The following is a 72,089-nucleotide window of genomic DNA, read 5'->3' as shown; positions in this document are numbered from 1 at the left end:
TGAGGTGTTTTGTATCAGGGAACATTCTAGGCAAACATATGCTCATTCACATATACAGCTGCACACTGGTAAAGCAGTGTGATTTCAAAGGGCATTTTCAAATCAAGCTATTACTATCCTTGGTTGTTTTGTCATCATGATCTGCTGATTTGAACATTGGGCGGGTTTAAACTGTGCTGTGCTATTCTATGTTAAAAATGGATTATAGGTTTGGTGATCTCCACTGATTCAACCCACCCCTCACTCACTCACACACACAATATCCAACTGTCCACAACCAAAAGCCATTCCTGTAGGTTCACTAGGACCCAGATGGAGAATTTGGGAAGGGGGGCATTGTGCTGCAGCCAAATGAAGGAGCAATCATACAAAGTCCATGAATTGAAACCCCTCCTAGCTTCATAAATTTTAGGCAGGATCCATATTTTAATTATGTTGCTAGCTGATATGAATGTGGGATATATATTTAAATCAGTAATTCCTGGTCAACATCACAAGTTCAAACCTTTTTCTTTCTTTCTGAAGTTGAGGTCAAACAGTGTAAAAGAACAAATGAGAGGCTGCTCTATGATGGCTCCTTGGACATTTGAAATGATTGCTTCATTAGGAGCCCTAACTAGAAACATTCCCAGATCTCCTTCCTGTTCCAAACAATCGCATTGAGAAAGGTGTGCACCATATGCTCACACAGGACATGCTTTAATTACTTCTGCCACCTGGTGGATTAAAGGTGGAGCTGCAACCCTTTATTGAAGAGCTTTTAAAGTAAAATTATCAATGAAAGCATACAAAATTACACCTGGCTTGGCTGTAGCTCTTGAGCTCACAATCATTGGCTGAGACAACATATATGCAAAATCACACTCCTTAGACCCTCAGCTTCAAGCACCTTAGTCTCACTTTAAGATTCCCTGCCAGCTGAGTCTCTTTTGACTCATTCCAACTGCTAAATCCTGACCCCAACCTTATTTAAGGTTGCCGTACATTGAACCTATATCAGAACAAACAGAGTTGCCAGCCCATAATGACTGGCTACTGCCAGGAGATGGGGGAAGGTGCCAACACCACACACAATACCCCCCTCCCCCATTTCCTACCACTGCTCCAAGCAACAGCAGAAAGACCACATTGCCAGCTGGAGACTCTTGCCATAGCGGGAGACCTGGCAACCCTGAGAACAAAATATCTGAAGGACATTGGATGCTATGCTGCAAATGTGGTGCTTCTACCTCAAAAAATAGCCCCCCCCCAAGCCCCAGATAACCATGGATCAATTCTTCATTATACCCTGTGTGAATTGTTCTCCATAGAGGAATAATGGAGTGCCCAGCAGACATTTCCCTCCCCCCCACTTTTTGATGACCCTTAAACTGGCAGAGGGCCTCCAAACCAGGGGGATCCCCTGTCCCCACCGGAGGATTGGCAACCCTAGGTATGTGACATTACACTATAGAGAAGCAACTCACACGACTCTAATGTATGAAGGGGGCCTTACAACATGAAGAAACCAAAGTAGAGCTGAATATAAGTTTAAAGTGCCCTTGGAGAAATGATACCAATCTCCCCACTTGTGGTTCCTTTGTTCTCCTCCCAGCAATACACTCCTTTAGACAGCAAGTGTAAAAAGTAGCCAAAGAGTTGCTGCAGTGTTGCAGGGTCCTCTGGGCCAGCTGGAAAATAAGCTTGGGCAAGGCTGCAGGACATAATTCTTTTATCTGTTGCTTCTTTTGCTGCCTTCAGGCATTTTGCCCATTGCACATTGACTCTAAATCTCCAGTTCATGATTAGCCTTCTCGTAGACTGTGGGCCTTCACAGGTGTCCAGTCACACCTGACTCTCACATTGGCCATGAATCCAGGAATAATTTAGAATCTCTCCATTGTTCCATTACCAAAACTCATGTACTATTTTACTATATCAGGTTCCTGTTTTCTGAAGTCGTTCTCAGGTGAATGGATGGGTGGTTTATAAGGCTCTAACTGGAAATAGCATAAGGCAAAATAAATTTCCTAACTCTTCAGTGTCTATTTTATAGTAGGCTAAAGGCGCAGTGGTACTACTCACACAGTGGAAGCTGTAGTACAAACCAAAAGCTGGAAAGTCTAGAAAGTTTTCTTCTCAACCCTGATTCTACTTCCAAGCTTGCCCATATATCTACTTTAGCTCATTACGTCCTAAGTGTCTCTGATATAGTACACCCAGGACGGTTGTTAGGGCTATATCTACTGCATAGATCAAGTGAGCACGTTGAACAAACAGATGGTGGTTGGATAAATCAAGGTGTTTTCTTTTTATACTTGATAGGTGAGCTGACAGTGCCATGATAGAAGACCCAGAAATAGCAACCACCATTTGTTCTCCAAACAGCTCTGTGTAATTTCTCTTCTGCCACATAGATAAAAGGCAAAATCCTTTCTTCATTCACTTGATGTAAATCTATTAAAGGAGTTTTCCCATTTGCTACCAGACAAAAGGCTCCTTTCTCTCTTGTGATATAATCCTTCGTGTTCTTTTATAATCAAGACTCAGATTACCTCTTTGCATTTAGTGCTTAAGCAAATATTCAAGGTGAATGTCTGCTTGTGTCACCATTGAACAATTGGATTTGAAGTATTTTTGAGATGATTTTCTGTTTTTAAAAAGGGGGGAAGCTCCTCTGGAAGGTTTGCAGAATTAGGTTCTCATAATTTAAAAAAGCAATTTGTATATATGTGCATGTCATTGTGTATGACGGAGCCCCGTGGCGCAGAGTGTTAAAGCTGCAGTACTGCAGTCCTAAGCTCTGCTCACTACCTGAGTCCGATCTCCGGTGGAAGCTGGGTTGACAGGTAGCCGACTTGAGATTGACTCAGCCTTCCATCCTTCCAAGGTTGGTAAAATGAGTACCCAGCTTGCTGGGATGAAAGTTTAGATGACTGGGGAAGGCAACGGCAAACCACCCCATAAAAAAGCCTGCCATGAAGACGTGAAAGCAATATCACCCCAGTGTCGGAAATGACTGGTGCTTGCACAAGGGACTTTTCCTTTCCTTTCCCATTGTGAATGAATGAATACATTCTTATTTAGAAGTTCTTTGCTAGATCTGTGTTGATTGGTTAACATTTGGACATGAACTAATGTATATGTCAAATGTCTTAAAGAAAATTTTAATTGAAGGACACACCTTTAAGAAATACATTTTTGGAATGAGAAATAACTAATTTTTCCTAGATTTAATTATATGACCAGTATATTTCTCTCTAAAAATAATCCATAGGGTTTATGACTTTTATCTCTTTCTGCAGACTTTGGGAAGAGACTGGTAACAAAGGCCCAATGTACATATCCTCCAGGCAGGTCATCTTGGATAAAATGCGGCTCCCATCCAGAAGCAGGCTGCACAGCCTTGCTTCTGGGGGCTGTTTTGCCTCCTAGCAAGGAGGAGGAGCGGACAGAGCAGCATCAGAGGTGGGGGGGGAGCAGGCATGCCTAGAGGCAGGCTGCGCTCCCTCCTCTCAGTCTTCGCCTCGTGCTCGGGTTGGAAGGAGCTCATTGCAGCTTCTCCCCAGCTAAAGGCTGTGGATCACCTGCCCTTGTTCCTCGCTTGCAGTCACAGCGGCATGGCAGCCGTGGTCGTGTAGCGGCATGTGGAGCATTGGGGGACCACGGCGTAGATGGCGGAGTGTCACTGAGATGCAGTAGTTCGCAGCCAGCCTCTGCAGTTTTGTGTGGCCGGTGTTTTCCTCCCCCCTTTTTGTGGAAGGGTTTAGGTAAAGGTGGCACTGTGCTTTGTGGCGCAGATTGGAAGTGCTGCTTGGGACCCCTTCCCCTTCCCTCCACACATCTTATTACTTGGCATGGAGGGGGCTTTTAGGGGGCTGCTGCTTTAGGTTTTGCTGAGGGCTACCATCTTTTCCACACTCTCTCCTCCATCCCCCCCCCCTCCTCGCTCCTAGGGTGTATCTGCTCTGGGCTATCTGTCTTTCTGCCTGCTGTTGCTGGAGCTGATCGGTGGCTATTTTGTAGAGCTTGCAGGCAGCCATTGTAACGGCTTTTTCTGTGCTTGTTAGCTCTTCTGCCCACTGATGCTAGGGCAGAAAATTAGCCATTTTTGTAGTTTTCTTGCAGGCAGCCATTTTAAAGGCTATTTTTGTGCTTGTTAGTTCTTCGGCCCACTGTTGCTAGGGCAGAAAATCAGCCATTTTTGTAATGTTATTGTAGGTGGCCATTTTAAGGGCTTTTATTCGTGTATTGTTAGACATGCCTAAAGGGCAAGGAAAGCCAAAGAGCAAGGCCCCTGCTCCTAAACAGCCCAGGCGACTTGCACCTCCTAAGCACCCTGTGCCACAGCCCTCGTCATTGGATGAAGATTACAGCATTTTTGAGTAGCCCTGCCTAAAGGACAGGGCAAATCCAAGGGCAAAGGCCCTGCACTGAGACCGCAGCAGCCTGTTCCTAAGCGCTCAGCACCTTTGCCTTCATTGTCTGACGAGGAGGATGGCTCTTTTGAGCAGTCTGTTTTAGACAGAATAGCCGCCTTGAAGGGTTCGTGTAGGAGGCAGATGGTTGTATTGGGTGGTCAGGTTTCTAAGGCAGATAAGTGGGCTGCCAAGAAGTGCTTCCAGGAGGAAATCCTTAATCGCTTGTCTTCCCTTGAAAGCAGGTCTTCCGTGGACAAAACGGAGGGGGTGTCGCCTTTTCCAGCAGAGGTGCCCGCTGCGGATGCCGTGCAGAATTGGCAGTTGGGTAAGGGTGAGTTTGCACAACACACTACCACAGCTTGGCCCTGGGGGCAGTCTGCCACCTTTGGGCTGGTTGTTAATAGCCAGCCTGCAGCTTTTAATAATCTCCAGCCTTGGGCTTGGGGTCTTAACCTAGCTAACCCTTGGGGTCCTTGGGGAGGCCTACCCAGCCAGTTCCCAGGAGCGTCTGGGGCACCATATGGTGGCTGGGGGGTTTCTTATCCTTGGGGTCCATCATATTCTGCCGTGCCTGCTAAGGCTTTACCTTTTGGTGATCTGGCCTTACCTCTTGGTGATCACTTGTTGCCGGCTACCAAGGATAAGATCTTGAAAGGGGAATTCATGGACCTATTTTCTCTGCTCTATAGGGAACTGGAGAAAAAGGACAAAGAGGATATGGACAACCGGGAAAAGGAGAAAATCAAGAGGTGTAGTGTGGATAGGACATGGGTGAACTGGGTGCCTGAGTTCATTATTTACGCTGGAATTATTGTCCAGTCACAGCCATGGAGGGCCACTTCCCTTTTTCAGTATTTCGACATCATTTACAAAAGCTACACCAGCTTTATCGGCCTAGCCTGACTTCAGTATGATGAGGTGTTCAGAATGAGGGTGGCTTTGAACCCAGCCCTTCAGTGGGATCAGATTCAGCTGCAGCTGTGGCTGCAGGTTATGTCTCCAACATGACCTAACCTGGGTGATAGGTCAGACAGTGGGCATGTTGTGCACCGCACAGCCACTGCTTCTGGCAACCACAGCAGTGTGGGGCAGGTGGTTCAACCCCGCCTGCTTTGTTGGGAGTTTGGGTCCCAGGGGGTGTGTGGTAAAAAGAACTGACCATACAAACATGAGTGCCCTCTTTGTGGGGGGGTCTCATTCCTTCATGAATTGTTCCAGGGGTAGTTTCAGGCGGGGACAGCACAAGCAGGGCCCGGGCAGCACAGATAAGCCATTTGGTAAAGGGTCCCAGCCCAATAAGGGCAACAGTGCTTGATGCATGGCTCCGTGATTATCCAAAGGATGAAGATCGGCTTTATTTGTTAAATGGTTTTAGGTTCAGGTTTGGAATTCCTTTTCAGGGTCCCAGAAAGCCATTTATGGCCAATAACTTGAAATCAGTTATAGGGATGGAGCACATAGTTTGTCAGAAGATTGGGAAGGAATTAGCCGAGGGTAGGGTGATTGGCCCATTTTCCACACCCCCTGGGAGTACCTTGAGGGTTTCCACGTTGGGTATTGTGCCTAAGAAAGCCCCAGGAGAATTCATATTGATTCACCATTTATCTTATCCCCATGGGGAATTGGTGAATGACGCCATACCAGAGAATTTGTGTACTGTGCGGTACACATCTTTTGACGTAGCACGTGGGATGACTTTGTACTATGGAGGGAGGGTTTTTTTTAACCTTCTTTAATGGTGTCTCCTTTTGGAGGGCTGAGTTACAGCTGGAGGCTGAGCCGCAAATAGCACCAGACGCAGCTGGGTCCCTTGGGTTTGGCGTTTTCTTTCACGGACACTGGTGCACAGAGGTATGGCCCCAGGAATGGGTAGATGCGGGGTGGAACAGAGATTTGACTCTCTTGGAGTTCTTCCCGATCTTGGTAGCTGTTTGGTTGTGGGGGAACAAGTTGGCAAACCACACAGCACTTTTGGTGTGACAATTTAGCCGTGGTGCATGTTATCAATTTCCTCACTTCCAAATCCCACAGGGTGATGAGTCTGGTGCGGGCCTTCACTTTCCGTTGCCTGAGGCTTAATATTTTATTTTTTGCCAGGCATGTGCCTGGAGAGGCTGACGTTCTTTTTTGCAAACAGATGCAGAGGTTTCACCAGTTGGCCCTAGATGCAGATCTTCTCCTGACAATGATGCTCCCCGGGATATGGATGATTGACGGGTCAAGGCTGGCAGAGCAGTAAGTCTCGCCATTGCTCCTAGTACCAGAGAATCGTACAACAAAGTTTGGGAGCAAAGTTGGTTACAAAAGGGGTGGCCCCTTCCGGTGGAGCAATTACTCCACTATAGTGTATTTTTTAAGGTGCAGGGGGTTAGCAGTATGATCTATTCGGGGCCGGCTGTCTGCATTGGTCTTTGCTAGTGCAGCTTTGGGTTTCCAGGAGAATGCTGGTGACTTCAGCATTAAGAAGAGGCCTCTCAGAGAGCATCTCAGAGAGGCCTGAGAGGAACAGAACAGAGCAGAGCAGCTCTGATAAGCTGAGACAGCTGGAGAAGTTGCTAAGAATTTCTGCGTTTTGAAAGACTTCATTCTGAGGCTTGGGTGACTGCTGAAAAGGCTGAGTTGTGATAGCTGGGGAACTGCTGTACGTTTGGGTGAGTGGGCTAAAGGTGAAAGTGATTGATTGATTGATTGAGAGTAATTGTTGATGATTGCTTAGGAGTGGTCTGCTCCACCCTCTTTGCATTTTAAGCTGCGCCTTGCCAAAGGCGCGAGCCTTTGGCGCGAGCCGAAGGGCGCGAGCCGAAGGGCGAGAGCTAAAGGGCTCTTGGCCTGTGGCTCTTTGCCTGGGGGCTTCCTAAGGACCAGGAACCCAGATCCCTGATTTCCTTGTTCTCCCAATAAGGTAAGTTGACCTTCCAGAAGGGGAGCCACGTAAACAACAGCATTTAAAGAGGACTGTATATTTAATATATATATCATGAAGGTAGAATGCCAGCAGGGGGGTGGGGGCTTTCCAGTGTTTTGCACTGAGTGTCACATGTATGACTATCTGCCCACAGGACAGAAGTCTTGGGTGTGTGCTCGATGCAAGGAGCTCCTGGTCCTCAGGGAACGAGTTCGTACCCTTGAGGCCGAGGTGACTGCCCTGGAGAAGCAGAGACGGTCAGTTAGGCAATTGGGGAAGACTCTTGGGGGCGTATTAGATGAGCCCCACTCTGAATGTGGCAGCCCCGTTGCTGCCAGAGAGCGTGAGGGTCTAGAGGGAACAGGGCACCTTGCTGAGGATAAGGGGAATGCGCCCTCAGAAGGGACCTCTTCTTCGGTTGGTGAGCGGGTATCCTTTCGCGCCAAGGAACCATCCCTGGGCAGGGGGAGAGGGGGGGTCTTGGTAGTTGGTGATTCGATCCTTAGGCAAGTAGACAGCTGGGTGGCGAAACCGCGTATTGACCGTATGGTGACTTGCCTGCCTGGTGCGAAGGTAGCGGACATTACGCGTGTAGTAGATAGGCTGATAGACAGTGCTGGGGAGGAGCCTGTGGTCATGGTGCATGTTGGCACCAACGATGTGGGGAAATGCAGTCGTGAGGTCCTGGAGGAGAAATTTAGGCTGCTAGGTGGGAGACTTAAGGCCAGGACCTCCAAGGTGGCCTTCTCGGAAGTGCTACCTGTTCCACGTGCAGGGCAGGAGAGACAGGCGCAAATTAGAAGTCTCAATGTGTGGATGAGACGATGGTGTAAGGAGGAAGGGTTTAAGTTTGTTAGGCACTGGGATGCTTTCTGGAACAAGCCGGAGCTGTACAAAAGAGACGGTCTCCACTTGTCTCCGGATGGAACCAGGCTGCTGGCGCTTAAAATCAAAAAGGTGGCAGAGCAGTTTTTAAACTAAATCTTGGGGGAAAGCCGACAGGAGATGGAATGTCTCTGGTTCGGGAGGACTCGTCTCAAAGAGATGAAGGGTTGGCTTCTATTTTTCTACCGAGTAACGGATCAGAGTTGTCCACTGTGATGGTGACAAACAGTATGGACTGTCTGCTAGAGTCTCGAGGCGGCAGGAGAGAGGTGGCGGGCCTAGCTTGCTTGGGAAATTATAAATGTTTGTATGCAAATGCTAGAAGTGTCCGAAGTAAAATTGGTGAATTGGAATGTTTAGTGTTGGGAGAAAACATAGACATTGTGGGAATTTCAGAAACTTGGTGGAATGAGGAGAATCAGTGGGACACGGTGATTCCTGGATATAAGTTATATCGGAAGGATAGGGAGGGAAGGGTTGGAGGTGGGGTGGCTCTGTATGTCAGAGAGGATATACGGTCCAGTAAGACTGAGGTCAGAGAATTAGATTCCCTTTTAGAAATACTTTGGGTTGAAATAGAGGGCCCAAAAGGAAATTTAACTATGGGAGTTTGTTATCGCCCACCAAATCAAAAGAGAGAGGACGATTATAATATGATGGAGGGATTAAAGATAGCGGCTAAACGTAAAAACTGTGTCGTAATAGGTGATTTTAACTACCCGCAGATTGATTGGGTCAATATGTGTTCTGGTCGAGAGAAAGAGATTGAGTTTCTTGATGCTCTCAATGACTGTGCTATGGAGCAGATGGTCTCAGAACCTACCAGGGGTGGGGCGATCCTGGATCTGGTCCTAAGTAATGCCCAAGACTTGGTGAGAGACGTAAAAGTGATTGCGCCACTTGGGAACAGTGACCATAATGTTATTGATTTCACCATTTGTATAAATAGGGAGTTGCCCAAAAAGACCGCCACAACCACATTTAACTTTAAAAGGGGTAAATTGTCTGAGATGAGGAGGCATGTGAGGAGGAAACTGAAAGGAAAGGTAAATACGGTCAAAACCCTTGGGGAAGCTTGGAGACTATTTAAAACTATAATCCTAGAAGCTCAGATAAAATACATACCACAAGTTAGGAAAGGCACAAACAGGTATAAGAAGAGGCCAGCATGGTTAACAAACAAAGTAATGGAAGCTGTAAAAGGTAAGAAGGACTCCTTTAAGCGGTGGAAAACCAGTCCAAGTGAGATTAATAAAAGGGAACACAGGCAGTGGCAAATCAAATGCAAGACTGTGATCAGGCAGGCAAAAAGGGACTATGAGGAGCATATTGCAAAAAACATAAAGACCAACAATAAAAATTTCTTCAAATATATTAGAAGTAGGAAACCAGCCAGGGAAGCAGTGGGGCCCTTGGATGACCATGGGGTAAAAGGATTACTGAAGGAGGATGGGGAAATGGCTGAGAAGCTGAATGCATTTTTTGCCTCCGTCTTCACCGTGGAAGATGAGAAGTGTTTGCCCGCCCCAGAACCACTAATATTGGAAGGGGTGTTGAAAGACCTGAGTCAGATTGAGGTGACAAAAGAGGAGGTCCTACAACTAATAGACAAATTAAAAACTAATAAGTCACCGGGTCCGGATGGCATACATCCGAGAGTTCTGAAAGAACTCAAAGTTGAACTTGTGGATCTTCTAACAAAAATCTGTAATCTTTCATTGAAATCTGCCTCCGTTCCTGAGGACTGGAAGGTAGCAAATGTCACCCCCATCTTTAAAAAGGGTTCCAGAGGAGATCCGGGAAATTACAGGCCAGTCAGTCTGACTTCAATACCGGGAAAGTTGGTAGAAACCATTATCAAGGACAGAATGAGTAGGCACATTGATGAACACGGGTTATTGAGGAAGACTCAGCATGGGTTCTGCAAGGGAAGATCTTGCCTCACTAACCTGTTACATTTCTTTGAGGGGGTGAACAAACATGTGGACAAAGGAGACCCGATAGATGTTGTTTACCTTGACTTCCAGAAAGCTTTTGATAAAGTTCCTCATCAAAGGCTCCTTAGAAAGCTTGAGAGTCATGGAGTAAAAGGACAGGTCCTCTTGTGGATCAAAAACTGGCTGAGTAATAGGAAGCTGAGAGTGAGTATAAATGGGCAGTCTTCGCAGTGGAGGACGGTAAGCAGTGGGGTGCCGCAGGGCTCGGTACTGGGTCCCATCCTCTTTAACTTGTTCATAAATGATTTAGAGTTGGGAGTGAGCAGTGAAGTGGCCAAATTTGCGGATGACACTAAATTGTTCAGGGTGGTGAGAACCAGAGAGGATTGTGAGGAACTCCTAAGGGATCTGTTGAGGCTGGGTGAGTGGGCGTCAACGTGGCAGATGCAGTTCAATGTGGCCAAGTGCAAAGTAATGCACATTGGGGCCAAGAATCCCAGCTACAAATACAAGTTGATGGGGTGTGAACTGGCAGAGACAGACCAAGAGAGAGATCTTGGGGTCATGGTAGATAATTCACTGAAAATGTCAAGACAGTGTGCGTTTGCAATAAAAAAGGCCAACGCCATGCTGGGAATTATTAGGAAGGGAATTGAAAACAAATCAGCCAGTATCATAATGCCTCTGTATAAATCGATGGTGCGGTCTCATTTGGAGTACTGTGTGCAGTTCTGGTCGCCGCACCTCAAAAAGGATATTATAGCATTGGAGAAAGTTCAGAAAAGGGCAACTAAAATGATTAAAGGGCTGGAACACCTTCCCTATGAAGAAAGGTTGAAACGCTTAGGGCTCTTTAGCTTGGAGAAACGTCGACTGAGGGGTGACATGATGGAAGTTTACAAGATAATGCATGGGATGGAGAAAGTAGAGAAAGAAGTACTTTTCTCCCTTTCTCACAATACAAGAACTCATGGGCATTCGATGAAATTGCTGAGCAGACAGGTTAAAACGGATAAAAGGAAGTACTTCTTCACCCAAAGGGTGATTAACATGTGGAATTCACTGCCACAGGAGGTGGTGGCGTCCACAAGCATAGCCACCTTCAAGAAGGGGTTAGATAAAAATCTGGAGCAGAGGTCCATCAGTGGCTATTAGCCACAGTGTGTGTGTGTGTATATATATATATATATATATATATATATATATATATATATATATATATATATATATATATATATATATATATATATATATATATTTGGCCGCTGTGTGACACAGAATGTTGGACTGGATGGGCCATTGGCCTGATCTAACATGGCTTCTCTTATGTTCTTATGTTCTTAAGAAAAGGTTGGAAGGTTGGTCTAGAGAAGTTGGGCCCTGCCGGGATTCTCGGCAACTGTTTTTCTTCTTCAGTTTTTAGAGGTTTACGAACCGTATGGGGCCAGGTGTGTGTGTCGGAGTATGAAATGCTGCTCTTTCACGCTGCCTCTCTCATGGCATTTTTCAGGGCTCTTTGGGTGAGTGAGTGGGTGGCTCAGTCCAAAAGGGACATGTCGGGGAGGGCCTTGATGGCCCATGACATTCGTCTGGCTGGCAGATCTGTATATGTTACAGTTCATCATTCCAAGACCAATCAGCTGCAACTATCAGCGGATACTATTAGTTTGGGTTCCTGTTGTGATGTCGAGATCTGTCCTGTAGCGGCTTTAACGCAGTACAGTCCCTTGACGAAGCATCAGTTTTGGACTGTGATGTGTAAGGCCCTTGCTATGCTGGGCCTGTCCGGGGTTAAGTTCGGCACCCATTCCTTTCATATAGGAGCAGTATCTACTGCAGCTGCCCCAGGGTATTACCCACCTTCCATTCAGAAGCTGGGTAGGTGGAGTTCCTCGGCCTATAAGGGCTATGTTTGCCCTCTTGCACTGCAGTAATTGGCACCATGTTATTAAGGGGCCATGTTATTCATCGTTTCTTCTTTTCTCAGGTAATGTGGTCTGTGGAGAGGGGCAACGTGTCCTCATATGCGGACACAGCTTTGTGTTTTGGGCTGCCCATCGGGCCAGGAGGACTTCAGCCGGGTCACAGCTGGGGCTCAGCAAGTGGGCCACCACTGAATGGCGTGGACAGTGGGGTCTCCATTGGTCGGGCCTGTTGCCCCTCTTGTTTGAAGATGTGCATGTGTTGCCGCCACATGTTGTGGTGATACATCTGGGTGGTAACAATTTAGGCCTGCTCAAGGGAAAAGCCCTTGTGTTGCAAGCCAAAGATGACTTTAGAGTTATCAAGAGGCGTTGGCTGCAGGCTTTGATCATGTGGTCAGCCCTGATCCCACGCTGGGTATGGCGTGCAGCTTGCGACCCACAAGCGATTGAGAAAGCTCGCCTCAAAGCCAATTTAGAACTTAAAAGAGCCCTCGAGGGGGGTTTGGGCCACTTTCTTCCTCATCCTTGGATCCGAGCTGATTGCGCAGATTTATACAGGAGTGATGGCGTACATCTGTCCGACAAGGGTAATGACACCTTTTTAGAGGATTTGAAACTTGGGCTTCAGGAAGTGTTAGGCGTTTAGTGGGCACGGCTGCCTAAGCAGAGGCTTGGCCTTGCAGTGGCTGGGTTTTGGCCTAAACTTCTGCTATGCAGCTCGGTGAGCATCTGTAGCACCCCAGTTTTGGGGTATGGGGTCTTGCTAAATCATTCCTGGAATGTGCGGGACAGTTGAGTGATGAAGTGGACTGCCTTGGGTTTGCATGGATTGATTCACCCATTAGCCGTGTGGTTGGGGGTTGGAACTCCAGGGCATAACCTTTGCTAGGCTGCCTGGGTATGAGCCATGTATTTTGGCCAGACCTAGGGGCAGGGTGGCTCGCCCGTCATGCAGCAGGGGAGGGGTATTTCGTCCCCTGGCCCTGCCATGCTGCCTGTTATGTTATAGCCCTTGTGTTAATGTAATAAATAAAGAAAGTGGCCCTTTAGTTACCCAAACCCTTGTGTCCGACTCTTCCTTCCATCTGGGGGGGCAAAGTCATTTTCTTGTACATAATTGGTTAATAGTTGAGAATGAGGAAGTAGGTAGGTAACTCCCTGCAATATGGGTTGTTAGTGCCCCTAGTGGGGGTAGGCAACCCCCCCCCCCCGGCTCTCGTTTCTCACCACTGATCAGAATACTGGTGGAAAAACAAATTAAAAATGGCTCCATAGAGATTTCAGTGATTCCAAGAGAGTCATCATGTCTTCCAGGAAAAGATGTCATGCCACTGAGGACAGCTGCATGAAAAATTAGCTCCCAATCTTTAATTTGGCAAGCAGACATGAGCTGGAATGGTTGGTGTTCAAGCATCCTTAGTGATCACCACTATGGCTGCTTTAAAAACCTTAGATAATGCAGTTCCAATGCACTTTAGCAATCATTTGCAGCTGGATTTTCCTCAAGAAAATACACTTGTAAATAATTTCTAAAGTGCACTGAAAGTACATTATTCAACAGATCTTATTCAAACATCATAAAACTGAGGTGTTAAAATCTGTGCCCAAGTACTACACTAGTCTCATTTTTAAGTGGAAGACCATAGTGGAAACAAATGCATCCTAAAGAAAACCTACTGTCACCCAGGATGCTTGAAAACTAGATTTCCGCCCAATATAATACATTTTTCATGTAGAACACTATTTTTCCATGGTGAGACTTCAAAAAACAAGGAAGCTCCCCTACATAAAAAAGAAACTTAGCTTTTGAGTGAGGGTTTCAATAAAGTATTTAAAATCCACCACTAGTTTAGACAGATCATGTGGTGGGAGCACCTTGGGATACGGGAAGGAAGACTGTACTTTTGTACAAACTAGGAGGAAACCAGAAAATATAGAAGGAAGGAAAAGAAAAGTGACAGATAACTTCCTTTAAAGTTGTATAGCTACTGTGAAGGAGGTGACAATGGTAGCAGATGACTTTGATTCTCTGAAAAAAGAGACTGTGAATGTCAGCCAGATTTGTAGAATATTCCTGTACACCAAGCGTTGGGGTGGGGTGGGGGGAGAGTGAAGGTAAAGTCATTGATCAGCATTTGTCAGGATTAATAATGCTGACAGGTTAGCATGTATACATCTGTTAAACTGAAAGTCTACTTTATCAAGAGTGGAAATCTGAGTGTTACTATTTATATTGAAGAAAGAATGTAAGATTATTCCAGAATTCAGAATACCAGAAACTTTTTAAAAGTGAATGAATAAATTCTCATGCCAATTGGGCCAAAGACATGAAGCAGAAAACTTCAAGACAAAGGTGGAACAAAAGTGTAAACTAAGCTAAATCTTCAGAACTGAGACTTTAAATTAAAAAGCATATTATACACTGATGACCAGAACTGTAATTTGGATTACAGGGAATGTTGGTTTGAAGGCCTCTACTTTCTCCCTTGTCATTGAGAGGGAATTTGGAAGGGGCAGAAATAAAGAAAGATCAAGTTTGTAGAGAGGTCTGGTGGCATTTCGGCAGAGGGTGGCATTTCGGCAGGACTTCTCTAATCCTATAACAACATTAGACAACTATATTTAATAACAGTTTAAAACATAATCAAGGAATTAATGGTGGGATCTGGTATTACTGCTTTCTTTAGCTGCCTCTAAAGTATCACTTGAAGAGAAATTTAAACCAAATTTAGGAGTTCCTCCTCAGGTAGCACATCTAAGAAATTTCAGGGGATGCCCACAGTATTTTGATAAAACTATTAATTGTCCGGAGGGGGGGTCTCCATACACCCTTGGTTCATAAATGGATTTTGACAAAAGCAAAATTAGAACTGAGTTCCCTCCCAATAGAGGCTTTCCCTGAGAGAAAACATCCAGAGAAGTTCAAGAGAAGCCAATAGCTGTGATAACATTCAGGGTTCCCAGGAAGAGGGAGGTGAATGAAGTGCTGTAATTAATTAGGGGGGAATTATCCTCAATCAATTTTGCATGCAAAAATTCCCCCCTCATGATAGACATCTCTCTTAAAACAGAGATCTTAAATGTGAGATATGATTCCTTTCAAAATTAAAAACCCTTCAAATTATAATACTGACAAGTAACCAAATTGCAAGTTGCTGTGAAATTTAGTTTTACCTTTCAGGACATATTCACTAGCCTATAAACTGTGATTGAGTGGCTAGCAATCAATCATCACCTAAATCTAGTCTTCTGCTCTCTTTTAGTAGTTCATTGCTTTACAGCCAGAGGTTCAGTTTAGGCCAGGGCAGGCCTGAACAAATAGTGTCTGATTAAGATGCACATACCTCAATAGCTGAAGGGATGAACCACCAGTAGCCAGATAAATCACTTTTGTCATGTCTGTTTGGAATTACACAAATGGGGCTCCTAAAACATTTAACAACCACAATATTTTTCTATTTAGTAAGATACATAATGAGTTCTCCAGGTTTGGCCCTGTCCATGGCAAATAAAGTTTGGACACTTTGGAAGATTAGATCAAAGTATCTCTTTGTGGCAAGCTCTTTCTGTTCAGTGGCTCCCTATAGTTTTCCCTTTGGCAATGAAAAGTGTGAGGGAAATGGATGCCTGTATTTGTATTGGTAAAAGTGTCAATAATTGCATGAAGAAGGAGGTGTTTCATCCAAACAAATTGGCACATGAAGCTTCCTTCATGATGCTCACTTTCAAGCAACTACTACAGCTTTAAAGGCAGGCCTCAGATTCAGTGGGCGCACACAGAATCGCATCTCCTGAACCTTTCTGAGAGTTCCACCTCCTCCTGAGAGTTCCACCTCCTTGTCCATTGAATAGTATGTACAGCTGCATAACAATCCCTGGATGAGCTCCACCACCTATTTTTCTACAAAATGACCCCTGTTTAAAGGTATGCATAAAAAGACAGTAGAAATCGGTGTCTAGGTAGGAAAATACACTAAAAGAGTCCCAAAGTAGGACAAAAAGGCATGCATTGTAAGCAATTTCTTACCACAGATGTTTCCCTTAGCTCCTTGGAGCTAATGTGGTTGTAGTGGTTATGAGAAACAGCTAGAAAAAAAGTGGAGTATAAAAACCAACTCTTCTTTTAATCAAAGTAGATAATCCTTTTTCATTTTCTCCTTTTGAATGACTGAATCAGAATCATAGAGTTGGAAGAAACCTCCAGGGTTCATCTAGTCTAACCCCCTGCACAATGCAGGAAATTCACAATTCCTGCCACCTACCTCCAGTGACCTCTGTTCCATGCCCAGGAGATAGCAGAAAACCTCCAGGATGTCTGGCCAAACTGGCCTGGAAAAAAATTGCTTCCTGACCCCAAGATGGCAATCAGCATTTCCCTGGTTATGTACAAAACGACCACTAGAACGAAGCACTGATGCAATCCTTCCTGCCCTCCTTCTCATGATCTGCCTAAGTTCACTTGTTCAGCTTTACTGCAAACTCACCATGATTCCAACTCATAAAATGGGAGTTTATTTTCATTTATCAAATTTATGTCTCACTTGTCTTCCAAAGACCTCAAGGCAGTGTACATGGGTTCTTCTACTGACTAGGTCCAGACTTGCTAAGCTTCAGCAAGGTTGCTGGATCATAAGCCTTCAAACCATTACTGAGATGCTGATTTCCCACATTTGTGTAACCTAAAGGTTCATTTTATATAAATAATAGTCTGGCCATGGTAGAAGAGGGGAGGTGTACAATTCGAGCGATATATTAGAACATTTTATACTACAGACACAATTATCCTTGCACGTGTTTCTCAAAACCTTCACTTTATTTCTTATACTTTGTATACAAACATGCCCTGTGCTTGGTGGTATTAGCAAAGCATTAGGCAGATTAGCCTTGTGGCAAGTCTACATTTCCAAGAAACCCCACAACAGTCAGTTTTTGGAAGAATCAAATTATACTGGCCTGGGTAGGCTTTGTTACTGTACCCTTTCCTGCAAGTCTAACTCCATGGTTAATTTCACAACTCAGAATCTCTTCCCTCCCAAATTTGCAGTTCAGGTATTTATAATTCAGAAATGTAGTTCAGAAATATCACCTCATCACTGAAGAAAAAGTATCACCAGGCAATGAAAACTGCTGGGAGAACAGTAATTTAGTTCAGACATTGTGCAAAAAATAGGGTTTAATTAAACTAACGATGGTTGGTATGATTGGCTACATACTAGACAGCTTACTAACTATGGTTAGTTACAGTACAATCTTGCACATATAAATGTCACTGTTTTTAAAAGGGACTTACAGCCTTAGAGTCCAGCAGACCAGAATCTGTAGCTGGTTTGTTCTCTAGTGACACCATTTCAGGCTACAGAGAAGACAATGAAACCACTGAGGTAAACAAATTTGTCTGTGAGCTGAATCAAATTTACACAAACTAAATATTGTTTAAATAAACTACCTGTAAAGTTTTGCCCAGACACTGTCAAACGACTCCTTAAGTGTATGCAGAAAAAGCTTTTATTGACAGATCAGGTTGCAAACAATACTAGCATGCTTCCACAAGTCTCTGCCTTGCCAGACTAAGGAATAAGCAAAAGTTACAGGTCAGATACAGTCTGTCACTTAATGGCTCAACACTTTTTCCCACCTAACCTGCGCCTGTGTAAAGTCTTTGAAAAGTCTTTGAATTAACTTCCCAGGGCTTAGTGGCACTCTCCATCGAGGCCACATTTTGATGGCTCAGACGTCTTCAGTTGTTTCCTGGAAGACTAGGTTAGGCAAGGCTCCCTTGCTGTAGCTGGAGCTCCTTCTTCTCAAATGAACAGACAATGCTAACTAACATACTCAAACAATTAAATAAGGTTATAAATGAGAATAATACAAATTAGTGATTAATACTTCAACTTATATCAATATATTAAAGGTTAGTACCATATGTAAAGGGTTGCAGATGAATAATTACAAAATAATTGTGCCATAATAAGCAATGATAATACTGCTAAGAAAACCAATACAGTTCAAAGTACTGACTCAATGAGACATGGCATTGTCAGGGACTTGCACTTGACACTACCAGGATTTTATGTTATGTCTAAACAGGGATCATTTTGTAGAAAAACAGGTGGTGGAGCTCATCCAGGGATTGTTATGCAGCTGTACATACTATTCAATGGACAAGGAGGTGGAATTCTCAGAAGGAGGAGGTGGAATTCTCAGAAAGGTTCAGGAGCTGTGCTCCTGTGAGCTCCCACTGAATCGGAGGCCTGTGTCTAAAACAAAGCATAGGATAAAACCAATGAGTAGCAGGGACCAGGAGGGTGTAGGAAGAAGAAAGAGACTGATAGAATTAAAGAGCCTACCTTGTGCTTGTTGATTAATATAGCTGAGCTGACACCAGTAGCTTCCCTATGCAGTGTTTTTTAAGTTAAACAAATTATTGCCTGCTCCAAAGAAGCCTGAAGATAAAAAGGAATTGTATGGATTATAGACCTTCAAGTCTCTAAAGCATCCCTGAGGGAACAGCATTCAAATATGCTGGCTACATTATGCTTTCAGTTAAAAGAAATTAACTCCAAATCAAGTCTTGGTAGGGATAATCTTAAAAGTCCTGAAAAGAACCAGGTTCACAACTTTTGTAACCCACAGTAGTTTTGTGAAGGATGCCTTTGCACCATTGACTCCTATGACAGGACATTCAGAAAACAGTTTCACCCTCTGGGTAGCTGCAGAGCTGTATTAGTTCTCTTTTTCTTCCATTAGCAGAATAGATTATAGACAGCAGGAGCTCAGACAGAGGGAAAACTAGAGGAGGAACTCCTTACAGTTTTTGGATGTTGGAAATGGAAAATACTTTTTTACAATTTGAGGGAGAAAAACACCTTTTAACTCGTTGGAGGAGAAATGTATGACTTAACCTGAAAGGGAAAGAAAAACATTTTGGGAGGATGTGAGAGGCATTGGAAAGTATTTATTACCAGGCCTCAGATTCAGCAGGAGCTCCCCCTCTTCCTCCCCACCTACCTTGTCCATTGAATAGTAGGTGCAGCTGCATAACAATCTTTGGATTAGGAGAGCAGCCAGCCAGCCAGCCACCAGGGGCTTTGCCACACCCCCAGCAGCCTTAATTGATCCCTGGAGAAACCTGCAGCACCCTTTCTCCACTTCTTATGTGATTTTGGGTGGCGGGTGGCTTGTTGGCCTTTTGACTGGGGGTGGGGGGGCAGGAGAGCCCCAGACAAGCAAGGCCTGCTTGGGCTGGCTGGATCTCTAGCCAGCCCAAGCAGGTATCACTTGCTCAGGGCTCTACTTTCTTGTGTCTAGTTGCTTTTGGCTGGTGGGGGGGTGGCATATGCTAATGAGCTCCGTCACTTATTTTTCTACAAAATGACCCCTATTTATTGCTATCTACATTTCAACAGAACAACTGGCTGTTTTCATATAGAAACTGTAAGGCATTCTTGGAAGATCAGTCCTGGATACTCCATAGCCAAAGGCTGGGTACATTGGACTGGGTGGACGAGGGACAGGGGTGCCAGTCAGTGGTCAGCATCTGGTGGGAGACCATGGGGGCACATACTTGGTGGAACCATTGGACCAACAGTATGACATCATTTCCCAAACAAACTTTGAAGTCACATCATTGTTTCAATGCAATGCTCAAGGATTCACCATAGAGATTCCACTGAATTCTAGAGGAACATGTGGCCTAGGACCTGCCTACCTTAGGGACCATCTCTCCCCACATGTTCCCCAGAGAGTACTGAGATCGGGTTCTCAAAACCTGCTTGTAATCCCCGGGCCAAAGGAGGCTCGTCTGAAATCCACCAGGGACAGGGCCTTTTCAGTAACGGCGCCTTGCTGGTGGAACCAGCTGCCGGAAGAGGTGCGGGCCCTGCGGGACCTTGGGCAGTTCCGCAGGGCCTGTAAGACAGCCCTCTTCCGGCTGGCTTATAACTAACTGACATTGAAACTTCATGGAAGGTTGTAGTGTAGCATCTCGGCAGATCACTGTTCTATATGTTTTATTATTTTACTGTTTTAAATTGTTGTAAATTGACTTATTTTTTAAAGCCAAACTTTATGTTAGATTTTATATGTTGTAAGCCACCCTGAGCCGCCTGGGTGGGAAGGGCGGGATATAAATTGAAATAAACTGAAACTGATGCAATGACATCACTCAGACCATGGTTTTCAATACATTTTCCCTCCCTGCTAACCTACAGAGCAGCAGCAGGGGTTAGAGGCTGCTGCTAGAAGATCTTCTGCTGTAGTGGGAGACATGGCAGTCCTAGGCAGGAAGAATACCCCCTACCAAAATGCACTGAAATATGTTTGAACATCACCATTAGTTAGAAGGCAGTCCAAAAAGATCCTTGGCACTGTTCTGTGGAAAAGAATATAGACCTTTACATAGAGCAGAGAGGAAGAGCAGCATTGCAGTTTGCCAGTCTCTATTGCAAAGATCAGCACAAAGGGAAAGACTGGGGCTGGAAATGGAAAGAATGATTGCAGTGGTTCTTGTGTTCCCTCTGGAGAGGAAGGATTGGGAAAGAAGTTCAAGCATGGGCATGGAGAATGAGGCCAGCAAAGTGCAGTGGGTGAGAGGTTAAGGATTTATATAGTCTGGTTTTAGTCTGAATATTGTTGAAATTTTGTTTTAAACTGCTTAATCATTATATCTAATTTTAAACATGATACCAGATTAGGAATAGGCATGAACCAAAGCAAAAAGCAAAATTATTCACAAATGTCCCTGTTTGTGGTTTATGAACCAAAGTTCATGATGTTACCATCACAAAATTTCATGGACTTTTGGAGCAGTTTTTGGCAGTTTATAGGAGAGAAGAAAGCAGGAGTTTAAGAGGACTCTGAGCTCCTTTAAAGCCCTGCTTTCTGTTCCCCAGTAAAGCAGCAAAAAGCAGCTGAGCAGAAGGAAGTTCCTTCCTGCCACTCAGCTGATTTTCAGGATTTCTTGTGCAGCCCTTTAAAGGGGAGAGAAACTGCTGAACAGCTGAGACAGCTTTCTCACCACTCATCTGTTATTCAGACTTCCTTGTGAAGTCCCTTTAAAGGATCTGCACAAGAAAGCAAAACACCTGAATGGCTGGGAGCAGCTTCCAGCTGATTTTTGGAGTTTTTCATGCAGTCCCTTTAAAGAAGGAGAAACAGCTGAGCAGCTGGGAGCGCCTCCCCACCACTCAACTATTTTTTCGGGGGGCTTTCTTGTGCACTCCCTTTAAAGGTTAAAGGGGACTGCACAAGACAGCCTGAAACAGCTGTGGGAAGCGAGCTGCTCCTTGCTGCTCAGCTGTTTGAGGGCTTTCTGCAAGACCCATATAAAGGCGCTGCAGTCCCTTTCAGTGGGGTTCAGTTTGTGAATGAACCTCTTGGTTCAGTTCATGGTTTGGCCATGAACTGACACAAACAGCATTTTTCCGGTTTGTGCTCATACCTATATCAGATGCAGATTTTTAAATACATAGATTCCACCACCACAGGGACAGGTAACTTTTTTATTGACCTAGAACAGATGCCATGTTTGCAGAAAAATCTGAAAGCTTTGTTATAAGGTGAAATGGAGTTAAAATGCTTAAGAAAAATAAAGAAAAGAAATTTCTTTCAATGGCCCATCATCAGTTCTTAGGCAGATCTTGGCGATTGCTAAGAAACTCCTAAGATAATTTTGAAAGGGGGGGGGGAAGAAAGTGGCGGCCAGGTGAGTGCGCACAGCACTACTGATATTTGTTTGGGATTGGTGGGAGCATGAGCATCCACAGGTTCCCTCAAAACCTAATCACTCCCAGCAGTTATCAGGCCTCAAGATCCACTGGGAAAAGCAGAAGAAACTTCAAATAGATGGAAGCTGATTGGTAGTAGTGTTTGGGAGGAAAATAAGTGAGATTCTCCACCTCCAGGGTTCTGTTGCTGGTTACTGCTCCAAGAGGCAGCAAGGGAAAATCTTTTAAATGGCATAGTCAACTGTGTTGCTGTATCACTTCTAGGGGGGGGGAAGCAACCCCCCCCCCAAAAAAAAGGTTACATAGGGCCACTTGATGTGTTGATAGTAACTCTATGGTTTTACCTCAGAATTTTTGGCTATTTCTAGAGCTATGCCACATCACTTCTGGGTTTTTCCCAGAAGTTATATAGAGAGACAGTTAATGTTGCACACTTCCAATATCCCTGTTCCCAATCCTCCCACTGATCACTAAGGCCATCCTGACAACCCTAAATAGAAACAAGGCAGCAGTGGTAGCCAGAACAAAGAGGCAGGGACTTCTCTTTCCTTCCACAGATGCTGACCATGCAAGGAAGAGAATGTGGCAAACAACAGTGATCAGGAGGAGGTGGAGACATTGCTACTGCTTTTCCCTTTCTTCCCCACCTCTGCATGGGAGAGAAGGTGAGCAAGTGGCACGCCTCTCGCAGTCCTTCTTTCCCTAATTGCTAGTGTTGCCAGCTAGTGGCTGGCATCTGGCTGGAGACCGGGGGGGGGGGGGGCAGGCTGAAGCACCATCTCTTGATAGCATGACATCATTTCTGAGTCAGACTCAGAAGTTGCTATCACACCATTCTAGAATTCAACAGCACTGAATCCTAGAGTGGTGTGACATCATTTCCTGGTTCTCCCTGGAAATGCCATCATGCCATCAAGCAACAGTGATTTTTTTTCCTGCTGTTTTTCCCCTGCTGGCCTACCAAGTGAAGGCAGGGGTTGAGGGCCTGCTGGCAGATTTTCCATGGTAAAATGCTAGGTAAAAGAAGGGCAGCAAAAAGCGACAGCCATGAGGGCCTAGCAATGATAGCTTCCCTAACCTCCTTCCTGCAGGTTCCTCACAAGGCTGCACTAGTGTTTTATATTTATGGTTTTGTGCTCAGGCTTAGGTTTTAATGCTGGGCTTTAATTAACATCCTTTATAGTGTGTTAAAATGTAATTTATCTTGGGTGGACCTGGAGAGGCAGCACAGAACTGCTTTAAATAAGAATCGTGTTACAAGTTTACCTTAACTGTTGTTAGCTGTTACCTCAGTAAAAAAACAAAACAACAACAAAAAACAATGAAGTACTAGCCTCTAAAGAAAAAAAGAGGCAATTGACATGATCCACTGATTACAGAAGAATATACCCATTGGCAGTCTGCCCTTTACTGCAGTATAATTTGGGGAGAGGCTATGGTTCAGTGATAGAGCATACTCTTGGCATGCAGGAGGTCTTAGGTTCAAGCCCCACCATCTCCAGTTAAAAGGACCAAGCAGTAAGTGATGTGAAAGACCTTTTCTTGAGTCCCTGGAGAACCACTGTCAGTCTTAGTAGACAGTACTGACCTCGATGGACCAAGAGTCTGATTCAGTATAAGGCAGTTTCATGAGTGGATGTTCCCTGAGCCAGCAATAAAGAAATATACCAGGCTGGTTTTGAGGGCTCTCTCTGTTGGCAGAAACCTGGAAGAATGACAAATGGAGGGTTTGGTTGATCCTTGTACTGACAGTAGCTAAGAGATGGGACAGCCATTGATAACATAAAGATGAAGTGCAAAGGAATTTAATAAATAATTCACTGAGCCAGTCAATATCACTAAGCAAGAAAAAAAGCATCCATATTTTAATAGCAGAGATGGTTTATGAATGATTATCAAAGGGGCAGTGGCGTAGGGAGGGGGCGGGGGGGCGGATCGCCCCAGGTCTGGGGGATCTGGGGGGCCCCCGCATTGCCAAGGGGGGTCCCTCCCCTCCCCGGCAGGGCTCCGGAGCGTCGCGCAGACCTTCCGGCCACAGTCCCAGCTCAGGGCGGGGGAAGCGGCGTCCGACCCTTGCCTGCTCGAGGCTTCTCCTGCTGCTCCACGTGCCGCGGGCAGCAGCAGGAAGCAGAAGGCGGCGGCGGGCAGCAGGAGGAGGAGGAGGTGGTGGCGTTGCGCGCCCAGTGGCCGCATCCCCAAGCTCGGCAGCAGTGCCCCGGAGCTCTCCGGCCCCCTCAACTCCCAGGCGCCGACGACTCAGCCGCTCCTGGCCCCGGCCCCGGCCGCGGCGGTGCGCCAGAAAGAGGAACTTCGGGCGTGCGTGAGGCAGGCTGCGGGGGCGGAGGGATGTGGGGAGGGCCGCGCGCCGCTCGGTGTCTTAAGGCAGGGAAGCCCCTCCCCTCCCCTCCGCCACACACATAGGGGGGCCCACATAAATCTTGCGCCCCAGGCCCCTGAAGCCCTAGCTACGCCCCTGCAAAGGGTCACCCTCAAAATCCTGCTTTTGGAGAATGATACAAAGCACAACCCCACCCCATATAAGCCCAAGTGCCTGCACTGCTAAGATTTGGCAGTTTGCCTTCACGCACCAGGAAACTATGAAGAGGGCCAGATTCAGTGCCTTCTCTGTTTCCTGTCCTCGGCCATCATTTCCCAAAGGATGTGATTAAAGTTGATTTGTTGCTCAGTTTTTACAAAAGCTTCAGAACTTTTATTATCTAAGTGGTGTTGTGAAACTTGAAATACCTCCTGAACATCACTGAGTGTTAGACAGAAAAAATCTAGAAACCAACAAAGTTATTTTGCATTTCCCTGAGAAGCCCTGCTATCATCATCACAATGATTATTTCGTTATCTTGTCCCGTGCTCCACATGATCAATTCAATTCCAAATAACTTTAAGGATGGAAATATTAATAGGAGGACGAAAGAAGGCATAAACAATTCTGTTTTGTCTTTTGGCAGTATGAGATAAAAGATAACTAGCTGTTCTGTCACTTGGGAAATGTTACTAATATATCATTGGATGCAGTTGAAATGGTTAGAAATAGCTGGCCATGTTTTTAATCAGTTTGCATTTTAAACTTTTAAAGTACAAATATGGATTTCAAAATATGTCAAGGGAACAAATTAACTCCAAAAAATGGCCATTTTCCCAAGGTTGCACCTGCTATGAAATTGCTCCAAGTCGCATTTCCCTTCCAGTCTCCAGTGTGTCATTACAGCAGATTGATCTCTGTCCTTTCCCCAGCAGTTCTCCCATTAGATGGTTATTGTATGGAAATTAATGGGAGGCTGAAAACATTGCTTTTTCAGCTGCAATAGCAGAAGTCACTTTTGATTAAGCATTTGAAATCCAGCAGACTGGGGTGATCTCCTAGCTTTAGCTCACTCTTGTACTATCACTAATGTCAAGTTTTGTTGCAGCAGCAATTTCTTCAGCACCTCTGTCCTATCTATCTCAAAAGAGGGGAGTTCATTCATAGATGCTTATTTTATGTAGGTTCTGTTCTTATTTCTACTAAAGCCAAGTCCCTAAATATGCCTTTGTATACATTTGACTTGATCCTAAGGACTGACTCCTGGGCCTGAGATCAGTAAAAATAATAATTTTAAAAAAGTTAAGAGGGTGCTTCATTTTTACAAGAGTCAACACAGGCATTTATTTGTTGAAAAACCAAACATGCCTTTTTCCTTTTAAGCACCCATGTGAATGCACTGATGATTTCTTTGCAGTTCAAAAGCAGCATTTCAAGTGTTTCTTTATCAGCATAAGTTGCAACAGTCAACACTAAAACTGGCTGAATAGTTCATGTTGGCACATTCATGGAATTTACTGACTTAACTTGAATTATGAACGCTGTAGTGCATGACTCTTCACATTTATTGTACCTGCGGGCGCTTCTATAATTTTGAAAACAACATTGTTACTGCAGCATGATTGCCATGGGGAGAAATGGCCATGGCCAACCCCAGAATGGCTGCCATGGGGGCTGGGCCAGTCACAAAATAGTAGGAGGTTCCAAGCTAAGTATCCTTATATGATGGAGGCAGCTGTTTCCAGAACACAAAATCCTGGCTCTTCTAAAACACTTCCTATGCCAATGAGATGAAGGACAGCCAGAATTAATCCTTTGCTTTGAGGAAGAAGGAAGTGGGTGCAGGAGGACACATGACTACCATGTCGGTATCACTTCCCTGGAGTAGATCCTGAGCAGATCATACACACCTGTAAATTATCTACAAAGTATGTGCTGCTTCTGTGCCTGTACAATTGCGAACATTTCAATAGTTACCAGTGCTCATCATATTGGTGCATGCTCAGAAACTACAGGTACAAACTACAGTTCCCAGCAAGAATGCACCAAGTATTTGCAATTAATTGTAGAACACACTATGAACATGCTTGGCTTTGGGAATCAGGCAGGCAAAAAGGGAAAGGCTGAAATACTGGAGTTAAAAAAACATGAAGTCTTACCCCACCTCATACTGCACCAGGACTGAGATACCAAGAAAAGCACTCACTTTGTAAGTTAGCTCCCCTCCCCCCCCCCCCCCAATGAATGGGTTGGGCAGATGGCAGATATGGAACAGGGATAGCCATGGGGAAACAATGCTAGGAATGTGTAAAACATTTGCAATACAATTCAGAACAATTTGGGATGTTCACTAAAACATGTACATTTCATTGAGTTTTTGTCAGTACTGTTTGCAGTTAACAAAATGTGATAACAGCAAAGGATTTCTTGCACGAATAAGATGGTACTGATTAGTGCACATTTTACTTTATAGTTTATATACCAATACCAAAATACCAAATGAGTTTGGCAGTCTATAATAATGGGGGAAAGAGAAAACACTGTTAAAGTCTCAGTCCTGCATACTATCACACATCCCACTGAAATTAACGGATGCATACTAAAGAATTAGTCTGGCACTTACGGTAATTGTTATATGTGGAATTCACTGCCACAGGAGGTGGTGGCGGCCACAAGTATAGCCACCATCAAGAGGGGTTTAGATAAAAATATGGAGCACAGGTCCATCAGTGGCTATTAGCCACAGTGTGTGTGTATATATAAAATTTTTTGCCACTGTGTGACACAGAGTGTTGGACTGGATGGGCCATTAGCCTGATCCAACATGGCTTCTCTTATGTTCTTATGTTACTTTACGTATTGAAATGATGGAACATACAGTGTTTTGCACTAGTATTGTCAGAATTTCAAAGCATTTCAAAGTAAGAGAAAGGAAGGGAAGTGTCTGACTGCAACGGCTCAAAGGGTGAGTCTTGTGTTACTGTCTAGGGAGGGGCATGAACTGAGAAATGAACCCCATTTTTTCATGGTTGATTGTTTGGTTTGGTTTTGCAGTACATTCTCCAGAAAGCCTACAACGATTCAGTCAATTCCTAGGCAATACTCTGGGTGGACATGTGAAGAGCCCTAGAAACACTGAAAGAAGTTGTCCATAGCTTGATTGGCAATGAAGAGAAATGGTCATGGGGCTTCCATTTTATGGGAACAGATTATATACCAGTATAATACCACACCCTGACTCAGCTGCTTTCACTTTGCAGCACAAAGCAGTTTGTGTTTGCTGCATGGCTGATGTAGGAGAGGCTTTGAGGGACTCCTGTTTTCCTCATATAGTGGGAAAATTTTTAAACATGACTCCTGGCTGGATGGTGTTCCTGGCTGTGGTTTCAAGGACCAAATCTGAAGCTAGAGCTGAGCTTTCCAGAGGGCACCTGCTTTGTGGAGCTATAACACAGACATCCCAAATCCAATCCTTGCCAAACTTGGATGGGCAGTGGAGGAGAGCCTGCTGAAGCCTTTCAATAAGTTTGGTGACTCTAAGTCATGAGAGGGCAGTTCTACTACCTTCCAAACCAAACAAACTATGAACTGGTTCAGGAAACCAAACGAACCAGGAACCAACATGAACCACCATTTCCCCAGTTGATGCCCATCTCTATTGCTGTCCCCTCCAGGGATCCCATTTCATCAGCAGGTCTTCATCATGTCAGGCCTATAGCCGGAAATTTTTAAGTCAGGGGGCATTTAAATTCCTTGTGGGGCACCAGCTAATTTAATTAACTCCCCATAACACATGGCCATGCTGATGCTAGGCTGGATGCTTAGGGCAAGCAAAGGGGGAACCTTGCCCTGAGTCTCATGGTCTTCTTGAGATGGGACTGCTGCTTGAACTTTGCCTCCAGCATTTTGAACTTCAGAGAGTCCAGTCATAAGGAGCAGGGAGCCAAGGGCAGCTGCAGCTAGACTTCCAGCCCGCAGCCCGCCCCTCCAGCTGATGAATCGCTTGGCCCCAAGAGAGGGATCTTTGCTTCACCCACTCCACCAGCCTGGTGGGCAGTCCTGATGGCTGGCAGGTGCTGGAGAGGCGTGGGCCTCTGGTTTGGCTTGCTCTGACAGAAGCAGTCACTGTTTGGCTTCTGGGGCTATGGACCCACTGCCCACAGGGGGATGGTTGTGTGCACCAGAACCTTGCAAGGGTGCAGAAAGTGCCAAGCTCAAGTTCAGCCCTCCCGAGTCCCTAGCTCAGAAGCCAGAGGGCCATGGCTTGAAATCAGCAGCCCCCCACCCCCCAACGACAGGGCAGTTGCTCCAGCCATACTGCTCATATCCACCTGGGGGGTGGTGGCTCTCCAGGTTTAGAATGGTGATTTTCAGTATTTGGGGAGGGGAAACTATGCTTAGAAGAACCATTCTGTCCAACTTTGCTGCCAGGGTCATTTGCTAAAAGCAAGGTATACATGCTTCAACAAGTGGGCCTGATGATCAGGCTCAAAGGTTGTCTTTGGTTCATTCACTGACTCTGCTCATGTCTTTGTGTGTGCCACAGCCTCCAGCCCTCCTGCTTCCCATTCTCCCTCTTCTCCACACTTGGCCCCTCCTCCCAATGCTGCATTTGGCGAGGAACAGTGCAGGGGGGCATTCATGTTGGGAGGGCTGACCCTAGACTGCCTAGCATCCTAGGCAAGGCTAACTTCTGGCACCCCACACACAATATTAACATCACCAAGTCGCATGTGGGTGCCCAATTTGGCACCCCCAGAAGGCCAGCATCCTAGGCAATTGCCTAGTTTGCCTAGTGGCAGGGCCCGCCCTGCATGTTGGGGAAGGAAAGGAAGGGTGGCAGCAAGATACAGCGCAGGGGGAATTCAATTTGGGTATCATGTCTTGACGGATGGGAAGTTGGGGAGGGCCTTTGAAGTAAGTCAGGGAGCCCCATCCCCAGATGCCTCATCATAGCTATGGGTCTGCATCATGAGGAGTTTCAAGGTAGTACAGGGAGAAGGGTTATCATTCACCCTACTCCATTTCCCCTGCTGCCTCTAGTCATTTCCCTTCTGCTTCTGGAATGCCTCCTGATTCTCCCTCATCCTTGGCCCTCTACCAGGCTGCCCTTAAAAGGCTACCCTGGACTCTTCCAACCCTTCTCCTTCACGAGGAATTGCCTGACAGGCAGAGTTCTGCTCCAATGAAGTTCTCTCCCCAGTTTGGCTTTCTGAGGCACCTTTGCCCCACTCTCACTTCCTCATGGGCTCAGCATCCTACTCCCACCTGGGTCTGAGCACCACTCCTGTACCTTGTCCTTCCCAGACTTTCCATTGGAGGCATCTTCAGCCATTGCAGAGGCCTTCTTGCTTTTCTTGGCCTCTCCATCTTTCATCTGTCGCTGGATGCTTTCCCTTCTGCCAGCTTGCAATCTAGCCAAAGCCCATGCCATGCTGCCTCCTGCTGGCCCACTATCTGCTTCTCTCCCAGACACCATGCCACCATTTGCCCTACCACCAGGAGACTCAGCAGGTCTTTCCCTGTTCCATTTCTTCAGTTGCTACTTGCTGTGTCCAGAGGACCCCTGAAGGCCCAACAGTGAACTCCTCATCAGTCTTAGAATACTAGCACAGTTCAATGGGAAAATAGTATCTTGACACAGTTTATTTTAGCACCAGGCTGTCAGCTCCTGGTTTGTATGCACACAGAAGAACCATAATCCACAAGTATATGTGCCCAAGAGATTTCCATTGCCCGCACCAGCATGGGACTGGAAATAGTAGAAGGCATACATGGAGTTTTCATCTTGCCACAGTAAGCAATAGGAAAAACCCGTACATTTTCAAATTAAACAAGAAGCTTACTTTTATAATATTGAACATTTAAAATATAATAATGCATTATAATACAAAGATAAATCACAACCATTCCCCTTCCCCATTAGCATTAATATTTAATGTCATATTGAATACTTATCATCTCTCTCCTGCAATCATCTTACCTCCTACCTGCCTAATTTCATTGAATTTTCTGCATGTCAGCTGAAAAGCAGCTGAAGTACAAAGTAGCTTTTCTGCATGGAGTTCATATTAAAGAATAGACCCAATATTAATCAAAGCCAAGATAGAACTGAGAGGGTAAGATAACTGTAAAATGCATGGATTGTCACAGTGGTAAAAGGTTATATTCTGACTACTTTACCAATGAGCCACTTTTTTCTTAGAAACAATGAATAGGGCAATACAGAAAATAAGCAAGTTCCTTTTCAGCTGATTCTACAATAAATCAAACTGTAATTTTGAACAAGAAAAGTTTTTACCTTGTTCGCTAGCGATGGAAATATGCTGTAACTATACACTAACTTGTCATTAGAAACAAAGCAGGAGTCAAGTTGCACCTTTAAGACCAACCAAGTTTTATTTAGAACGTAAACTTTCGTGTGCTCTCTTAGCAACTTTATCAGATGAAAACTTACGTTCTAAATAAAACTTGATTGGTCTTAAAGGTGCACTTGACTCCTGCTTTGTTCAGCTGCTTCAGACCAACACGGCTGCCCACCTGGATTTGTCCTTAGAAAGCAGTGTTAATGGGAGTGATATCACCAGATGTCTACAAAGTAAGTCTCCTGTAAAACTAAATGCAACACATAGCTATTCCAACCCAAGTTATTCTTGACTAATTCCATCTGGTGGTAATATATAACTTAAAGATAAAGATATCCTTTGGCATAGTAAACAACCATGATAGCATAGGGTATGCTGAGGCTATGGGAGTTAGTAGTAGGTTAGGGTACCCTATCATCATCAAGTTGCATTCCAAAGTGACAGCTGCCCCACCCACACATGCACGCGTGCACACACAAAAACGAACGTCGTATGTTTCCTTATGGGGGAGTGATGCAGCAGTCCCCGAGGGGTGGCTAGGGATCCGCCCCCCCAAGGAATGCCGACTGTTTCCTAAGGGGGGGAAGGAGGGTCAGCCACTGGTGTAGCAGGCTTTATATTGTTTTGGGGAAAAGCGTGTTTTGCAACACAGACTTTTTTTGAGAATTGTGGAGATGCAGCGGTTCTAAGCGGCCATAGTTTGGAGAGGAGACATACCCAACGGATAAAATGATGGCCTTAAAACTGAGCACGGCTAACCTTATACGAGTAACACATCCCTTTAACATCAGGTTGCATCAGGTTGCATGTCGATACAACTCATGCTCTTTAACATGTTCATTAATCACCTGGAGTCGGGAGTAAGCAGCAAAGTGGCCAAGTTTTCAGATGACACTAAATTGTTCAAGGTGGTGAGAACCAGAGAGGATTGTGAGGCACTCCAAAGGGATCTGTTGAGGCTTGGTGAGTGGGGTGTCATCACGGCAGATGAGGTTCAACATGGCCAAGTGCAAAGTAATGTACATAGGGGCCAAGAATCCCAGCTACAAATATAAGTTGACAGGGTGTGAACCGGCAGAGACTGACCAAGAGAGAGATTTTGGGGTCGTGGTAGATAACTCACTGAAAATGTCAAGACAGTGTACGATTGCAATAAAAAAGGCCAACGCCACGCTGGGAATTATTAGGAAGGGGATTGAAAACAAAGCAGCCGGTATCATAATGCCCCCCTGTATAAATCGATGGTGCGGGCTCATATGGAATACTGTGTACAGTTCTGGTCACCGCACCTCAAAAAGTGTATTATAGCATTGGAAAAAAGTGTAGAAAAGGGCAACTAGAATGATTAAAGGTTTGGAACACTTTTCCTATGAAGAAAGTTTAAAACGCTTGGGGCTCTTTAGCACGGAGAAACGTCGACTGCGGGGTGACACGATAGAGGTTTACAAGATAATGCATGGGATGGTGAAAGCAGAGAAAGAAGTACTTTTCTCCCTTTCTCACAATACAAGAACTCGTGGACATTCAATGAAATTGCTGATCAGTCAGGTTAAAACGAATAAAAGGAAGTACTTCTTCACCCAAAGGGAATGTGGAATTCACAGCCACAGGACGTGGTGGAAGCTACTAGCATAGCCTGCTCTAAGAGGGGACTGGATAAAAATATGGAGCAGAGGTCCAACAGCAGCTATTAGCCACAGTTTATATATATATAGATGTGTGTGTGTGTGTGTACGTACACACACATATATTGGGCACTGTGTGACACAGAGTGTTGGCCTGATCCAACACTGCTTCTCTTACGTTCTTATCATGATCTGCAACTTGTGTTTCACAACTTGGTGCACTCTTAAAGTCACTGTTACTTACTCAATCCCTTGTTAAGATTGGCAATGTGTGGTGATTAACATGTGGAATTCACCGCCGCAGGAGGTGGTGGCAGCTACAAGCATAACTTGCTTTAAGTGTTTTATGGGGGAAACAGTTGCAAAGACATCCATGACTAGTTCTGCAACCCATTCTAATAACACTGCCCCGTTAATTATTAATTGCAAACACCTACAGTTTCTTATTAACATTAAAACCCATCCCTGTCATCATTGTTGGGGATAAAGACTGCATCTTCTCCATGTAGAGGAAATGAAAACTGTCTATCATCCTCTGCAAGCACAGGGAGCTTGCCAGTCTCCAGGCTGGAGAATCTATCTCTGGCTGTCAAAACAAAACGCACATCCTTGCAAATAGAGTTCTCACAGAATCATGTCTGGGGAAAGTGAATTCCAAAGTATCCTTTCCCACCTTCTAAGTCGATCAATCTTATGTATTGCTAATTGTGAGACAAACATATTTAACCCCACAAACTGTCGTAAAAGGTCAATTGTCCTAAAAGGGGAGTGATTTTATGGTGAGAACTGTAGAAAGTTATGCCTCTCAGCCTTCTAATCTAATCGATCTTATATATTGCTAATTGTGAGACAAAAGTATTTGACTCCTCAAACTGTCCTAAAAGGTCAAGTGCTTAGATGGGGTCAACATAAACAGAGGAAATTAGGTTCTCACGCGATATATTTTCAGAGTCAAGTTGCCACATATTTTCTGAGCCCCCCACCCAAACAGATATAAACAGAAGCCCAAAGCTAACAATGCAATCAAAAGAATCTTGGCAAATTACAAAAAGATTTCTGTACATTGCCCTTAACAGGAAAGCCTTATAATTCTTATTAAGGATCTCCAAATATATCCAGCTCAGAGAAATCCACTGGCAGAATTTCTAGAGGCAGCGTGTCATAGACACATTAGACTGGAATCTAGGAGACCCAAATTTGAAACCCCCACTCTGCTAAGAAACCCTGATAGGTGGTAATTTTGTTTTTTATTTATTAACTTACTCTGGCTTTATATCCCACCCTCTTCGCAAATGGACCCAGGGCATAACCAGGGGCTAACCACTCTCTCTTTCAGCCTAACCTTATGGGGTTGTTATGAGGAGAAAATAGAGGAGGGAAAGTTTTTATAAGCGCTGTTGGCAGCCCCGGTTTGTATCGACTGTGTCTGCTTGTTATATGTTTTAAAGTAATTAGTTTCCCTCACACTTCAAAGCAAAGGACATTTTTTTAAATTTTTACTTCTGTGGTCTGAGAGTGCTTGCCACAATATGAATCACCCAATAAAGAAATTTTTATTTTTTTTACACAATGTATAGTACTTATTAAGCAGTTAGGCATTCACAGCACTACTTTAGTAATATTTGCTTATAACATTGCAAATTATTGTGACTATCTGCATATTATAAATGGCATTATTGCATCATTTTTTTAAAATTTTGTATTAATGTTGATATCTCACCCCTTGAAATGAAAAATAATCACTGTGTCTGGTCACAGCTATATAGCTTAAAACCCATCACTGTCTTCATTGTTGGGGATAAAGACTGCATCTTCTCCATGTAGTGGGAATGAAAACTGCCTCTGTTCTCTGCAACAACACAGGGAGCTTGCCAGTCTGCAGGCTGGAGAATATAGCTCTGGCGGTCAAAACAAAACATACAACCTTGCAAATGAGTTCCTTCTTCCCAAAAAAGCCTGTGTGAAACCATGGTAATGTCAGGGAGTATGGCTTAATATGCAAATGAGTTCCTGCTGGGCTTTTTCTACAAAAAAGCCTGCATTTATGTATTGGCTTTGCCCTGAGCTGGATGGTTCAGGATGGCCTGATCTCATCAGATCTCGGAAACTAAGCAGTCAGCCCCGATTGGTACTTGGATGGAAGACCACCAAGGAAGTCTGGGATTGTTAGGCCATAGCAGGCAATGGCAACCACCTCTGTTCATGTCTTGCCTTGGAAACCCCATGAGTAGTTGCCATAAGTCAGCTGAGACTCAACTCCACTTCCCTCCGCCCCCCACCATGTATTGGCTTTATGCAATTCAGAATGTCCATCATCACAATTTTATCTCACCCTTCCTCCAAAGGGTTCAGGCAGAAGTAGATTGCCTCCCCTCTATTATTTTGCCTTCACAACAACCCTGCGAGGTAGGTTAGACTAAGAGAAAGTGACTAACCTGAAGTCACCCAGTGAGTTGCATTTGAACCCAAGTCTCCTAGGTTCTTGTTTAACACTTAACCCACTAGAGCCAGTGGAGTATTTTACTTACTTTACTGTAGCCCACCTTTTTTTGCTGAGACTGAAGGCAGCTTACACAAATGTAAAACAATGCACTCAACTAGGATAGTCATTAGAGGGCCACACTAGGATCTGGAACCATCAAGTTCAAATTCTGACTCTGCCATGCAAGATTGCTGGTGACTTTGAGCCTCTCACACTCTCTTGCCTTAGCCTACCTCACAAGGCTGCTGTTGCGAAGATAAAATGGAAAAGGGGAAAACCATTTGATAAGCTGCTTGGTATCTTGATTAGGGAGGGAAACAGGATATAAATGTAAAAACTAAGCACTACACCACAGTGGTTTCCATGAACTGTGTGGGATGGACAGTGGTAAGAGATCTCAGAGGCTACTGTTACATGGCTGACCCTACTGGCTTCCAAGCTCTGACAAAATTGGGCTAGTCAGTTATATTCAGGCTTCCCATGAAACATTTACATGCAGATAATGAGAGAAATAAGAGCCCCGTGGTGCAGAGTGGTAAAGCTGAAGCACTGCAGTTCTAACCTCTGCTCACGACCTGAGTTTCACGGTTAAAACAATTTTATTTGGTAACATATGGTAACAAATTATATTTCTTGCATCATTAATAACTTCTTCTATCTATCTCATATATTACTTTCTACCCACCCCTACCCCCCACCTGTGTTATTTACTTAAAGTACTAATGTTTAAAGGTACCCTTAACTAATTAAAACAAACATTAATATTCTTCTTTTTCTAAGACTTAATCATTATCCTTTTATTTTCCACTCTTTTTCTACATATCTTCTGAACTTTTTCCACTCCATCTTAAAAAATTTCTAAATCATAGTCTTAAAATTTTTGTTAATTTGTCCATTTCACTCCATGTCATAACTTTTACAATCCAATCCCATTTCTCTGGTATTTTTTCTTGCTTCCACAACTTCACATATAATGTCCTAGCAGCTGAAAGCAAGTACCAAATTATAGTTCTATCTTCTTTTGGAAATTTTTCCATTTGTAATCCCAACAGAAAAGACTGCAACTTTCTTAAATTCATATCCCAAGATCCTAGAAATATCTTGTTGAATCATCTGCCAATACTTTTTTGCTCTTTCACAAGTCCACCACATATGGCAGAAAGAACCTTCATGTTTTTTACATTTCCAACATCTGTCTGGCATCTTATTATTCATCTGCCAATTTCTTAGGAGTCATATACCATCTATACATCATTTTAAAACGGTTCTCTTTAATACTATGATGACACGTCGAAAGCTTCATAGAGTTCTTCCACAAATATTCCCAAGTTTCCATCTGTATTTCTTTATTTACATTAATTGCCCACTTAATCATTTGAGATTTTACTATTTCATCTTCCATAGACCATTTTAAAAGTAATTTATATAATTTTGAAATTAATTTTTTGTTGTCTTCAAGCAGAACTTTTTCCATTTCTGTTTGCTCTTTTCCTATTCCTTTAGTTTTAATGTCATTCTCCACCAAGCTCTTTATTTGTTGCATTTGAAACCAATCATATTTATTATTCAGCTCTTCAGCAGTTTTCAATTCTATTTTGCCACTTTGTATTTTTAATAGTTGATTATATGACAACCACTTTTTTTCACCCGTCTCAGCTGTTATTTTTATCACTTCGGCTGGCACTATCCATAACGGTTTTCTCTCATCTCCATATTTCTTATATTTCATCCATGTATTTAGCAAGCTGTTTCTTATATAATGGTGAGAGAAAAAGCTGTCTATCTTTTTTCCCCATAATACATATAAGCGTGCCAGCCAAATTTATTTCCATGACCTTCCAACACTAAGAGTTTTTTGTTGAATAACATTATCCATTCTTTTATCCATACTGTCAGTAGTGCGTGGAAGTCCCGCAGTGTGAGTGTGCTGATAAGAGCAGCCTCGAGTAAAAAGTCTACAAAGACACAACTTCAGTAAGCCGGTTGAAACAGTTGTATTGGGGTTACAGCAAAAGAGTGGTTAAAGGCAGTCCAAAGTAGTCAATGCACAGTTAGTCAGTCCATCCAGGTCAGAAGTACAAAGTCACAAATCCAAAGATTAGTCTACACATACCAGGGTCATTACCATCATCAGTCAAACGGACAGGGTAACGGTCTCTGATATCAAATAGCTCTCCACGTCTCCAACACTCCTTCCTCCTCTTCCACCCAAGGCAAAGTCTAAGGACTAGGTTGCTGGTTCTTATGGTAGAGCTGGCCTATCATGTTACACCCCACTTAACTAGCTTCACATGCCTCCCATTAGCTAGTATAGTTGGAGTTACATAATGTTGCATCAGCAGTTTTCACCTTAAAGTGCCTGGTGCTAACATCCTCCCCTTATGTAACGACATGTACTATACATTTTCATCATAAACATTTTCATTTTTTGTTTAACATTCATTCATACATACAGCATGACTTTACTGTTTCATTTTCTAAGACCCAAAGCTATACAACTTTCTTTGTGCTTTACATGGGTTTGAATCTTGGTAAACAAGTCTGCGATATTGGCATTCGTTTCACAGTACTCCAGTGCTATCAGTTTGTCCTCTAAACATTGCTTAACATTATGAAAGCGTACATCTGTATGTTTAGACCGACTCTTAACTCCATGAGAGGTTGCTAACTGGATAGCTGCCTGATTGTCTTCCCTCACAACAATGGGATTCATATGACATATGCCAAAATCCAACAACAGTTGTTTGAACCAAATGATTTCTGTACACATTGCGCTTAATGCTGCGTATTCTGCTTCGCAGGTGGACAGAGACACATGTTTTTGTTTCAGTGATCTCCACCCAATTAGGGCGCCACCCAGAAAGATAGCCATTCCTGTTGTGGACTGTCTAGTTTTAGGATCATTAGCGAAACTAGCATCCGCATAGGCGTACATATCAAGATCACCAGTAGGTGTTAAGAATAAACTCAAGTCTATGGTTTGCTTTAAATATCTTAATATGTGTTTGGCTGCTAGCCAATGCATTTGCCTAGGATCTTTAACAGCTCTAGCCAAAACATTAGTGGCCATGGCTATATCCGGTCTGGACCAATTTGCGAGATATGACAGACTTCCAATCAGGGATTGATATATTCCTTGGTCAAACAGTGGACTCTGTTCACATTCAGATTCATTACATGGTAGCATAGGATTTTGTACCCCTTTACACTGTTCCATCTTGAACTGTTTTAGTAATTGGGATATCTTTGCCCTCTGTGATACCCTGTACCCATCATGTACTTTAGCAATTTCTAATCCAACATATTGCCTGATCTCTCCTAGATCTCTTACAGTAAATTTTGCTTTCAGAGCATCAATTGTATCACTCATTATTTTGGCAGATTTGCATATCAGTGCCAGATCATCAACAAATATTAAGATGATGGAACGTTGCTCCCCTGTTCCCTTCATGAACACACAGGGATCTGCAACTCCTTGTTTATAACCCATCATTTTAAGGTTATCCACCAAATGTTGGTTCCATTCGAACCCGGATTGCTTTAATCCATACAGGGATTTCTTAAGCAACCAACAAGTGTTAGCATTATCACCATCATCTGAGACACCAGGTGGTTTTCTCATATATATACTGTGCCTCAGTGGTGCATGTAAGTATGCTGTTTTCACATCAAGATGCCTAACTAAACATTTTTGTTTGGCAGCAATTGTGAGAGCACAATACAGTGATGTAGCCTTTAGTGTGGGCGCAAAAGTTTCGTCATAGTCTTGCCCCCCCCCTGTAAAAACCCTTGGGCTACAAGTCTGGCCTTGTACTGAGTAGTACCATCTGTGCCAGCCTTCAGCTTAAACACCCATTTACACCCTATGAGTCTCTGACCGATAAGTAGAGTCGTTTCCTCATAGACGTGCTGGTTTTGCAGGGACTCTAGTTCAGACTTCATTGCAGCGCGCCATCCAGCCTGCTCGTCTGTTGATAGGTGCTGTATGCTTTCATAACTCGAAGGTTCAGCAATCACTGCGCATGTCTGTCCTGGACTGTAGCGATCAGGTGGCCTCGTTTCTCGAGTGGACCGCCGAAGAGTTGGTTCTTCGGCTTCATCAGACACAGTCTGTTGTGTTGCCATCTCAGGTTGCAGAGAAATACCGGCTCCTGGCGATGTAGGAGTTAACGGTTCTTCCTTGATGTCTCCGTTGCTAGGCGACGGGCTCCTCCTCCCCCTCCTAGGAACGGGTAGCGGCTCTTGTTTCACTCCTGCCGGAATGATTAGAGTTGAGGACGTTCGTTGCCAGCCAACAGTTTTTTCAAGAAAGCTAGCCGATGCGCTAGTCATTATTTTCTTCTCCCCATCACGGCAAAACCTGAAAGCTCGATGGTTGTTAGTATAGCCAACAAACAGCAATCTTACAGCCTTATTTTTCCCTTTCCGCCTGAGCTCCTTTGGGATGTGGACGTACGCTGGAATCCCAAATATCCTGACATGCTCTAAGGAAGGTTTCTTGCCGTACCATGCCTCCGCAGGACTCATACCTGTAGCTGACGACCAAGACAAGTTTAATACATGAGACGCACACATCATGCCTTCTCCCCAGTAACTCATAGGTAGATTACTGTCCTGTAACATGCACATGCACATATTGGTCAGGGTCTGATTTCTGCGTTCGCAGAAAGCATTATGCTGGGGGCGGTAAGGAGCTGTGCATTTCCTTTCAATGCCGTGCCTCCTGCACAGAGCAATCATCCGCTCATTACAGAATTCAGTACCGTTGTCACTCAGAATAGTCTTAGGATATTTCCCTGTCTTGCGGTGCACAAACCGAAGCCAATTATGAAATGCTTGGAATGTTTCTGACTTAGACCTAAGTAGGTAGCAGAATCCATACCTTGAAAAGTGGTCTTCGATACATAATGCAAATTTTGCTCCACCCAGACTCCTTGTTGGGAATGGACCTATCAGGTCGAGGAACACCAGGTCGAGTATGTCATCGGACTGAAACTTGCTTGGAGATATGGTAGCTGTCGTTTTGGATTTAACAGCCTTGCACACCTCACATTCAATATAACACCCACATGGCTTGGTCTTAATTCCAGCTGCTTGAAGCGTCTTCTTTACTGCCTGGAAATTAAGGTGCCCCAGCCTGCGGTGCCAAAGATGAATGCAGTTATCATGCAGGGGTTCATTAGTACTCACATGTTGTACTGTTTGCTCCTTTTCCAGGAAATAGAGGTCACCTTTCCTTTTAGCCTTTGCAGTAATTTCACCTGTACATATATTGCAGTCAGTAGCTGTAAAACAAACTTTATAATTGTGTTCAGTCAAAGCAGAAACTGATAACAAATTATAATTCAGACTTGGCACATTGAGCATTAGGAATTTCCTCCCCAGGCTCGGGATGTTGACAAGACCATTCCCAGCTACATTGGCAGTCAGCCCATTTGCAAGCTTCACGCTCTGACCTTGCGTAGGAGTAAAAGTCTCAAAGAGCCTCCTGTCCTTGGCAATGTGCTCCGTAGCACCACTGTCAATCATGAATTGCTGGCTACTGCTGGAGGAATTATTAATGATTACATTGCACCCACCTCCTTTGGTAACAGCTGGAGAATGTTTCTTCTTGTACAAAGAACACTGGCGTTGCAGGTGTTGTGTGCTTCCACATAAGTAGCACTTACGCACAGCTTTTGTTTTCGCTACTACTGCCTTGCACTCTGCCCCTTTAACGACCTCCCGGGCAGGGATATTCATTGTTGAATGAAAGTGAGCTGCGTCCTTCCGTCTCATAGCCTCATTCAACAGGCGTTGGGTGATGCTGGACACGTTAATATCAGCTTGTGGAATAATGTCTAGATTAGCCACAAATTGGTCATACGTACTGTCCAGAGAACATAGGATTATGTAGGCTTGCTGCAGGGGAGTAAAAATTACCTTCTTGTCCTGCAGCTGGTGTAACATACGAGTCATGTGCTCCAGATGAGTCATCATGTCTCCACCTGCCTCCAGACGTGTGGAGAAGAGCTTTTTCATTAGGAAAATGTGTGACCCAACACTTTCTCTCTCATATCGCCTTTAGTGCATCCCAGCACGACTTGGCTGTGTCGGCCCCTTTAATATGAATGAGCTGTGAATCCTCCAAGGTCAAGCCTAGCAATGCAAACGCCTTCTCGTCATTGCTCTTATGCTTTGCAATCACCTCGGCATCATTCACGGCATGTAGTGTAGCTATGTCCGGGGGGTGTGCCACGTACTCCCACAGCCACTGGAACTTCAACAGTAAGGTGACCTTCTCTGACCATGTCCCGAAATTATCTCCATTAAGCCTCTGTATCAAGAAGCCAGAGATATGCACACTGGACTCCATAGTTGCCTGTAACACAAACAGAGTGCCACGCCCCAAACTGTTCGCTTACTCACGAGTAGAACTTCTGGCGAGTGCTGCAGCAGACAGTGCTCACTCTCCTGCAGACCACGCTGGGCCCACAACCGATGTCAGTAGTGCGTGGAAGTCCCGCAGTGTGAGTGTGCTGATAAGAGCAGCCTCGAGTAAAAAGTCTACAAAGACACAACTTCAGTAAGCCGGTTGAAACAGTTGTATTGGGGTTACAGCAAAAGAGTGGTTAAAGGCAGTCCAAAGTAGTCAATGCACAGTTAGTCAGTCCATCCAGGTCAGAAGTACAAAGTCACAAATCCAAAGATTAGTCTACACATACCAGGGTCATTACCATCATCAGTCAAACGGACAGAGTAACGGTCTCTGATATCAAATAGCTCTCCACGTCTCCAACACTCCTTCCTCCTCTTCCACCCAAGGCAAAGTCTAAGGACTAGGTTGCTGGTTCTTATGGTAGAGCTGGCCTATCATGTTACACCCCACTTAACTAGCTTCACATGCCTCCCATTAGCTAGTATAGTTGGAGTTACATAATGTTGCATCAGCAGTTTTCACCTTAAAGTGCCTGGTGCTAACACATACTAAGCAAAATGCTTCATGATATAATTTTAAGTCTGGTAATTGAAATTCACCTCTCTCTTTTGCATCTGTTAAAATTTTCATTTTAATTCTTGGTTTTTTCCCCGCCCACACAAACTCTGAAATTTTTCTTTGCCATCTATTAAATTGTTTACTGTCTTTCACAATTGGAATAGTTTGAAACAAATACATTATTCTTGGTAGAATATTCATTTTAATTGCGGCTATTCTACCCAACAGTGACAAATTAAGTTTATTCCACTTTAACATATCTTCATCCATTTTACGCCATAGCTTCTCATAATTATTTTTGAACAAATCAATATTCTTCATTGTTATCTCCACACCCAAATATTTTACCTCGGAGGTAACTTCACAGCCCATTAGTCTCTGCAGTTCTTGTTGTTTATTTATTTGCATATTTTTACATAGAAATTTTGGTTTTTCTTTATTAATACAAAGTCCTGCAAACTCCCCATATTATTGTATTTTGGCTAACAACAAAGGTGTGACTTGTATGGGGTTTTCACTTATAAACATTATATCATCTGCAAATGCTCTGTATTTGTATGTAAATCCTATTACTTTTAATCCTTCTATTTCTTTATCTTCTTGAATTTGCATCAGTAATATTTCAAGAGTCATTATAAACAACAGTGGGGAAAGTGGACAACCTTGTCTTGTACCTTTACTAATTATCATGTCTTCTGTAAGATCAGCATTTATACATAGCCTTGCACGTTGTTCAGTATATATTGCATTTATCATTCTTATAAAGCTTTCTCCCAGCTCCATTTTCTCTATTACTGCAAACATAAAATCCCAATTTAAATTGTCAAATGCTTTCTCTGCATCTGCAAAGAATAATGCTATTTCCTTTTCTGGATGTTTATCATAATATTCTACAATATTTACAACAGTTCTGATATTGTCTCTTATTTGCATTTTGAGAAGAAACCCCATTTGATCTTCCTTTATAAAATTTATCAAATATTGTTTAAATCATTCTGCCAAGATTCTTGTACATATTTTATAGTCATTATTTAATAATGAAATTGGTCTATAATTTTTTTACATTCGTAACATTTCTATCTTCCTTTGGAATCAACGAAATAATGGCTTCCTTCCACGTATTTGGTATTTTCTCTTTTGTTCTTATCATATTCATCAATTTCTGAAGTTTCAGGATTAAATCCTCTTTGAGGGTTTTAAAAAATTTAGCTGTATATCCATCTGGCCCAGGTGCTTTTCCATTTTCCATTGCATTAATTGCTGCTTCAATTTCTATTTTTTCAATTGAATTGTTCAAAACTTTTTGCATATTTTCTGCTAAGGGTGCTATTTTTATCTTTTGTAAGTAATCCATCTTTTCTTTCCTTATTTTAACACCTTTAAATAACTTGGCATAATACTTAAAGAATTCCCTTTTTATTCCTTCTTGATCTACCACCTCTGTTCCATCCACCACAATTTTATTAATAATTTTACTTTCCAAATATTTTCCGGGTTTGTTTGCTCCCTCGAAAGATTTCTGCTGCAATCTTTTCAGATTCCATTCCAGTTCTTTATTTAGAAGGCCTTCGACTTTGCCTCCCCAAGCACCAAGAATACAGAGCATCACTGCCCCAGACTGTTCCAATAAAATGCTATGGCTAATAGCCGCTGATGGACTCTGCTCCATATTTTTATCCAATCCCCTCTTGAAGCTGGCTATGCTTGTAGCCCCCACCACCTCCTGCGGCGGTGAATTCCACATGTTAATCACCACACAATGCCAATCTTAAAAAGGGATTGAGTAATTAACAGTGACTTTAAGCGTGCACCAAGTTGTGAAACACAAGTTCCAGATCATAATAAGAACATGAGAGAAGCCGTTTTGTATCAGGCCAACACTCTGTGTCACACAGAACATAAGAGAAGCCATGTTAGATCAGGCCAATGGCCCATCCAGTCCAACACTCTGTGTCACACAGTGGCCAAAAAAATTATATACACACACACACACACACAGACAAAGCGATTAGAACATCTTATAGAGAAGCGATGAAGTCCTATGAGATGGCATTCAAGGCCGCAAAGAAAATATACTTTGTGGCTAAGATTACATCTGCAACTTTGCGCCCGGCTCAACTGTTCAATACAATTCGGACCCTTACAACTCTGCCACAAGGCAGACCAAATTCTAAAGAATTGGGGATTGGCTGTGAGGCTTTTGCGAACTTTTTTGCAGATAAGGTCGCATCGCTCCGCCACGACTTTCCCGCCATATTGGAGACAGTATGGGAACCTGAGGCTCCGTGCCTGTCTTCAGAGTGTGTCCTGGATGGTTTCAGCGCTCTCAGTCTGGAGGAAGTGGACAGAATTCTCGCTTCTGCTCGCCCTACAACTTGCAATCTGGACCCTTGCCCCTCCTGGCTTATTAAAGCTTGCCAGAGGGAGCTCAGATATCCTGTAGGGGATATCATAAACAGATCCCTGATGGAAGGGCATTTTCCAGCACCTCTGAAAGAGGCCATGGTCCGCCCTCTATTAAAGAAACCAACTTTAGACCCGGCCGAATTGACACACTATCAGCCGGTTTCGAATTTACCCTTTTTTGGGTAAACTCATTGAGAGGGCAGTGGCGTTGCAGTTGCAGAGTTTTCTGGAGGATGCTTCCGTTCTCGACCCCCATCAGTCCGGTTTCCGTCCGGGCCATGGGACAGAGACGGTGCTGGTCGCTCTGATGGATGACCTCCAGCGACATCTGGATCGAGGCGGCTCGGTGGTGCTGGTGTTGTTGGACCTATCAGCGGCATTCGATACGGTCGACCACCGGCTGCTGACTTGTCGTCTCACCGACGTGGGGATTCAGGGGTTGGCCTTACAGTGGCTTTCCTCGTTCCTTGATAGTCAAGGACAAAGGGTGGCAGTTGGGGGTGAGCTGTCCCAGAGGCACGCGCTGGATTGTGGGGTGCCTCAGGGGGCAGTTCTTTCCCCAATGTTATTTAATATCTACATGCACCCCCTTGCCCAGATTGCCCGGAGGCATGGGCTGGGCTGTCACCAGTACGCTGATGACACCCAGCTCTATATACTCATGGACGGACGGCCTGATTCTGTCCCAGAAAACCTGGACTGGGCATTACAAGCCATGGCTAGATGACTCAGGCTGAGTAGGCTGAAACTCAATCCAGCGAAGACAGAGGTCCTTTGCTTGGGTCGCCGTGGTCTGGGGGGGGGGGATTCCCCTTCCAGCCCTTGACGGTGTGCCACTGACAATGGTGCACAGGGTCAAGAGCTTGGGGGTACTACTTGAGCCTGCCTTATCTATGGAGGCCCAGGTAGCAGCCACTGCTAAGTTCGCTTTTTTTCATCTTAGGCGGGCGAGGCAGTTGGCTCCCTTCCTGGAGCGGGACGATCTAGCAACAGTGATCCATGCAACGGTCACCTCAAGGTTGGATTACTGTAATGCCCTCTACATGGGGCTGCCCCTTTGCCGAACCCGGAAGTTGCAGCTAGTGCAGGACGCCGCCGCCCGGCTGCTATTAGGGCTCCCTAGATGGGAGCACATTCAGCCGGGCCTTCGGGGACTGCACTGGCTGCCAATAATTTACCGAGTCCGATACAAGGTGCTGGTTATCACCTTTAAAGCCCTATATGGTCTAGGACCTGCCTACCTTAGGGACCGTCTCTTCCCATATGTTCCCCAGAGAGTACTGCGATCTGGCTCCCAAAATCTGCTCACAATCCCCGGGCCAAAGGAGGCCCGGTTGAAGTCAACCAGGGACAGGGCCTTCTCAATAACAGCCCCTTGCTGGTGGAACCTGTTACTGGAAGAGGTCAGGGCCCTGTGGGATATTGGACAATTCCGCAGGGCCTGTAAGACAGTCCTCTTCCGGTTGGCCTGTAACTGATCGGCATCAAACCAACAAACTATCAAAATGTTGAAGGAAGTGTTTAGATTGTATGCTGTTGGACTGATGCACTGTTTTAATGTTTTTAAAGTTTTAATTTTCTAATTATGTATATTCTTATTATATTTAAAATTGGAATTTTATGTTAGAATCCTTGTGTTGCAAGCCGCCCTGAGCCCGCTTCAGTGGGGTAGCGCGGGATATAAATCAAAATAAATAAATAAATAAACATATACACACTGTGGTTAATAGCCATTGATGGACCTCTGCTCCATATTTTTATCTAACCCCCTCTTGAAGGTGGTTATGCTTGTGGCCGCCACCTCCTGTCGCAGTGAATTCCACATGTTAATCACCCTTTGGGTGAAGAAGTACCTCCTTTTATCTGTTTTAACCTGTCTGCTTAGCAATTTCATCGAATGCCCACGAGTTCTTGTATTGTGAGAAAGGGAGAAAAGTACTTCTTTCTCTACTTTCTCCATACCATGCATTATCTTGTAAACCTTTATCATGTCACCCCGCAGTCGACGTTTCTCCAAGCTAAAGAGCCCCAAGCGTTTCAACTTTTCTTCACAGGGAAAGTGTTCCAGCCCTTTAATCATTCTAGTTGCCCTTTTCTGGACTTTCTCCAATGCTATAATATCCTTTTTGAGGTGCGGCAACCAGAACTGCACACAGTACTCCAAATGAGACCGCACCATCGATTTATACAGGGGCATTATGATACTGGCTGATTTGTTTTCAATTCCCTTCCTAATAATTCCCAGCATGGCGTTGGCCTTTTTTTATTGCAAACGCACACTGTCTTGACATTTTCAGTGAGTTATCTACCATGACACCAAGATCTCTCTCTTGGTCAGTCTCTGCCAGTTCACACCCCATCAACTTGTATTTGTAGCTGGGATTCTTGGCCCATATGTGCATTACTTTGCACTTGGCCACATTGAACCACATCTGCCACATTGATGCCCACTCACCCAGCCTCAATAGATCCCTTTGGAGTTCCTCACAATCCTCTCTGGTTCTCACCACCCTGAACAATTTAGTGTCATCCCCAAACTTGGCCACTTCACTGCTCACTCCCAACTCTAAATCATTTATGAACAAGTTAAAGAGCATGGGACCCAGTACCGAGCCCTGTGGCACCCCACTGCTTACCGTCCTCCACTGCGAAGACTGCCCATTTATACTCACAGTGCCCAAAATATGTGTGTGTGTACATACGGACACACACACATATATATAAACTGTGGCTAATAGCCACTGTTGGACCTCTGCTCCATATTTTTATCCAATCCCCTCTTGAAGCTGGCTATGCTTGTAGCCTCCACCACCTCCTGCGGCGGTGAATTCCACATGTTAATCACCACACATTGCCAATCTTAAAAAGGGATCAAGTAATTAACAGTGACTTTAAGCGTGCACCAAGTTGTGAAACACAAGTTGCAGATCATGATAAGAATGTAAGAGAAGCCGTGTTGGATCAGGCCAACACTCTGTGTCACACAGTGCCCAATATATGTGTGTGTACATACACACACACACACACACACACACATATATATAAACTGTGGCTAATAGCCGTAGTTGGACCTCTGCTCCATATTTTTATCCAATCCCCTCTTAAAGCAGGCTATGCTTGTAGCTGCCACCACCTCCTGCCTCGGTGAATTCCACATGTTAATCACCCTTTTATTCGTTTTAACCTGACTGATCAGCAAATCTCATTAAATGCCCACGAGTTCTTGTATTGTGAGAAAGGGAGAAAAGTACTTCTTTCTCTGCTTTTGCCATCTCATGTAAACCTCTATCATGTCACCCTGCAGTCGACGTTTCTTCGAGCTAAAGAGCCCCAAGCGTTTTAACCTTTCTTCATAGGGAAAGTGTTTCAAACCTTTAATCATTCTAGTTGCTCTTTTCTTCACTTTTTTCCAATGCTATAATACCCTTTTTGAGGTGTGGTGACCAGAACTGTACACAGTATTCCAAATGAGCCCGCACCATCGATTTATACAGGGGGGGCATTATGATACCGGCTGCTTTGTTTTCATCCCCTTCCTGATAATTCCCAGCGTGGCGTTGGCCTTTTTTTATTGCAATCGCACACTGTCTTGACATTTTCAGTGAGTTATCTACCACGACCCCAAGATCTCTCTCTTGGGCAGTCTCTGCCGGTTCACATCCCGTCAACTTGTATTTGTAGCTGGGATTCTTGGCCCGTATGTGCATTACTTTGCACTTGGCCACGTTGAACCTCATCTGCCACATTGATGCCCACTCACCCAGCCTCAACAGACCCCTTTGGAGTGCCTCACAATCCTCTCTGGTTCTCACCACCCTGAACATTTTAGTGTCATCTGAAAACTTGGCCACTTTGCTGCTTACTCCCGACTCTGGATCTTTAATGAACATGTTAAAGAGCATGAGTTGTATCAACATGCAACCTGATGCAACCTGATGTTAAAGGGATGTGTTACACGTATAAGGTTAGCCGTGCTCAGTTTTAAGGCCACCATTTTATCCATTGGGTATGTCTCCTCTCCAAACTATGGCCGCTTAGAACCGCTGCATCTCGATAATTATCCTTTTCAGGTGAGCTAGAGAGCTCTGATGTTTTTAATACCTGTCTATATACAAATACAGAAATGGAACAGAAGGAGCAGGCAGTGCTGGCCTTTAAATCAGCCCTGTTTCCCAAGAGTAACTGCATGCAGCCCTACAAGGCTACTTCTTGCCAGCTAGCTTTAAAAAGTCAGCCTGTTTTAACTTTGCTAACTAGCTCCAAAACTTGCAGAATGATTTCTTTTACAATCCACCAAATACTAGTAGCTAGTGTTACCTAAAACTAGTAGCTTGTACCTGCCAAGCATCACAGGCAAGTCCCTTCATGAAACAAGCTGTACAAAATATTGTCTTGCTTATTCAAAGAGAAGTCTTATCACCCAGATTGTTTTCAAATAGGAACCAACAAAGGTTTCTATTCTTCATTCTCCATTGACTTCAATTGCCTTCAATTCCATTATTATGTGTCATACTGCTAACTCACATTGATAGGAGGACACACAGGTACCAATGTAAACACAAATGTGCATCTATATGAAAAACCAGGAATCAGAACCTAAATTTCCCTATTTATTTATTTATTTATTTATTTATTTATTTATTTATTTATTTATTTATTTATTTATTTTATGATTTATATCCCGCCCTTCCCAACAAGTGGCTCAGGGCGGCTTAAGACTGTATATGATCTCAATTACTGTTTCAGCAGGCCCCTCCAGTTCCTGTTTAGTTTCTTTTAATTGACTCTCAGCTGCTGTTAACATTCTGGAGCATCTCATGCAGCTATTGGTGTTGCCAGCCCCCAGGTCCAAGCAGGGGACCCCCTAGTTTCAGGGGCTTCTCCCCACCGCAGACCAGATTGCTGGTGGGAGAAATCCCTCCGCTAAACAGGAACTTCACCACACAATGTCCCTGATGTGATGACAACACCTAGAAGTAATATCATCATGTTGGGAATGCTGCATGGGAGACACTCTGATTTTGGGTAAACTCTATGGTTCAAGCCGATTTAATAATAGAGTTTGTCCAAACAACAGAGTTTCCCCCTGTGATGATCCTGATGCAATGATGTCACTTGCAGGTGATATAATGTAGGGGACATCATGTGGCACCCCTGCCCACCCCCAGAAAACCTCCCACCCCCCCCACCCCCGCTATATGGGTGTGGGGACCTGGCAACCCTATCTGGCCATCATGTTTTGTCTTTTTGTTATTTACAGATTCATTTTTTCCTGCATACCTGGGGATTTCCCAAAGTATGTAGTAATCTCAGTCTTGTTTATAGGATAGCTAACTCCAAGTTAGGCAAATTGCTGCAGATTTGGGGGGCTGGTCCTGGGGAATATGAGGCTTGGGGACTCTAGGGGATATAATGCCATAGAATCCTACCTCCAAAACAGTCATTTCCTCCAGGCAAACTTATCTTAGTCATAATATCCAGGGCCCACCTAACGGTTGGCAACCCTATTTTCTGGGTGGCCTAGCTTTGTTACTTTTAATTGGTTATTAGACATTCTAAGGCCTGACCTTCATGACCTAGGCTAGTTCACTCTTCTCAGATCTTGGCTTCTAAGCAGAGTTAGCTCTAGTTAGTATTTGGATTGGAGACCACCAAGAAATTCCAGGGTTGCTATGCAGAGGAAGTCAATGACAAACGACCTCTGTTTATCACTTGCCTTGAAAACCCTACAGGGTTGCCAGAAATCAGCTGCAATTTGCTGGCACTTTACACACACACTGACATTCTGAAGGGAAGGGAAGGTCCCCTGTGCAAGCACCAGTCATTTCCGACTCTGAGGTGACATTGCTTTCACAATGTTTTCATGGCAGACTTTTTATGGGGTGGTTTGCCATTGCCTTCCCCAGTCTTTTACACTTTCCCCCCAGCAAGCTGGGTACTCATTTTACCTACCTCGGAAGGATGGAAGGCTAAGTCAACCTTGGGCCAGCTACCTGAATCCAGCTTCCACCAGAATCGAACTCAGGTCACACCTATATTGGCCTCAGAATCAAAACTTCAGAATATTTGGTAAAAAATGCTAGTGAGTAAATAAGTACTAACTGATGCAAATGTAGTCTATGGACAACAACGCCTGTACAAGAATTAGATCAAGATGTATTAATTCAAGAATTAGAGTATCAAGATGTGATACTGCAGTGTCACAAAGCAACATAAAGCCAGCCAAACAAACATATAAAGGGCGGGTAATGCCATAAACGTGAAGGCAAAACCAGTTCCAAGAAATGTATCCAAGAAAGAACATTATTTGATATGCATTCTGGAAAGTATAATAACCTTGGTTAAGAAAGCATGCTTGACTAATATATTCGGGAAGGGGGTAGGTTAAACCACTATTTCCAGAAGTCATAAAATGACAATTTGAATATTCAACCATCAATCAGACAGCTGAAAAATTCAACCTAAAGTTTACAGAACAGAATCAATTATTGTGATTGGATACTCAGATATTTGAATTCCCTAATACCTACATTGAGAACTGGCGCTAAAGGTAAAAGAGCAGTTTGGGAATAGCTTAGCTATGTGACCATTTTTTGTACTAGGCTAAATATCTGGTTGATGTGCTCTATCTGTCAGACAGACAAAAATTAATGGTTTGGGAAGAAAGAAACAATGCAAAAAAAAAATATAGGAAAGGAAACAGGCAAACCTGGTCTGGAGCCAGTGAACTGCCACTTGCTGTTATGCTGGAAATGAAAACAGGAATACAATAATAACAAAGCCCTGGATGAATGCAGATAAAATAGAGCCTAATTGTCAGGGGAGCATATGGCTGGAAAAATGATGAATAGACAATGAGGAAAATAGCTCCCCAGCTTGTCACATAGCACTAAAAACAGGTGCAAACAGCTCCATGATTTTAGTACATGGGTCCTTTACACAGAGCCAGAAGACTGAGGGCGTTTTCGCACAGAGCTTACCCCCGGAGCGACGTCCCTCTTCACCGCGCAGCGTCTGCGCGGATTTCGCACCAACTGCTCCGCAGAACCAGGAAGAGCCGCAAAGTGCCGAGCCTTTTGCATCGCAAATGTAAACCGCTACAAACCAGTTTACGTTAGCGACGCAAAAGCCACGACTCTTCGCGGTTCTTCCTGGTTCTGCGGAGCAGTTGGTGCGAAATCCGTGCAGACGATGCGTGGTGAAGAGGGACGTCACTTCAGGGTAAGCTCTGTGTGAAAACGCCCTGACCTTTACAATTCACTAGAGTAAAAATGCCATCTTAATGCTTGGAAACATATTTGGTTTGTTTGAACTTTTCTGCAGGTTTTCTTTCATCATCTCTTCCTCCATGATTGTAGAAAATAAATACAGGATTACAGGTAATGGTCTCAGAAAATAGAGTTAGAGGTGAAAGTTCTACACAACAGTATAAAACTGATTAGAAGACTTTTATGTTCACAAAATAAATTGATATTGAGTGCATTGTGAATGTGAAAATGGTAAAGCAACTTTATGTGCAATATTTTGGGTTTTTTTAAGAGCCCAGACAAGACTTCTTGTAAGGGAGAGCAACAATTCACAAATAGCATGAGGAACAATTAACAGCAGTGGCATTTGTATACTCAGCCAGTATAGCTGAGTAAAACCAGGAAGCATTATTAAACGTATTTACATACCAGTCAATATAGATTAAAACTTTTCATTCATATAGTCAATAAATCCAGAATTTTCTTTAAATCATTCTCATGAGGAGACACCCCTACACATACATGCACACATACAAACTGATTTGTTTTGATTCATTTCTCCCTTTATAAGAATCCTTGTTTTAGAGTTTTTTCTTGAATACATACATAAAGCCACCTTATTCCGAGAGTGCATTAGTCAGTATGGTGTAGTGGTTAAGTGCATGGACTCTTACCTGGGAGAACCGGGTTTGATTTCCCACTCCTCCACTTGCACCTGCTGGAATGGCCTTGGGTCAGCTACAGTTTTCACAGGAGTTGTTCTTGAAAGGGCAGCTGCTGTAAAAGCTCTCTCAGCCCCACCTACCTCACAGGGTGTCTGTTGGCGGGGGGGGGGGGGTAGAGGAGATTGTGACCGCTCTGAGATTCAGAGTATAGGGCAGGATATAAATCTAATATCTTCTTCTTAGTCAATTTAATTCAGTTTTGTCTACTCTGAGTGGCAGCAGCACTGCAGAGTCTCAGGCAGAGAATGGTCGTTTCCAACACCTGCAATCCTCTATCAGGAATTGACTCTGGAGCTTTCTGCATGCAAAGCATGGACTTAACCACTTAGCCTTGGTCTCCTGGCCTTTTCTCCATATTGGTTGTTCCCTTGGTAACTACAGTCTCATGGATTTGCCCCTGGGAGCCTACTACAATGAGTCATCAGGCTACAAGCATTTGATCTGGAAAGAGATTTAAATAATTGATTTTCGCCATTCTTTTAACATATATTTATAGGAGAGGTCTCAGAAAAGGGTTCAGTTTTAGGTTAGGAAAATTGACAGGTTGGCCCAGAACAAAGATAAAGTGCTATTAGAGAATCCCCATACTGAAATATTTGGAAGCCACTGTTCTCACTCTAATTGCCATTTTCTACACTTCTAAGCATTCACTTGTCTCTTTTGCAGCCATTTCCAGAGCCTCATTTTTAAAGCCTCATAGACAAGTTGTAGACACTTTACCTTTTCCTTGCTGGCTTCTTCTTTAAACTAAAAGTTATTACAAAATGTCTCAATTTTTGGACCTAAAAAATGGCTGAGACTAGCATTAATGAATATGCAGCAAAAGAAAACATCTATTAACTAATAAGCATATTATTTAGCATTCAATATTCAATCAATGGGATTATTTCCATTATGTATACCCAATACTGACATGTTCCTGCACTTCCCAACCTCTTAGTCCATTTGTCGAAACTAAATGGGCATAGAACTGCTATTCATTTAGAGCAGTTCAGTTAAAATTATTTTAAAATGATCTAATGCTATAAACATCTCTCATAAAATTAATACCGCCTAGGCACTTTATGACCTCCATCTCTTCACAAGCCATTGATTAGCCAGATGTCAGGAATAGTATATTCTCTTTATTGCATTTTGGGTTTATAGTGAAGGCACCATTATCAGTTCTATTGAAAGTGCCTAGCTAAACTGTTCCTTCTTTGCTGTTGTTACTTTAGAGTGTCTTGTTAATTCTACCAATTGATCCCTTTATAGATGTTTCATGGAGCCTAATAGTAATAACCTTAAAATACAAGCTCACGTTCTGTGGGAATACATTTTTCTTTAGCTAATTTCATTAAGCAATTTTCATGTTTCCTTTACCATGTACCGAACAACATTAAACAAAAGCACAAGGGTAGAAATTCTATCTGCAAAAAAAAAATCAATAGGAACTCGCACATTAGCTTTTGATAATGCTGAATTTCACCCAGGGCTGGTGGAAGGATTATGTGTACAAGGCAAGCATTTTTTGTTTGCCTCCTACACACATATAAGAATATAAAAATGAATGCAAAATAAATAGTATACACCAGGGTCCACCAATTTCTGTATTTATTGGGGGAAACACAAACCTCCAGACAGTTGTCTGAGAATGAAAAAAGGCATTTTGTTACACAATCTTAACCCTTTGTTGTCCCACAATAAAACTGGTACAGTGGAAAACATATGCAGCATCTTTGCTTATGTAAGGCCTTATTTAAGAACATGTATAGTCATTCATTTATTTGTTCATTCATTCATTATACCTATTGTAAGGCAGCTTACAACAATGGTTAATTGTTGCATATGTATTAGGATAAAAATCAGAGACATGAAAATCTGAAATGTCATAGTAGACCTTATGGCCTTGAAATTCTGACCAGGCTCCCTGGCAGCCTGGCCCTAATAAAGTATGCCTTTTCCTCTCCCCCACCCCAGCAATTACCATAATTAAAAACAGGAGTCTGGGCATTGTTGCAAATTTCCTTCCTTTCCCCCCATCACTAAGTTATATTGTAGTCAAGGAAGGGGCAGACAGATACAATGAGCAAATGATCTTTGAACGACATCAGATCTGAGCATGCATCCCATCCCTATAAATAGAAACCTTGCTCAGTAATATAAAACTTCATATGGCCCAAAGCTTCATTTAAAAAATCCTTCCCAGGAAGGGCCAAGCTAAATATAACTCTGAAGATCTGTCACTGAAACTTTAAATATGCACCCTGGACCCATGTATGTGTTATACCAGAGAAAAGTGAAACCTTCCTCCATCCTGTTTCTAGATTCCCAAATGGGGTCCTCAGTAGCAGGAACAATACTGAAGTCAAGTTTACAGTGCAATCCTAAAGAGAGTTACTTCATTCTAAACCCATTGAAATGAATGGGCTTAGACTAGAATAACTCTCTTTAGGATTGCATTGTTATACTGTTAATTATTTCACTAATGAGATGCACTACTGAGTATGAAATTTGAGATGAGGAGGAGAAGATTGAATTTATACCTTGCCCTTCGCTAGCCAAAGGAGTCTCAGAGTGGCTTTTAATCTCCTTTCCCTTCCCCTCCCCACAACAGACACACTGCGAGGTAGGTGGGGCTGAGAGAGCTCTCCCAGAACTGCTCTGAGAGAAGCTGTGAGAGCTCTCCCAGAACTGCCCTTGAGACAACTTGTGGCTGACCCAAGGCCACATCAGCAGGTGCATGTGGAGAAGTGGGGAATCAAACCCGGTTCTCCCAGATAAGAGTCTGCACACTGGTATGGAGCAAAGCCTGCCAATAGTCAGCCTGGCAGCCTCTCTCATCTGGTCTTACACTGGTAGCCCCACCCACACCCAGAACCTCCTCAGGCTACCATCAGTGCACAATTATTGAGAGGTATACATGTTATGACTGTGGGGAGGGCCAGATTACTGGATGTGAAGTGTACAGATTTCCCACAAGCCCAAGATAACTGTGCCTTCACAGGTATGACATCACAGTCCCACTCAGTGAGATGTGAGCAGAGATTGTGTACCAGCAGATAATAATAAGCTATGGTCCCTTCCAGTACTCATACTCTATGTCAGATGAGATGAGTACTAGCAATGAAGTTAGTGGTGCATTTGGGTCAGTGTGAGCAGGGACAGGGAAAGGGTGCCCACCCCCAACCCTACTTTGCCGACTCCCACTCACCGGCCCTGCTGGTATCCCCTCCCTTCCATCTCTGAGGCCTAGCAAAGGGATGGCAGTCTGGGTGGACAATACTGACTTTGATGGACTGAGGGTCTGATGCAGTATAAGGCAGCTTTATATGTTTATATGTTTAATTTTTCTGAGAAGGTGCGAGGAAGGTAACTATGATCAGAATGGTCGGTTTTTCTCTCTCAGTATGGGGCCAAAGAAGGGGCAAGTTCTTTCCAATGGGAAGCAGCCGGCCAAAGGCCCTGTTAATCGGGTTCTCCCGGGCACTCTGTCTGAGGAGCAGTTAGACGGGTCTGAGATGAGGCAGACCATTATGGCAAGTCGGGCGCTTTAGGAAGGGTAATAGGTGCAGCTGGTGCACCTGTACCCCGGTCAGATCGCCATAGGGCTCTGGGGCAGTCGCCCCCCCCACACCTTTACATTAGGGCGGGAGGTACTGTCAAGACTGTCTGCGTTGCAGGATGGTAGAGAATCAGACCAATGCCCTACTGGGGACAATGGCGAGGGCTTGTAAGTGGAGGCTGATGATACATAGGGCTTATTCAGAACTTTGGACGGCATGGTACAATAGGATGAAACGTTTCGTAGGAGGGTAGCAATTAATTCGGCTTTATCTGTGGTCCAAATCAATCATACAACTGTGGCTACAGCTAATAGCACCAGCAAAACCCAATTTGGGGGATAGGGCTGACAGTGGCACCTGGCACGCAGTCTATCAGCTGTCCCAGTTATCCGCTCATCAGCGAGCCGGTTGGTTCAGCCCCGGTTGCTGTGGAGCGGTTCTCTTCCCAGGGAGTTTTCTCCCAAAAAGCTTGTAAATTCCGGCATGAATGCCCGTTATGCGGCAGCCCCCATGCATTTTCAGCATGTAGCAAAACATAGCAGAAAAGGGGGGGCATAGCACCCCAGGGGTGGGGGCAATCTGCTGACGCCTAAAAAAGGGTCCCAGTCCCATTCAGCTGAGAGTGCTTGAGCGTTTCCTAAAGGGTTACCCCAAGGAGACGGATAGGGCCTGATTTTAGGGAGGGGGTTACCTCAGGGTTCAGGATACCTTTTCAATGGCATTGGGCACCTTGTAGGGTTCCCAACCTCCGGTCTATTGCGGGGCTTGAACAGGTTGTCCGGGCAAAGATAGCAAAAGAGGTTTGGAGGGGTGAGTCATCGGTCCTTTTATGATTCCCCCCCCCCCAGTTCTATGTTTACGGATTTCCCCTCTTGGTGTGGTGCCCAGGTAGGCAGCTGGTGAATATAGGTTTGTGCATCATCGTTCTTATCCTAGCGAAGGATCTGTGAAGAATGGAATTCTTGACCATCTGTGTTCAGTTAGGTACACTTCCTTTGACCAAGTGGTCAAAGTGGTGCGGGTGTGCGAGCTGGGTGCAGTAATGGCCAAATGCGATAGTAAGTTGGCATTTCGCCTGTTATTAGTACACCCTTAAGACTTTGAGTTGTTGGGGTTTTAGTTAAGGGAAATATTACATGGATAGAGCCTTACCCATGGGGTGCTCGGTTTCCTGTGCAGCCTTTGAGAGATTCAGTTCTTATCTTGTAATGTCCTGTTCCTTTAGCATACAAAAAGACAGAGGGTCTGGCTACATGCTTGACATTTGGGGATTGAACTGGACATGGTTCAGCAGGCATCGTGAGTCCCGGAGGCAGGTACGACAACTTAGGGAGTGGCTCGCAGCCATTAAACCTAAACACAGGGTGTCACGGCTGGAGTTATAACAGCCGGTCAGGAGCTCAATTTTGCCTGTAGAGCGGTGGCACTGGGGAAAGCATGTCTGTGGTGTCTTTGTGTCGTCATGTGGTCCCTCGGGTCCCCCCATAATTGCGCACGTTAACGGCTGGTTTGCGCAGTGATTGGAGGTATGGGATGCCTTCCTGGAGTTGTTTGATGGCGTTTTGTTTGGTGCGAGGACATGAAAGTGGAGGCTGTCCTTCAGATTCGGCTGGGTTGTCCGGTTTAGGGGTTCTTTTCCGGGGGCACCGGTGTGCTGGTCGGTGGCACCAGGATTAGCAGGACAGTGGGCTTTGTAGGAACTTAACAGTTTTGGAGTTTTTTCCTATTGTTGTGGCAGTAGGGATCTGGGGCAAGCAGCTGGCTAATAAATCGTACATTTTGGTGCGATAACTTGCCGGTGGTACATGTTGTTAACTCATTGATATCTAAGTCCATGCCAGTAATGAATATGGTAAGGGCTTTTACTCTACAGTGCCTTCAATTAAATGCGTTGTTTTCAGATAAGCGCAACCTCGTGTTTGTAATGGGGCGGCGGACGCCCTGTCTAGACGACGGATGAGTGTTTCGCCTGCTGGCCTCAGAGGCTGACCTTCGGCTGGAACAAATGCTCTTGGACCTGTAGCAGCTTGGCAGACTGTAGCGGTAGGGCAATTATGTTAGCTTTGTCCCCGAGCACACGGAAAGTGTATGGGCGTTTTCGCACTCACCTTCAGCCGGCATGACCCCCCTCTTCACCGCGCAGGATCTGCGCGGATTTCGCACTAAATGCCGCGGAGCAGCCAGAAGAGCCGGAAACTCCCGGCGCAAAAGCCGCGCAAACGGAAACTGCTTTTTGGCGGTTTCCATTTGCGCCGCAAAAGCGCCAGGAGTTTCCGGCTCTTCTGGCTGCTCCGTGGCGTTTAGTGCGAAGAGGGGGGTCACGCCGGCTGAAGGTGAGTGCGAAAACGCCCTATGAGTGTGCGCTCGACAATTAGGATGTGTAGACATATTTTGCTTTGGGGGATTGCCGGCCCATTCTGCGGTTGCATGGATGTAGTTCTGTGTGCATCTGAAAGATATGGGCCTAAGAGTTAAGTCTATTCAGGTGCAGTTGGCCGCCTTAGCTTCTTAGCAAGGCGCTTGGCTTTCCAGCTGCAGTTGGGGATTTAGAGTTTTAAGATGATGGAAGATCGGTCGTGCGAGCGGGGTGCGCAGGAGGATGCCCGGCAACCCATCTCGCCGTCCATACTTAGGGGGTTGGGCCGTGTTTTGCCTGAGGTGTGCAGCTCTAACTAGGAGATGGCACTATTTCATGCAGATGCACTGACTCCTTTTTTCAGCGCCCTTCAGGTAGGCGAACCGATTTGGCTGTCACGGAACGATCAGTCGGATAGGGCGTTGCAGCATAGTGACATCAAATTAATGGAAGAGACATGGGCTGCATGTTTGGCGATCCAAAATGGATCAGTGGTGTAGTGGCACTTGTATCACAATCGGTCCCTGTGCAGTGGCCGGTTTGTGCCGGTGTAAGGGTTCAGCACTATGTGGCAGTAAGGGGGAGTGTTCAAGGACCCTTGTGGGGGCCATAAGGAGGCCCCCCCATCACTAAGTATCAATTTTGGGCAGTTTTGGCCCTGGATAAACGGGGATGGACTGGGTTCAAGTTCGGCAACCATTCTTTCGAATCGGGGCTGCGTCTACTGCTGCAGCAATGGGCTATCGAGGTCCAACCATTCAAAGGTGGGCCGCTGGTGTTTAGCAGCTTTCTGTGCTTATATACACCCATGGGTGTCTCCATGGGGGAGTTGGGAAGGCTGTTAGTTTTAAGTGGTGTTGTTCAGTTGGTTTGACTGTTTTCATTCCAGCTGCTGTGTCTCGCCAAGGGAGGCTGCGTACTCATCTGCGGGCACAGTATGATATTATGGGTGGCCCACTATGCAAGGAGATCGCCAGTCGGCACCCTGTGGGGCTGAGTGAGTGGGCTGTGGTGGAATGGCAGGGGCGCCGGGGGCTAAGGTTGCCAGGGCTCCTGCCATTGTTGTTTTCCGGTAGGGCCGGTTCCCCATCCCATTATTGTCATTCACCTTGGTGGGAATGATAGGGGCTGTGTAGGGGGAGGCCCTTTCATTGCAGGCGGTAGCGGAGCTCCGGGCCATCGTGTGGGGGTGGCCTGGAGTCCAACTAATCTGGTCCGCCATCCTATCAAGTAAAGTCTGGCTGGCTGCTTGAGACCCAGCTTAGGTCAAGCGGGCCAGATGGAAGGCTAATCTGGCCCTGCTGTGGCCTTGGTGGATGGTCTAGGTACCTTCATCCTGGAATTAGGGGGGACATGGGGGAGCGATACTGGCCAGATGTGATTCATCTGCCGATGTGGGTAATCGGGCCTTCTTCCACGACATTCAGCAAGGGCTTCGGGTGGCCTAGGCTGTTCGGTGGGGCGCTAATGGCTAAGCAGAGGCTGGGCATTGGCGGTGGCAGAAGGAGCAAGGGGTTTATACCTTGCGGGTGAGCACCCAGGCATCTGCACCTGTTAGTGCAGTCGATATGCAGGAGCGGCAGATGGGCTTTACGGCTCAATGCTGTATAATGTGAATCATAGTCATGCCTCCTCCTAAATTCACCTCCTTCTAGGTATCGGGGTGGAAGTTTAGGGGAAGGTTTTTGGCCTGGCTGGCCTGGAATTAGCCATAGTCTTATGGCTCGTGCTGGGGGCAGGGTGACGCACCCTTTGTGGGACTTGGTAGGGTCTGAGGAAGACCCCAGGACTTGTCCAACTGCAGGTTGCCCTTGCTGTGTTAGTTGTGTTAATAAATAAAGTGGCCTGTTTCCCAATATTATGTGTCAGCCTCTTTATTCCGACTGGGGGGGCAATAGAATGATTAAAGGGCTGGAGCACTTTCCCTATGAAGAAAGGTTGAAACGCTTGGGACTCTTTAGCTTGGAGAAACGTCGACTGCGGGGTGACATGATAGAGGTTTACAAGATAATGCATGGGATGGAGAAAGTAGAGAAAGAAGTACTTTTCTCCCTTTCTCACAATACAAGAACTCGTGGGCATTCGATGAAATTGCTGAGCAGACAGGTTAACACGGATAAAAGGAAGTATTTCTTCACCCAAAGGGTGATTAACATGTGGAATTCACTGCCACAGGAGGTGGTGGCGGCCACAAGTATAGCCACCTTCAAGAGGGGTTTAGATAAAAATATGGAGCACAGGTCCATCAGTGGCTATTAGCCACCGTGTGTGTATATATATAAAATTTTTGCCACTGTGTGACACAGAGTATTGGACTGGATGGGCCGTTGGCCTGATCCAACATGGCTTCTCTTATGTTCTTAATTCGGCCCCGCTCAGACCGCACCGCAAAGCGGCTGCGTGCCGCGGGGCCGCTCTTTGCCTCCCTGGAAGGATGGGAGGCTGGCGAGAGAGCTTCCCGCCCATCCGGGTGTTGCGGGTGGGCAGAACGTTGTGGCTATTTGTAGCCTCGACCCAGCCCTCCCAGCGCAGTTTAGATTCTGCTCTCGGCCCACCCACCCACCCTGTGTAGTACAAGTTTGACCGGTCATCTTATTAGAGGCCAGGTAGGAATTTTTTCATCTCACCTGATTGGCCTGAGGTGGGGTGTTTTTTGCCTACCTTGTACTGCTGACAGTGGTGTGGAAGTTAGGTAGGGGGGTTTAGTTTGGTCACTTGGCAGAAGGAGCAAGGGGTTTATACCTTGCAGGTGAGCACCCAGGCATCTGCACCTGTTAGTGCAGTTGATACGCAGGAGCGGCAGATGGGCTTTATGGCTCAATGCTATATAATGTGGATCGTAGTCACGCCTCCTCCTAAATTCCCCTCCTTCTGGGTATTGGGATGGAAGTTTAGGGGAGGGTTTTTGGCCTGGCCGGCCCGGCACTAGCCATAGTCTTATGGCTCGTGCTGGGGGCAGGGTGACTCACCCTTTGTGGGACTTGGCAGAGTCTGAGGAAGACCCCAGGGCTTGTCCAACTGCAGGTTGCCCTTGCCATGTTAGTTGTGTTAATTAAATAAAGTGGCCCGTTTCACAATATTACGTGTCAGCCTCTTTATTCCCCCTGGGGGGGGCAATGCCATCCTGTTAATTTAGATTTGGAGTGATCTCAGGGAGCCACAAAACCAGCTTTTATGCAATGGAATTTCACAGTTCCTGGTTATCTCATTGTGAGATAACATTCTATTCCGTTTCATTCCCTGCAAGAGTCAATTAACATTCCTTGGCCTTACTAAGATGGACTCTTGCTACACCTGTGTATTCTATAATTATTGGATGGTAGGGTCCTGTGATAATATTTAGGAGCAACTAAACTTTTCAGATGTTCTAGTGCTACATTCAAATATGAGGATGTTGCTTCCCACAGTCTTCCTCAAAGAAAACTTGCTTCAGTCCATTTTATGACATCTCAAAATTTCTGAACTTCATTGTTAGCACTCATCTCATCTGACATAGAGTATAAGAATTGGAAGGGACCATAGCTTACTATTGTTTGCTGCTTTGTAGGAAGAAGGTTATCTGCTGCTTTGTATGAAGAAGGTTCAATCCCTGGTGTCTCCAGTTAAAGGATCTCAACAGGATATTGGAAACATCCCCACTTGTCTTCCTTCCAGTCAGAATAGACATTAGTGGGCTAGATTCACGAATAGTTGGCTATATAGAGCAGTTTCATATAACAGTATTGAATATAGCATCTTTTAAAAACTTATTTCTAACTAATGATGGCATTTAGTTATTTTCTTTCTCCCAAAGCAGAAAATTAGTATGACCCAAAGATCTTTAACCAAGCTCTGGAACTGGGATGTATTCAATTTCTCAGAACTTTGATAAAAAGTCATAACAAGGGCATAAACTCTATTAAAATATAAGAGAGCTAATTACAAATATTTATTCAATATGGTTTGTGCCTGTGGAAAGAGATTATCAGCCACTTCACACATTACTCAGTGTGGGTTTATAAACCAAGCACTATATTTAAGAAGACAGTCACATTTCATTTTAATTATGGCATTCATTTGAGTACTGAACAGCTAGGTAGCTCATTTCCCACCTTTAGTTTTGGACTGGAAAAGCAGTGTTAATTGCAAATGACCTGTTGACTAAACAGTGTACTTATGATCTGCACAGAGGTCAATGGAAGAAAGGTAGAAGATGATCCACAGAGTACAGATGATTCATACTCAAATACATTACCTTTCTTCAGGTAATGCAGCTTAACCCTTTGTTATGCTTTTGCTACCCTTTTGCTCATACAAACATAATTAAAGAGAGGCCATGGAGTAAAATTTATGTCTATAATCAGCATTAGCATATACTTGAGTAGAAAGCACTGTGTAGTGATGGGGTAGAGTGAGAAGAAAAATGGCTAGTGTGGGTGAAGAAAGAACTAGAAGGGGTTGGATTGGAATAGGATCAGGCTGCATACAATACCATCATTTGTGTGTGTGTCTGTATCTGTGTCTGTGTGTGCTCTTAACAGTTATTTGTAAGGATTTTTTTTCCTTTTGAGTTCATGCTGAGTACCTTGTCTTTTCACAACTTGGTGGGGGTTTCTTTCTTTCTTTCTTTCTTTCTTTCTTTCTTTCTTTCTTTCTTTCTTTCTTTCTTTCTTTCTTTCTTTCTTTCTTTCTTTCTTTCTTTCTTTCTGCATTTAGGGGGGAAATTGGGCCTGCATGCTTGTCATCTCAGTTCAGGTATCTTGGGGGTAGAGGCTGAAAGCAGCATACCATGGAAGCAGGAGGAACATGCAGTGCCCTGCATCCAAGTGGTTCCTGTTTGGTCTGCATCACTGGGATTTTACTCTCAGTAGGTGGGCTGAGGGATGAGGTTTTCATTGGGTGGCTGGTGGGTCACTTCATGCCTGGATCACCCGCCCCATGCTAAGACAAAAATCTACAGCTATAAACAATAAATCTGTGGCCTTTTAAATCCTACCAAATTTGTTGTCTCCCTTGTATCTTATATTAAATGTAGTCGTATGCTGCTGAAGAATATCCATAGTGGTAGCTACTCCTATCAGTTTTTCTTTCTCTAACTGAAAAAAGCTGTACTATGTGAATGGTGTGAATACCTGAAACTGAAAGGTGCACATTTATTCATTGTGTATGCATTTGGGTTTTTTTTCCTCATGTGAAACTATACATTATATGAGAGATCAATGACATGATTTACCAATACATTTTTAATCTTTAAAAGCATCTACAGTAGAAAAAGACAGGGCCTGCTACTATTATATTTGAGGGCCGCCCCTGCTACTATTATATTTGAGTAGCAGGGGTGGGAGTAGTTCTATCAGGGACCCAGGAAAATGGTTAACCCGGTACTACATGACCAAACAAAACTGCCCCATGGCTGCTATGTAAAAGTAAAAAAAAAAAAAAATCAGGATATCAATTTTGAAATCTCCCATGCAGTGTGTAAACTGACCCTTAGAATGTTCTGTTTAGCTAATATTTTATATGTGAACTTATGTCTATATAGCTTCTTTGAAAAATTATTTTGAATTATTATTGATGATTTCTGACTTAATAACTTTGAAAAAAGAAAGATGGTAAGATTCAAATCTCCCATCAAGCCAACCATATGATTTGCAAGTCCTTTCTCTGAACTCCAGTGTGGCACTAGACAAATGTTTACTAGCTTTTCTTGTTCTAAATTTTCAAGCTAACTCCTTCAGCCTTGGCTCAAATTGAGTTATTTTGCTATTCCACTTTTCCATTCTATTGAAAATGAAAGAAGGAGAACACAGCCAAAGTAAATTTAAAAATTCAATTGTCACACATCGCTGGTTGAGATATTTTTTCCAGCTCTAGGAGAATGTCATCCCTTTCTTCAAATGAACTGAAACTAATTAATGGTCTTGATTAAATTATCTTCTGCTTCAGAGCTGAGGTATATATTTTTTTGAGATAATGTAAAATATACCTTGCAATAAACCCAGGTTTCCCAGGTAGACTGTCTTTACTAATGAAATGCTATGATCTAAAAGAAAAATGTGGCTTTATCCCCTATCTTAGCAACTAGGGTTTGGGAATGGAGTCAGGAAGGACAGGGTTTGTGGAAGGGTGAGGAGAAACATCAGTGATAGCAAATGTCATAGAGTCCTCCCTACAAACAGCCATTTTCTCCATAGAAACTGACCTCTGTACTCTGGAGTTCAGTTGAAATTCTGGGAGATCTTCACTTCAGGCCTCACCTGGTGGCTGGCCAGCACACTAATGACCCTGTTATCAAGGTCTCTAAAAGGTTTTATAGGGCATTTAAATAATATTTTGCACTGATACCATGATTTGCGTTTGTTCAGACTACCTCTCATATCTCATTCCCCTCTGTTAAGATACCAAGTTTCACACAAGAGAGAACAAAGGTTTGTGGCAAAAGATAAACATAAAAGTTATCTGTTTGTGAATAAAATGAGAGTCCAGTGGCCAGAGAAGAAGTCAAAAGCAGATGGATTATTTATCTGAGAAATCCAAGGGCTAGAGAAGCAGGGTTGTCAGCTCCCAGGTCTCAGTGTGGGTTCAGGGGAACCCCCCAAACAGGGAAATTGTGTGGTGACACTCTGGGTTTGGGGCAATCGCTATGGTTTTAGAGGCAAAAAACTCATAGAGTTTTGCCCCCAAACCAGATCATCAAATGTCACCGATGTGATGACACTACTTCCAGCTGACATCATCACATTGGGGATGCCATGCACTACATACCACTCACCCCCAGAAGGCCCCCCAAATCTCCCACTGTGATATTAAGGGGACCTAGCAACCCTATCAGACATAGCCACAAAAAGTTGATCAAGGAAGGGCAAATAAGAGCATTGGAACTCATCCTCCATCCACAGATTGATGTGTTTGTATAACTTATATGTTTTTAAAAATCAATTTAAAAAGAGGTGTTTCAATCCTGCTTATGGAAGGGCAAAGAGGACTACAGGGATTTTATGGCCAGATCATGAGGCATTTTGCCATGTCTGTCCGAATACCCATTTGTTTGCCTAAAACACCTGAAAGGAAGTTCCCCTTGAGAAAATTGATGATTTGGAGGGTGGACTCAATGTCGCTGTACCAACTGGGGTCCCTGATCTCCCCAGGATCTATCCTCAAATCTCCAAGAGTTTCCCAGCCTAGATCTGGCTATATCATTTTAAGTATTCACCAAAAATACATATATACACACAGGGTATTACTATAAAGCAGGGATGAACTATGAACCAAGATAAGTTTCTAGTCAGTCCTTTAGTGAGAGTTGATTTTATCTAAATCATTAAAACATGCTTTACTAGGTACTTCAAGAGGTCAGAATCTACAACCAAAATAGGACAGAGTTATACCTACTATAAAAAAATTAAAATATAATTTGTTCTGATAGCTGGTTTTGAAAATTAGCTTTAGGGTCTCCATGCTTTGCTTTCTTAATGATCTGAAACATAATAGCCTTAACTGTAATAAAGATGAATTACTTTTTCATAAAATAATGAAACTCCAGTAAACATTCAAGGTTTATCGCTTAATTTATCCCCCAGTACTTCCAGAGAGTTTTTTCATATTCCATTTTTAATATTCTCAGTCATTAGATTTCAATAACTAACTCAGTAGCTACGTGTGTCTTATTTCCCTGGACAAGCAAAATGGGCTGTAACTTCTTAGTTCAAGTACTAATGCTGAAATTTAGAACTTCTGTCAAGATGAAAGATTTTTCAGGGGATTTATTGAGGACCCATAGCAACATTTCAGCACAGAGCTGGATAATGAAGTTTTCATTATTAAATAAAGATATTTTAGGAATGTCATAACCCATAAATCCATTCTGCTAGAATACATCACAGCATTTGTTTGTTTATTTCACACTCAGAGACTCTTGCCTCCGCCCCTTAGTATTTAGCTACTCCTTGCACTCTCTGAAGTTTCCATGGAGATAAATTCAAGTATCTGCTTTGGCAGTCCTGGTGCAAGATATGATTGGATGGAAAAACCTAAATGCCTGTCAGGGAAGGCAGGGCAGGTATTCCTTTGTTGGCAGATATTCTACGGCCCTGCAATTTAATGTTACCTTAAGGAAATGCTAATGTGAACCATAAGGGCCGGAAGGCTGAGGAATTATGGAGAGAGGTTTTTTTTTTTCCCCTCCAAAGTGAATTTAATGTTGCTGAATGGTACCAGATTGGGTACCCTGGGGCTCAGCTCTTCTATTTATTTACAAGGCACGTAAGCTGTCAGAAGCGGCAAGAATATCCCCCTCCTCCACTTGCTGAGTGTAGCTGCCTAAGATCCTTTGGCCTGTTTTCATGCTGTGATCATGTCCTCAGACAACATGACTCAGGACCAGCATATAAGATAAAGAACTACAAAAATGAAGCAGCTGCAGAGCAGAAATTTTGACTTATCTACACTTAAGTTTGTAACAGGGAACTCTATCAAGCAAAGACATATGTGATCTTTGGAAGTGAAAATGTTTATCTGCCATTGTAATGAGCAGTGAAAAATGATTCGCATTTCCTCCAAGAAAGCCCAGACGCTTGATTCCCAGGAGGATTCCTATGCACAAGCAGCATTGTGGGTTCACTTTGCTTTCAAAACCCAGGAGGCAGTAGTGGATAAGTGCAGGAGACAGGTTCTATGTGTAAAAGCTAGATGTTCAAGGGGTACCTGCAGAGAATACATAAGAGGGTAGGTTTGCTAGCCCCCAGTCAGGGCCGCAAAAAGTTGAACTTGACTGTGTGACTGATCAACAAATTGCTAACCCCCAGATCTCAGAGGGGAATCCCCTGGTTTTGCAGGCTCCTCTCTGCCACCAGCCCTGCACCAACAGCCATGATGTGCCTTTCCATCTCAGCAGGTTTAGAAACTTGCACACTGCTTGAGTTTTGCAAGGTGTGTGTATGCTTTTAAATCTCAGTGATACTAAAGCTGTGAGGGTGGAGCAAGCAGGCAGAGCCATATGGCTCTTCTCAGTGAGTGTGTGAGGGGGAAGAGAGAGAGCTCAGTCCCTCTGTTTATTTTGCATTCCTTTCAGAATTTGTTTGCACAGTAAAAGGGATGGTAAAGAGTTAACTAAAACCTGGCTATGAGATGGTGGAAAACTCCACCCCCTAGACTTCTGTGCTCAGTACTTTTATTTTCCTGTGTTAGTCTGAAACAGTTGGTTGAAATACAGCAGATTGCTACATCCAGCAACTCCCATGAGTAAATTGTCCCAGTGAGATCACAAACGTGTGGGCTTGCAAACTGTTTATTTTGGCTTTGTGAGAGTGTGTGTGTTCACTTTGAAGGCAAAAAAGTGGAGGAGGAAATGAAGGCAAAAAAGTGGAGGAGGAAATGAAGGCAAAAATGTGGAGGAGGAAATGAAGACTATATTTAGGAGAGCTGCATTGCTTTATTTTTATTACTTATTTGGAATGGGAATGTTTCCTGGCTCCACCCACAAAGTCTTCAGATAATTCCTGAGTTGGACCTGGCAACCCTACAAGAGGGGCCAGTGTGGAAAAAGATAGAAATAGCACAATGTTTCATTTATACATAAACAATGATATTTTGGCCAACAAAAGCATAAAAATCAGTAAATGAGGAAAGCCATCAATATTATCTAATGAATTGTAGCTGATAACGTTTTTCTATCCATAAAATTTCTGAACAGATCTTACATTATTAAGTGCAAATTACTTATGTACTTTTGATTTTGGTCTGGACTACATATAAATACATTTACATTCCTAACGTTCTTGACAATTCTGTTGTTTCTAATGTTAGGTCATTATAAGCATAAACATATGCTACTCAGTTCTCTCTCTTAATCCTTTTGGATTTTATCATTTTATTTGTGTTTTAATCTTTAAAGCTTTGCAACCTTATTTTGGTCAATATATGCAAAAATACATTCAATTTTTCTTGAAATTCAGATTCTGGGCCATTATGCAGGTAGGATGTTAGCTTTGCCATGGTCATATAATCAGTTAGTTTATTTTTCCAATCAATCAATTCTGGGCATGTTTCAGCTTTCCATTTTGATGCAAATACCACTCTTGCTGCCATCACCATTTATCTAAATAGTTCATTATGAATTTTTGATAGATTGGATGGTACTATGTTTAATAATATATTTAATAACATATTTTTTGGATTCATCAGGAAATTGACTCAATATCTTTTGTATTTCTTCATGGATCTTTATCCAATATTTTTAACTTTGTTACAAGACCACCACATATGATAGAATTTTGGATCTATACTGTTGCATTTCCAACATTTGGCATTGTGGCTCTTGTTTGCTTTTGCAATTTCTTTGGGTTTGATGTACCACCTGAAGAACATTTTGTATCAATTCTCTCTTAGTGTTTGAGATTCAGTAGTCATTTTTTCCCTAGTACTTGCATTGCAATAGACATTGATTGGAGATGTCAGTGGCAAAGTAGGTGGACTTATTCTGTTTTCACACTGAAACCATATTCTTAGCAATCCATCTCTCACTGTATGGCACTAAAAGTATTTTGACAAACAGGCTGCAGCCTAGCTCAGAGAAAGAGGTCTCTTCACAAACAAGCACTGACTCAGGTTTGGAGAAAAGATATTTCTAGTGGGAGAGGGGGGTTCCCCTTTTTAGACAACGCACAGGCTACCATGGCTGCACTTCCTGTATTCCAAGTGTCCTCGAGATTTTTGAGCCTGTGGGCACCTTTGGAATTCTGAAACAGGGTGGAGAGCCCAGAAAGAATGGCGCTTCCCATCCTCAGAGCCCTCAGAACTCGCAGAGCGCTGGGGAGGGAAACTGCCAATTTTTTCTGGGGGGGACGCATTGGGGTTCTGTCTTGGGTGGCAGAATTCCACATGCCTGGGCTGTCTCCTCCTGTACCATTTGGCCATGCAATATGGACCAAATTACCAAAGACAAAGCAGCAAACATAAGAAAGAAATAGAATGCAGAGGAATGCTCAAGAATGCAGAATGATAAAACAGGCAGCCATAAAAATACGAGACTCTGTCTTAACGAGGAGTTTATGTCCAAGAGACAAACTTTATTTTCCCTGCATGCCTCACCAATACATGGTCACAAGAATACAAGGGAGCTTGATTATAACCCAACAAGGACAACACAAAAACCCCCCAATATGTTTCCCATTTTAAAATCCTGTGGAGACTTCATCAGGTGCCTCTGGATGATGACTCAAAGGTAACAGAACTGAGCACACCAAACAATATGGCTCCATGTCCCACACAAGATGTTGGGAGATCAGTAAATAGATCTTCCTGAGGTTTTTTTTTTTTTAAACTGTTTAAAAAAAAAAAACTTTCCCACCTCTCCACTCTCACTGCCAGGGCTTTGTTTTGTAGAAAAAGCCCAGCAGAAGCTCATTAGCATTTTAGGCCTTGCCCCAGACATTACCAGAAATGTGGTCATCCAGCCAAAGCAACCTCATAGAGTTTTTGGTGATTGATTCTGGAAGTTCTAGGGAGAGTAAAGACACTATAGGCACTCCAGGAGACAAACACCACACATCTCAGCTTTAAAGCAGTTTCCAAAACAATTGTTAAAATTCTTCTCTGAAATGTTATTTGCTTCTTATTTTGTTGTTTACCGTATTTGTTGTCAAAACCAATAAAATATCTTTAAAAAACCAGGCTGCATACGGTGTAGGACTAGGAAAAAACAGGTTCAAATTCCAACCACACAGCTCAATAGGTGGTCATAGGCTAGTCCCTCTCTCAAACAAACTAACTTCACAGGATTGTTGTGAGAATCCGGCCCCCTCCCAGCCGAGCGGCTTCCGCCGCTGAGGCTGGGGGCCATCTTTTGCCTCCCCGGATGGAGGGAGAAGAGTTACGTTGAGCTTGAGGGGAGGGGCGGTGAGCGCCCTTAAAGGGGCTGCCCCGCCCCCCTCCTACGCAGTTAGGAAAGTTTGTCGGACGAAGCAGAGGAGCGTCTGCTTCGCCTGGAGTTTTGGGGCCTGGTTGGCCTGAAATGCTCTGAGGAGTGAAGAGAGCAAGCGGCGGCTCGCTGTTCGGGCGGTTTGGCGTGCGCTGCGCCAGCAACGCTGCCGGAGGCCAGCTCATCGGCTGGGTCAGGCTCGGGCGGTGCGGCTCCCCATGCAACGCAGCCTGTCGGCGCGCCTTGGGGCATGGGAGGCTTCAGGAAGCCAGCTCCTTGACCAGGCCAGGCTCGGGCAGTGCGGCTTCCCGCGCGACATTGCCTGTTGGCGCCCTGCGCTATGCAGCCTGTTGGCATGCCCTGGGGCGTGGGAAACTTCGGGAGGCTTCGGGAAGCCTGCGTGCGGCGCTGATCGGCGCGCAATGGGGCCTGACGGGTCACCGAAAAAGGCGGTTTTCAGGGCCTTGGGAGCCTCCCGGCTGCGATGGGCCTAGGGTGGCTTGGGTGCAGCTTGGTAGCGGCCTGTGTCGGGCTGAAGGTGTGAATAGCTGGGCGGCCTGTTGGGGGTTAATAAAAAGGCTCCTGGTCCTTCACAGGGGTGCTGTCCCGCGCCTCTTTTTTTCGTCCACCTGGGGGGCAGGCTCAATAGCCTTAGGGCCTGAGAGGCCGGGCTTTAGTGTGTCCTAGCGGGGCGTGGGCCCTTGATTTTCTTGGGTTGCTTGTGGAGGCAGTGCTTTACCAACTACCTCCCCCCTTCACCTACACCCTTTAACATCCCTCGAGGAGTTAGAGGTGCTTTTGTGGGCTGTATAAGTACTCGAGATGGGGCCGAAGAAGGGTCAGGGTAATAAGAAGGGTAAGCAGCCTGCAAAAAGACCTCCTAAGAGGCCTCCTCCTGAACAGCCCCCGGTTGATGAGGCCGAAGACGTTAGGACCCGGCAGGCCATTTTAGAGCAGCTGGTAGCTTTGGAGGAAGCCAGGGGGGTGGCCGGCCCTTCCAGGCGAGTCACTGGGATCCTGGGGCCGGGGAGAGCGGCCACATCCTTTCAAAAAGAGGTGCTCGCCCGGTTGTCTGTTTTGCAGGGCATGGAGGAGGGCAGTGATGGAAAGGACGAGTGTGTACCACCGGTGGAGGAACAGAAGGAGGAGCCCGAGGTGGCGGTGGTTGTTCCGCCCAATGTGGTGGGTAAGTTACCCGTTCAACAGCAGGGGGTGGTCTGGCCGTGGGGCCCTTGGGGGTCTGGTTTGGCTCCTGCTACAGGGGCCAGAGGGGGACCCCCAGCTTTTGGGAATGGCTTAGTGGGGGCGGGGGCACCCCTTAATAGGCCGGTGTTCACGGGCTCGCCAGCCCTGCAGATGTTTAGTTCAGTCTCGCCGGTTTCTGCGAGTGGCGCCTCCGCGCCTTGGTATTCTGTCCCGGTGCTGAGTAGTCAGGGCGGCAGTCCCGGGTCAAGTGATCATGTGTTGGTGGGGGGAGTTTTGCCTTGGGGTTGGCAGCAGGCCCCTCCTATGGCAGCATCTTGGTTTCCGCAGCAGAGCGGGTTTTGGGGGTTCCCATCTCACCCACCGGTCCCGTATGCTAGGGTGGATTTTCATGCACTGCCTTTTGGTGATACCGCTATGCCCCTCAGCGACCACCTTACCGCTGCCACCGGAGACATCGACGTGTTTAGCCTTTTATACAGAGAGTTAGAAAAGAAATCGAAGGACGAGCTGGACAAAAAAGATAAAGAAAAACTAAAAAGGAGAAAGGTGGATAGGTCATGGGCAAATTGGCTCCCAGGCTTTCTCATTTATGCTGGTGTTATCCTGAGGGCTCAGCCTTGGCGTGCCGCCCCTATGTTCCAATATTGTGACATTATCTACAGAGCGTATAGTGATTTTACGAGTGGCACGTGGCTCCAATACGACGAGCAATTTCGCATGCGTGCTGCGGTTAATCCGGCCCTCGCATGGGATCAGATCAACCAGCAGTTGTGGTTACAGCTGATGGTGCCTGCAAAGCCAAACGCCAGCAAAAGATCAGACAGCGGGCACCCGGTTCAGAAGACGGCGACTACTTTGGGCTCCTACACGACCGCGGGGCAGTCAGTTCAACCACGGCTGCTTTGCTGGGAGTTCACCTCCCAAGGCGCGTGTGCCAGAAAGGCTTGTAGGTACAAGCATGAGTGTCCGCTTTGTGGAGGCCCCCATGCATTTACGGCCTGCAGTAGGTCCAAGACCAGAGGACCTAATAGGCGTCCAGGCGGTGCGCCCGGACACCCGCAGTCAAAGGGTGATTTACGTGATTATCCACGTTTGGAGGATGCAAGGTATCTTTTGGAGGGATTTTCTTATGGGTTTAGGATCCCCTATCAGGGCCCGCGGATTCC

This window comes from Heteronotia binoei, chromosome 2 (genome assembly GCF_032191835.1).
Source record: "Heteronotia binoei isolate CCM8104 ecotype False Entrance Well chromosome 2, APGP_CSIRO_Hbin_v1, whole genome shotgun sequence".
Taxonomy (NCBI): Eukaryota; Metazoa; Chordata; class Lepidosauria; order Squamata; family Gekkonidae; genus Heteronotia; species Heteronotia binoei.
Note: the sequence above shows the minus strand (reverse complement) of the source record.